Raw genomic sequence first — 72,089 nt, 5'->3', positions numbered from 1 at the left:
TGATGAGCTCGAGCAAGAGCAGCTGCGACAAGATGACGTGCTGCTCCTTGAGGAAGACCGTCTTCAGGCTGCTGTGCGAGCTGCTCGCTACCAGCAAGCTTTGCGCCGCTACCATAGCCGCAAAGTTAATGCCAGAAGTCTCGAGGAAGGCGACCTTGTTCTTCGGCATGTTCAGTCCGTCAAGAATTCCAACAAGTTGACGCCGAAGTGGGAAGGCCCTTACCGGGTGAAACGAGTCACTAGGCCTGGCGCTGTCTGCCTTGAGACCGAAGATGCCATTCCGGTGAGCAACTCCTGGAATATTGAGCATCTTCGTAAGTTTTACCCGTAAGGCGCGGTTGCCGGAACTTGTTCCGGTAACCACCTTTTGTACAAGTCTTGCCGCTGTTGCATGTAATCCTTTGTACAAAGCCGGGCGCAGACCCCGTGCATAAGTAAAGCTCATGTGCTTCGCACATCTTGTCAATTTCATGCTTTCTATTTTTTGCATGTGTTATCTGACACTTTGTGCAGCACCTACTCCCCGGTAAGCAATAACGAGCCGTAAGGCTCCATGTCTTTATTTTCTCTTCTTTCTTTTTTCTCAAGGAAAGGAAGGTTCCCTCGCCCACAAGTTTGCCAGGGGGGAAAGGAGAAGATAATGGTATGGGCCAGGCGTCGTTCAAGAAAGTTTCGCCTTGCCGGGAAGCAAACAACAGAAAAGCTAAGTTGCCAAAGTTTGAGCAATCAGATTTTTAAAATTTTAAGTTATCTCCCTTGAACGACCGCACTTTGTATGGAAAACCTGTGCGCGGAGGAACCAACTCGTAGCTAGTTGCGCCCTTACTTTGTTTCGAGTCCGCTCAACAACTTAGGTGAGCTGCAACTAGTTGCGACAAGGTTTCTTGTCGGTAGCGGCACCGCCAGCAGGCTGCTGACGTCCCGCACTCAGCGCTCGCGGCTCAGGTGCCTGCACCGGCAAGTTCCCTAAAAGCGTAGGGTAAAAAGACATACAAAGGGAAGAATCAAGTAAAGGGAATAACATTGCAATCATTACCCAGAATAAAGTTATATTACAAAGATAGCTTGTCGTAGCTCTAACAGATTGTTTTCATAACATGGTAAACAGCGACAAGGAAAGAAGAAATGGGCAGCCTAATCTACGCAATCGCCCTCGATCCTCTTGATCCCGCTCACCTTGTCGACAATGGGTGCGACAAGGGTCTTGAGCGCCTCCAGATCAGCATCCGGCGGTAGGGTCTTGAGGGCGTTGGTGAGGTTGAGGCCCGGATTGCGGAAGGCCACCTTCACCAACACTTTCTGAAGAGCTCCCGCGCAGATCATGCACGACTCGTCGGCCAGTTGCTTTGGGATCCTCTCCCGGAGTCGCTGGAGGGCCGTCGCCACGCCCTTGAAGAATAAGACGAGCTTGGCGCTGGGTTGGAGGTTCTCGTCGGAGGGGTACCCGAGATCCTCCATCCCTAGCTGCGCCAACTCCCTGTCAATATCTGTGGCAGCATTCACAAGACTCTCCGTCCAGTGCTCCACAGTCTCCCGGAAGGCATTCTGGGTGGCGGCAACGCTTTCCAGCAGCGCCTTGTCGGCCTTGATCTCTTCTTTCAAGGCCGCCTCCTGCTTCTTGGCGCCGTCCAGAGTCTTGGTCAAAGCGGTCAACTTTGACTCAAGATCTGCATTGGAGTCCTTGGCGGCGCTGAGCTCTTTGCCCTTCTCGGCGAGATCGACCTCCAGCTGCGCCACCTTCGTCTCCAACTCCTTCTTGGCTGCCTCGGCGGCGGCGGCAGCGTCCTCTGCTTGCTTGAGGGCTCCGCCGAGTTTTTCCTCGCGCGCGGCAAGCTCCTCCTCATGGGCGTCAAGATTGACCTTCCGCTGCGCCAGCTCGCCCTCTTCCGCGGATAGCTTCACAGCGGCAAGTCGCTGTTGCTCTTCAACTTCGGCCTTCTCGAGGAAGAAGACCTTCTGCGCTTCGGCGAGCTGCTCCCGCTCCTCCGCCAGGGATCGGAGGGCTTCCCGGTGGAAACCCCCATGCTCTTCCACGCGCTTCTCGATATCTGCTCCTGCCTTCACGACAAGCGCCTCGCGGGATTCCAGCTTGGCTTGCCGCGCGCGGTAGAGCGACATCAACTTCCGCAGCAGCCGCTCTTCTTCGGGCTCGTTGCTGCTGCTGCTTGGCGCGTCAACCAGCGTCAGCCCCGCGGAGGCGAACACCTCCCCGTCGAAGATCTCTCCCTCGACCGGCGCCCTGGAGCTTGACGCCCAGGCGAGGTTGATGAAGATGCCTTCGCCGGCCTTCAGGTAGACGCCTGGCAGTGGCTCTTCGGAGCCTGGCGCTGCGGCAGCGGCGGACGGGTCAGCGGTCGGTGTAGCGTCTGGCGCTCCTGCGGCCTCAGGGCCGTCAGTGCGATCGCCGGACCCCTCGCCAGTTGCTGCAGCGGCAGCCTTGGCGGCCTCTGTGTCGGCGGGATCGCCAGCACCGGCTGCTTCCTCGGCGGCAACCTCGGTCTCCATCGGCTCTATAGCAGATGGGTCTGACAGCCGGAAAGGGAAGAAGAGTCAAGCAAAAACCTAAGAAGATCAAAAGAAGAAGAACCCAAGGGAAGCCTTGCAGCGAAAGGATTACCTGTGCCGGGTTCTGCAGTCGTGGTCTCCGCCGTCGGGGGGCCGCTGGTGCTGTCCCTTGCCGGAGACTTCTCCCTTACCGGAAAACTCTCCCTTGCCGGAGAGCTCTCTCTTGTCGGGGGATTCTCCCTTGGCTCCTGGTGAGGCTGCTCTGCTCCTACACAAGTGAGCAGTCAGATATCAGCAAAGACAGAATATCCATGTGCGCCTCATAGCGGAAAGCAAATCAGATACTTAGTGGAGAAAAGTTGCCGGGTCCGGCAAGGTTGTCTCGGGTGCACCCCCCGCTGTCGCCGTGGATTCATCCTCGATGATAATCACCGGGGCCTTGGCCCTCTTCGCTGCTCTCTGGGCCAGAGTCCTGAAAAGGAACAAGTTCAGAGTAAAGCAAGTGAGATACAAGACAAACGGCAAGAATTGAAGAACAACAAGTACAACAAGAGAAGCTTACTCTTCTTCTTCTTCCTCATCAGAGCTGAACACGGAGAAGTCGAAGTACGGTGCGCACCCGGCACGAGGAGGCGGAGGAGAAGCTTCCCTTGGCCGCTTGGCGGGAGCAGTGGCGGCGGTCTGAGACGACCCCGCTCTAGCTATCGTCGTGGCATGAGAAGCGGCAGGAGCAGAAGCGGTGGTCCGGGAGGGCCCCGCTCCAGTTGTCGTCGCAGCGTGAGATGCTCCCGCGGCAACAGTGCTTGCCGCGGTGGAGCGTGTCACGCGGCACAGCGACTGTTGACCCGCTTGCCGCTCCGCTACGTCACCGGCCTTGCGGAGACACCTTCTTGGTGGGGATGGAGGCTCTGCTTGCGGCGAGCTGTCTGAAGATGAAGTAGAAGACGAGTTGATCTCCAGCGAGCCGCTCGTATCCTTGGCGGGCTCGCTCGACTCGACGTTCTGCCTGGCAAGCTCTTTCTCGCCGGCAGGCTCCCTTCGCTCGGCACGGCTTGCCACCTCTGCTGCATCTGCCTCCTCCACGGTGAATCCAAACTCGCCCGCGGCCGCGGCTGCCGCTGCCTCTTCCAGCCTAGTGGCGATGAGTGCCATCTCCGCATCAGTGGTGTCGCGGGTGAGGCCATCCTTCTCGTCGGAGCGGATCGGCACTTCTACCAAGTCATCGAAGAACTGCTGCACGACATCGTCTGTAGGCTCCTGCCAAGTTGGCACAATTCCATGCGAGTCGCACTCCGGCATCATTGCACGGATGCAGTCGAGCGAGGAATTGTTGCACAACGGAACGACACCCCCCGGCAACCTGAACACTTCGGGATGTTGGGGGTCATACTTGAACAGTTCTTGGAGCATCGCATTGAGCTCCAGAACAGTAAAGTTGTAGTTGAGGCCCGGCCGCAGCCTCATGATATCCGCCGCATTCTTGAACTCCCAAGTAGGTCTCCCCCGTTCCTGCAGGGGGGCGATGCGGCGGCGAAGAAAATCTGCGCCAACGGCGCCTACAGTAAGCCCGGCAAGCCTGAGGCGCAGGATCCGGGTGACAGCAATCTTCAGCCGGTCGTCTTTCGGGGCCACGTCACTCCAATCGCTGCCGCGTGCTACTGGGGTTTGGCGCCGGGCGGTGAATGGCTGCGGGTTCTCCTCGTCAATCCAGCACCAGTCTGCCCTCCACTCCTCCCACTTGCCACGGAATTCTCCCTCCAGATAAGTTTCCTTCTTGCCGGTCCTTGAGATCCAGGCGATTCCGTCGGATAGAGGCTCTCCTCTCTCTACTCGGGGTATGAAGAAGTGGCGAAAGAGGGCTACATTGGGATGGACTCCGGCAAAGTTTTCGCAGAGATGTGCAAAAACTGCCATGGTCAGAACGGCATTGGGGGTGAAGTCAAGGAGGTGGAATCCATAGGTATTCATGATGTTGCAGAAGAATTCAGAGACGTACGGCAGTCGCAGCACGGGCAGTCGCAGCACGGGCAGTCGCAGCATCCCGCGGCAAGGCTTGCCGGGTGACCGCCAAGGTCCTCCGTGGTTCCTTTGGAGACGTTCGAGAACAAAGTATCCAAGTCAAGACCCCGGCAAGAGGAGTTTGCCGGGAAGGCCAACTAAGGCACCTCAAGACCCCGGCAAGAGGAGCTTGCCGGGAAGGCCACCCAAGGCATCTCAAGGAACTTGCCGCGACGCGCCACGCGTCCCGGCAAGGCCCGGTGAGCGACAAGCTCCCGGACGCGACAAGACAACGACCGTGGCAAGGCGCTTGCCGCGGCAAGCCACCACTCTGTGTCCGTGCTCCAGCACATCCGCCAACGTGTCGCTCTGGGACCCTTCCCAGCGTACGTGGCGGGAGGCTGTGCAGCCAGTGGTGAGCGGTGGCAAGCGGCGCTGACAAGATTGCCGTCGTGGCGAGCGGTGGCGTTCCTGACGGTCCCTTTTGCACTGTTTAGGCGACACAGACGGGCATTTAAGGCCCTTGTCCCCTGCCGCCAGGGTTAGGTATGATACACTGTAGCAGGTAGCTGTACCAACCACAGCACCTTTCCCTTTTTGCCCTTGTCTACGTTGCCACCTGTCGGTGACCCCTTGAGCATATAAAAGGAGGCCGATGCGCAACATAGAGGGGGGTTCGAACACTCACGCTCGGTCTCGTTAGCTGCTGAGGTGTACTGTAGCACTTCGCGCTCCCGAGCAAGAAATCAATACAAACCACAAAGCAGGAGTAGGGTTTTACGCATCCGTGCGGCCCGAACCTAGGTAAACTGCTCGTGTGCTTCGCCTCGATCCGCTCTTTGCACGACCTCCGCCCCCGCCGAACCGAAAGGGACTCGGCCCGCCGGTCCCATAGGTGCCCGTGGATCAGTACCCCGGCACCTTTATTAAAGCGTGTTCTTCCTATTCCTATGAAAATCAAGATGAAGATCTAAAAGTTATTGATGTGTCCCCTATCAAATCTTTGTTTTGCAATATAAATCTTGATGAACTGAATATGATCTTCCTTTACCTATAAGGCGTTCCAAAAATTCGGAATATTTAGATCTTTATGATGAAATGATGAAAGTGGGATTGAAGGAAATAAAAATCTAGATGTTGCTAAACCCACTATATTGGATTTCAAGGAATTTAATTATGAAATTTTCTCTTTAATTGATTGTATTTCCTTGTTGCAATCCATGCTAAATTCTCCTCATGCTTATAGTCAATAGAAAGCCTTTACCGAACATATTGTTGATGCCTTGATGCAATCTTATGAAGAAAAACTCGAGTTAAAAGTTTCTATCCCTAGAAAACTCCATGATGAGTGGGAACCAACTATTAAAATTAAAATTAAAGATCATGATTTTTATGCTTTGTGTGATTTGGGTGCTAGTGTCTCCACTATTCCCAAAACTTTGTGTGATTTGCTAGATTTCCGTGATTTTGATGATTGCTCTCTAAACTTGCATCTTGCGGATTCCACTATTAAGGAACATATGGGAAGAATTAATGATGTTCTTATTGTTGCAAATAGGAATTATGTGCCCGTAGATTTTATCGTTCTTGATATAGATTGCAATCCTTCTTGCCCTATTATTCTTGGTAGACCTTTCCTTAGAACGGTTGGTGCGATTATTGATATGAAGGAAGGGAATATTAGATTCCAATTTCCATTAAAAAAGGGCATGGAACACTTTCCTAGAAAGAAAATAAATTTTCCATATGAAACTATCATGAGAGCCACTTATGGATTTCCTACCAAAGATGGCAATACATAGATCTATCCTCGCTTTTATGCCTGCCTAGGGGCGTTAAACGATAGCGCTTGTTGGGAGGCAACCCAATTTTATTTTTATTTTTTTGTGTTTTTCCTATGTTTAGGAATAATAACCCATCTACCTTCTGTTTAGATGTGGTTTTGTGTTTTAATTAGTGTTTGTGCCAAGTTAGACCTATTGGATCTTCTTGGATGATAGTTATTTGATCTTGATGTAATTTCCAGAAACTTTGCGCTCAGTGCCCGGATTATTAAAAATCACCAGAACGTGATAAAATACTGATTCCAATTGCTGCTGATCAATAAACAAATTTTCTAGGTCTTCCAATTTTGGTATATGTTTTGGACTTCCAGAAGTTTGCGTTAGTTACAGATTACTACATACTGTTCTGTTTTTGACAAATTCTGTTTTTCGTGTGTTGTTTGCTTATTTTGATGAATCTATGGCTAGTAAAATAGTTTATAATCCATAGAGAAGTTGGAATACAGTAGGTTTAACACCAATATAAATAAAGAATGATTTCATTACAGTACCTTGAAGTGGTCTTTTGTTTTCGTTCTCTAACGGAGCTCACAAGATTTCTATTGAGTTCTGTGTTGTGAAGTTTTCAAGTTTTGGAAGAATTCTTTTGATGGATTATGGAACAAGGAGTGGCAAAAGCCTAAGCTTGGGGACGCCCATGGCACCCCCAAGATAATCTAAGGACACCAAAAAGTCAAAGCTTGGGGATGCCCCGGAAGGCATCCCCTCTTTCTTCTACTTCCATCGGTAATTTACTTGGAGCTATATTTTTATTCACCACATGATATGTGTTTTGCTTGGAGCGTCTTGTATTATTTGTGTCTTTGTTTGTTAGTGTGCCACAATCATCCTTTCTGTACACTTTTGAGAGAGCCATACATGAATTGAATTTGATAGAATACTCTATGTGCTTCACTTATATCTTTTGAGCTATGTAGTTTTGCTCTATGTGCTTCACTTATATCCTTTTTGAGCGTTATAATTTTGCTCTATGTGCTTCACTTAGATCTTTTAGAGCACGGTGGTAGATTTGTTTTAAAGAAACTATTGATCTCTCATGCTTCACTTAGATTATTTTGAGAGTCTTAATAGCATGGTAATTTGCTTAATAATAATATGCTTGGTATTCAAGATTTGTGAAACTTTCTTTTGAGTGAGTTGAATACTAAGAAAAGATTGATGCTTGATAGTTGTTTTGAGATATGAGGATGGTGATATTAGAGTCATGCTAGTTGAGTAGTTGTGAATTTGAGAAATACTTGTGTTAAAGTTTGTGATTCCCGTAGCATGCACGTATGGTGAACCGTTATGTGATGAAGTCGGAGCATGATTTATTTATTGATTGTCTTCCTTATGAGTAGCGGTCGGGGACGAGCGATGGTCTTTTCCTACCAATCTATCCCCCTACAAGCATGCGCGTCATACTTTGCTTTGATAACTTCTAGATTTTTGCAATAATTATATGAGTTCTTTATGACTAATGTTGAGTCCATGGATTATATGCACATTCTCCCAACCTTCCACCATTGCTAGCCTCTCTAATACCGCGCACATTTCTCCGGTATCATACACCCACCATATACCTTACTCAAAACAGCCTACCTATCATGGCATTTCCATAGCCATTCCGAGATATATTGCCATGAAACTTTCCACCGTTCCGTTTATTATGACACGCTCCATCATTGTCATATTGCTAGCATGATCATGTAGTTGACATCATATTTGTGGCAAAGCCACCGTTCATAATTCTCTCATACATGTCACTCTTGATTCATTGCATATCCCGGTACACCGCCGGAGGCATTCATATAGAATCATATTTGTTCTAAGTATCGAGTTGTAATTGTTGAGTTGTAAGAAAAATAAAAGTGTGATGATCATCAATTTTTAGAGCATTGCCCCAAGTGAGGAAAGGATGATGGAGACTATGATTCCCCCATAAGTCGGGATGAGACTCCGGACGAAAAAAAAGGAAAAGAGACCATAAAAAAAGAGAAAAGGCCCAAATAAAAAAATGAGAGAAAAATAGAGAAGGGACAATGTTACTATCCTTTTACCACCCTTGTGCTTCAAAGTAGCACCATGATCTTCATGATAGAGAGTCTCTCATTTTGTCACTTTCATATACTAGTGGGAATTTTTCATTATAGAACTTGGCTTGTACTCCCTCCGTCCGGAAATACTTGTCGGAGGAATAGATGTATCTAGACATAATTTAGTTTTAGATACATCCACTTTTATGCATTTCTCCGACAAGTATTTCCGGACGGAGGGAGTATATTCCAATGATGGGCTTCCTCAAAATTGCCCTAGGTCTTCGTGAGCAAGCGAGTTGGATGCACACCCACTTAGTTTCTTTTGCTGAGCTTTCATATACTTATAGCTCTAGTGCATCTGCTGCATGGCAATCCCTACTCACTCACATTGATATCTATTGATGGGCATCTCCATAGCCCGTTGATACGCCTAGTTGATGTGAGACTATCTTCCCCTCCTTTTGTCTTCTCCACAACCACCATTCTATTCCACATACAAGTGCTATATCCATGGCTCACACTCATGTATTGCGTGAAGATCAAAAAAGTTTTGAAAATGCTAGAGTATGAAACAATTGCTTGGCTTGTCATCGGGGCTGTGCATGATTTAAATACTTTGTGTGGTGAAGATAGAGCATAGCCAGACTATATGATTTTGTAGGGATAACTTTCTTTGGCCATGTTATTTTGAGAAGACATAATTGCTTTGTTAGTATGCTTGAAGTATTATTTTTATGTCAATATGAACTTTTGTCTTGAATCTTTCGAATCTGAATATTCATACCACAATTAAGAAGATTTGCATTGAAATTATGCCAAGTAGCACTCCGCACCAAAAATTCTCTTTTTATCATTTACCTACTCAAGGACGAGCAGGAATTAAGCTTGGGGATGCCTGATACGTCTCCAACGTATCTATAATCTTTATTTGCTCCATGCTATATTATCTACTGTTTTGGACTATGTTGGGCTTTATTTTCCACTTTTATATTATTTTTGGGACTAACCTATTAACCGGAGGCCCAGCCCAGAATTGCTGTTTTTTTTGCCTATTTCAGTGTTTCGAAGAAATGGAATATCAAACGGAGTCCAAACGGAATGAAACCTTCCGGAACGTGATTTTCTCACCGAATATGACCCAGGAGACTTGGACCCTACGCCAAGGAAGCTCCGAGGTGGGCACGAGGTAGGGGGCGCGCCCTACCCCCTAGGCGCGCCCCCACCCTCGTGGGCCCCACGAAGCTCCACCGACGTACTTCTTCCTCCTATATATACCTACGTACCCCCAAACGATCAGATACGGAGCCAAAAACCTAATTCCACCGCCACAACTTTCTGTATCCACGAGATCCCATCTTGGGGCCTGTTCCGGAGCTCCGCCGGAGAGGGCCGTCATCACGGAGGGCTTCTACATCATCATAGCCTCTCCGATGAAGTGTGAGTAGTTTACCTCAGACCTTCGGGTCCATAGTTATTAGCTAGATGGCTTCTTCTCTCTTTTTGGATCTCAATACAATGTTCTCCCCCTCTCTTGTGGAGATCTATTCGATGTAATCTTGTTTTTGCGGTGTGTTTGTTGAGACCGATGAATTGTGGGTTTATGATCAAGTCTATCTATGAATAATATTTGAATCTTCTCTGAATTCTTTTATGTATGATTGGTTATCTTTGCAAGTCTCTTCGAATTATCCGTTTGGTTTGGCCAACTAGATTGGTAGTTCTTGCCATGGGAGAAGTGCTTAGCTTTGGGTTAGATCTTGCGGTGTCCTTTCCCAGTGACAGAAGGGGCAGCAAGGCACGTATTGTATCGTTGCCATCGAGGATAACAAGATGGGGTTTATTTCATATTGCATGAATTTATCTCTCTACATCATGTCATCTTGCTTAAGGCGTTACTCTGTTTTTAACTTAATACTCTAGATGCATGCTGGATAGCGGTCGATGAGTGGAGTAATAGTAGTAGATGCAGGCAGGAGTCGGTCTACTTGTCTCGGACGTGATGCCTATATACATGATCATACCTAGATATTCTCATAACTATGCTCAATTATGTCAATTGCTCAATAGTAATTTGTTCACCCACCGTAGAATACTTATGCTCTTGAGAGAAGCCACTAGTGAAACCTATGGCCCCCGGGTCTATTCTCATCATATCAATCTCCATCACTTTAATCTTGCTTTGATTTTTACTTTGTCTTTTACTTTTCAGTTTGCATCTCTATATCAAAAATACCAAAAAGATTATCTATCATCTCTATCAGATATCACTCTCTTAAGTCACCGTGAAGGGATTGACAATCCCTAATCGCGTTGGTTGCGAGGAGCTATTGCTTTTGTGTAGGTACGAGGGACTTGCGCGTGGCCTCCTACTGGATTGATATCTTGGTTCTAAAAAACTGAGGGAAATACTTACGCTACTCTGCTGCATCATCCTTTCCTCTTCGGGGAAATCCAACGCAAGCTCAAGAGGTAGCAAAGGGCGAGTGCTGAAAGATATCCGCGGAGGTAAACTCCATGATTGGCGCCTAATCAGACTCGATAGGCATGAACACAGGCGGTTCTGGGCCTGTGGTCGGGGACGAATCCAAGGATCCGGCAACACAGGTCTCATAGGAAGTGAAGTCAGCGTTCGGCTCTATCGCCGCTGATTGCGCGGCCTCCGTGGCGGGGTCCATCCACCCGTCCTCAGACGACGCGATTTGCTCCGGATTGAGGGCCGGAGCAGTTGCAGGTGTGATCTCCCGGACACTGTCCAACGGCAGAGCTAAGTCATGCTCATCATGACTGTGCGGCGCACCTGACGTGGGCTCGAATCCGTTGAAGATCAAGTCTCCGCGGACGTCGGCAGTATAATGCAAGTTTCCAAACCTGACCTAATGGCCAGGGGAGTAGCTCTCGATCTGCTCCAGATGGCCAAGCGAGTTGGCCCGCAGTGCGAAGCCGCCGAATACGAAGATCTGTCCGGGGAGTTCACCCTGGATCGCATCGTTGTCGATGATTGACGAAGCCATCAAGCCTTGTGGTGACGGCACAGTGGAACTCTCTATGAAAGCACCAATGTCGGTGTCAAAACCGGCGGATCTCGGGTAGGGGGTCCCGAACTGTGCGTCTAAGGCGGATGGTAACAGGAGGCAGGGAACACGATGTTTACCCAGGTTCGGGCCCTCTCGACGGAGGTAATACCCTACTTCTTGCTTGATTGATCTTGATGATATGAGTATTACAAGAGTTGATCTACCACGAGATCGTAGAGGATAAACCCTAGAAGCTCGCCTATGGTATGATTGTTGTTGTCCTACGGACTAAGCCCTCCGGTTTATATAGACACCGGAGGGGGCTAGGGTTACACAGAGTCAGTTACAAGGGATGAGATCTACATATCCGTATTGCCAAGCTTGCCTTCCATGCCAAGGAGAGTCCCATCGACACGGGACGAAGTCTTCAATCTTGTATCTTCATAGTCCAACAGTCCGGCTAAAGTATATAGTCCGGCCATCCGATGACCCCCTAATCCAGGACTCCCTCACCCTTCACCACCAACTACTCTCTCAGAGAGAGCCTTCAAAACAAACCACAACTTCCACTACTCATTTTTTGAGAAGAAAACTACCTACTCATGTGTTGAGATCAAGATATTCCGATCCAACCATTTTAACCTTGATTTCTAGCCCTTCCCAAGTTGATTTCCATTCATTCCTCTCATCCACCAAAGCCAAATATGTGAGAGAGTGTTTGAGTGCTGGGGAGACTATCATTTGAAGCACATGAGCAAGGAGTTCATCATCAACGCACCATCTATTAACTTTTGGAGAGTGGTGTATCCTAGATTGGTTAGGTGTCACTTGGGAGCCTCCAAGAGATTGTGGAGTTGAACCAAGGAGTTTGTAAGGGAAAGGAGATCGCCTACTTTGTGAAGATCTACTCGAGTGAGGCTAGTCCTTCATGGGCGTAGGCCATGATGGAATAGACAAGGTTGCTTCTTCGTGGACCCTTCGTGGGTGGAGCCCTCCATGGACCCGCGCAACCATTACCCTTCGTGGGTTGAAGTCTCCATCAACGTGGATGTACGATAGCACCACCTATGGGAACCACGACAAAAATCATCATGTCTTCATTGCGTTTCGTATCTCTAAGCCCTCCTTTACATTCATATGCAAAGTCTTTACTTTCTGGTACACAACTCTTAGACTTGCATGTGTAGCTTGTACTTGAATTGGTAGAATTGCTAAAACTTGCCCACAACTAAAATTGGGATAAGGATAAGTTTTTATTTGGTCAAGTAGTCTAATCACCCCCTCTAGACATACTTTCGATCCTGCAACTGGTATCAGATCTTTGGTCTCCATTGCATTGGTTTCACAACCTTGGCGTCTAGGGAGGGAAATTATCACCGTAGAGGTCCATATTTTGATGGAGCAAACTTTGTTAGTTGGAAACATAAGATGAAAATGCATATTCTTGGTCATAACCCCGCCATTTGGGTTGTTGCTCATGTTATCTTGCAAGGTGAATTCTTTGAGGATGGCAAGGAACCAGATCTTGAATCAACCATGGAAGAATTGAATATGTTGCAATACAACGCTCAAGCATTTGACATTCTCTTCAACGGTATGTGCTGAGGAGTTCAACAAGATTAGCTGCCTCAAGAATGCAAAGCAAATATGGGATACTTTGGTTGTTATGCATAAAGGTAATGAGTCCGTCAAGGAATCCAAGTTGGATGTGCTTCAAAGTCAACTTGACAAATTCAAGATGAAGGATGGTGAAGGAGTTGCCGAAATGTACTCTAGGCTTGCTCTCATCACAAATGAGATTGCCGACTTAGGAAGTGAAGAGATGAGTGACAAGTTCATCATCAAGAAGATCCTTAGAGCTTTGGATGGAAAATATGTTACCATGTGCACATTGATCCAAATGAAGCCCAACTACAGAGATCTCAAGCCCAGGAAGTCATTGGAAGAACTTTTGCCCATGAGATGTCACTCAAGGATAAGGAGGAGCTCCACAACAAGTCAAGTGGTGCATATAAAGCTTCCAGTGATGCTCCTACAACATCAAGTGACAAACTAGTATCCAATGAGGAATTAAGCCTAATGGGGAAGGACTTCAACAAATTCTACAAGAATAAAAGGAAAGAGGGAAGCTCCAACTCAAGGCAATATGAGCAATGATTATCAAGTAGTGATGGCAATTGCTACAATTGTGGAGGACTTGTACACTACTCAAATAAGTGCACGACACCTCACAGCAAGAAAGAAGACTCACCTAGAAGAAAGAGTAGAAGAGATGAATCACCTCATAGAGAGAGGAGGAGTAGAGATGATCCTTACGAATGATGTCTAGTACACAACCTTATTCTTGTAGACGTTGTTTGGCCTCCAAGTGCAGAGGTTTGTAGGACAGTAGCAAATTTCCCTCAAGTGGATGACCTAAGATTTATCAATCTGTGGGAGGCGTAGGATGAAGATGGTCTCTCTCAAGCAACCCTGCAACCAAATAACAAAGAGTCTCTTGTGTCCCCAACACACCCAATACAAGGGTAAATTTTATAGGTGCACTAGTTTGGCGAAGAGATGGTGATACAAGTGCAATATAAATGATAGATATAGCTTTTTGTAATCTAAAAATATAAAATAGCAAGGTAGCAAGCAATAAAAGTGACCACAAACGATATTGCAATGCTTCGAAACAAGGCCTAGGGTTCATATTTTCACTAGTGCAAGTTCTCTCAACAATAATAACATAATTGGATCGTATAACTATCCCTCAACATGCAACAAAGAGTCACTCCAAAGTCACTAATAGCGGAGAACAAACGAAGAGAGTATTGTAGGGTACGAAACCACCTCAAAGTTATCATTTCTTATCGATCTATTCAAGATTCCGTAGTAAAATAACACGAAGCTATTCTTTCCGTTCGATCTATCATAGAGTTCGTACTAGAATAACACCTTAAGATACAAATCAACCAAAACCCTAATGTCACCTAGATACTCCAATGTCACCTCAAGTATCCGTGGGTATGATTATACGATATGCATCACAAAATCTCAGGTTCATCTATTCAACCAACACAAAGAACTTCAAAGAGCGCCCCAAAGTTTCTACCGGAGAGTCAAGACGAAAATGTGTGCCAACCCCTATGCATAGGTTCATGGGCGAAACCCGCAAGTTGATCACCAAAACATACATCAAGTGAATCATGTGATATCCCATTGTCACCACAGATAAGCACGCAAGACATACATCAAGTGTTCTCAAATCCTTAAAGACTCAATCCGATAAGATAACTTCAAAGGGAAAACTCAATCCATCACAAGAGAGTAGATGGGGGAGAAACATCATAAGATCCAACTAAAATAGCAGAGCTCGCGATACATCAAGATCGTACCACCTCAAGAACACGAGAGAGAGAGAGAGAGAGAGAGAGAGAGAGAGATCAAACACACAGCTACCGGTACATACCCTCAGCCCCGAGGGTGAACTACTCTCTCCTCGTCATGGAGAGCGCCGGGATGATGAAGATGGCCACCAATGAGGGATCCCTCCTCCGGCAGGGTGCCGGAGGAGGGTCCCGATTGGTTTTTGGTGGCTATAGAGGCTTGCGGCGGCGGAACTCCCGATCTATTCTGTTTCCCGATGGTTTTAGGGTATATGGAGATATATAGGCAAAAGAAATCGATAAGGGGAGCCACGAGGGGCCCACGAGGGTGGAGGGCGCGCCCAGGGGGGTGGGCGCGCCCCCCTGCCTTGTGCCTTCCTCGTTGCTTCCCGTACGTACACTCCAGGTCTTCTGGATTGCTTCCGTTCCAAAAATAACTCTCCCGAAGGTTTCATTCCGTTTGGACTCCTTTTGATATTCCTTTTCTTCGAAACACTGAAACAAGGGGAAAACAGGAACTGGCACTGGGCTCTGGGTTAATAGGTTAGTCCCAGAAATAATATAAAAGTGTTTAATAAAATCCATAAACATCTGAAACATATAATATAATAGCATGAATACTTCATAAATTATAGATACGTTGGAGACGTATCAGCATCCCCAACCTTAATTCCTGCTCATCCTCGAGTAGGTAAATGGTAAAAGAAAGAATTTATGAAGTGTGAATACTAGCAGGTGCACAAGTTTGATCAATGATAATTTCAATCACCTTTTCTAGCATCATTATATGTCATAAGAGTAGCTCATATCATAAAACTTTGCATGATCAAGTAATAAACTATTCACATGTTAAAGTATAGATCATAAACTTTCTTGAAAACTAACAAACCGTGTTATTAGTCATCAAACAATTACAATTCGTCTTATTTTCAGGAAGAGTCTATGTCAGAGCTTTCATTCAGCAAACTTCACATACTCAACTATCATTTAGTCTTCCATGATTGCTACCACTCAAAGCATATTTTTAGAACAAATAGTATTCATCGGACACAGAGAAAGATAGGGGCTTAATGTTTTGCCTCCCAACCTTTTACCTCAAGGGTAATGTCAACAATAATAATTCATGATCAAATATATTTGAATGGCCATATATGCTTAGATCTTCCATCACATGATGCTTGCCAACTAAAGAGTAGGTTGGAATGAGAAGGAATACTACTGACTCTTGCATAAAAGTAAAAGATAGGCCCTTCGCAGAGGGAAGCAGGGATTTGCAGAGCTGCTAGAGCTCGAAGCAAAAATAGAGATGAAAATAATTTTGAGAGGTATGATTTCATTGTCAACATAACGACCAAGAGTTCCCAATATCTTCCATACTAGATACATTATAAGCGGTTCCCAAACAGAAAGGTAAAGATTTTACTCCCCCTCCACCAACAATCACACTCCACGGCTTGTCCGAAACAACAGGTGCCGCCCAACTATCAACAATCTTGGGGGAGTTTTGTTTAAATTATTTGCGAATTTGTTTTTGATCTTTTGATCATAGGACTGGGCATCCCAGTTACCTGCCATTTTCTCGTGAATGATGAGCGGAGTCCACTCATCGTGAGAATAACCCACCTAGCATGGAAGATACTGACAGCCCCTAGTCTCTACATGAGCGATTCGGGCATACAAAACAGATTATTATTTGAAGGTTTAGAGTTTGGCACATGCAAATTTACTTGGAACAGCAGGTAAATACCGCATAGGTAGATATGGTGGACACTCATGGAAGGAACTTGGTTCAAGGATTTGGGATGCACAAGCAATATTCCCACTTAGTACAGATATTTTGGCTAGCAAAGGATTCTAAATAGCAAGCACCACATGTTAGAGGATCCATAACAATATAACTTCTATACAAATATACCCAAGCATAACTCATTATGTTGTCTTCCTTGTCCAACTTCAACTAATTTGCTCAGGTTTGAAAATAATTAATGGGGCTCACAATCATAGAAGATGTCCAAGATAGTATATCTATATGTGAAATCTCTCTTCCTTCAATATTCTTTCATGAATTGTTCAAGTGACCAATACAATGTTTACTAACCTTCAAAAGTTTACCACCTCTACTTCTTATATGTGAAGTCATTACTCCCCATGGGATAAGCATAAGAAACATATATAATTTCAGATTTATGATATTCAAATCATTCAACTATTTACTCATAGGATATAAGTGAAGCACACGTGTAAATGACAAACTACTCCAAAAAGATATAAGTGAAGATCAATGAGTAGTTAAATAATTATGTGGCTATGTGAAGACTCTCTCTCATTTAAGAATTTCAGATCTTGGGATATTAATCAAACAGCAAGTTAAACCAAATAAAACGACACTTCAAGGATTGCACTCATCATGTGAAGAAGCTAAAACTTAGGCTCAACCGATACTAACCGATAATTGTTGAAGAAGAAAGGTGGGATGCCTACCGGGGCATCCCCAAGCTTAGATGCTTGAGACTTCTTGAAATATTATCTTGGAGTGCCTTGGGCATCCCCAATCTTGAGCTTTTGTGTCTCCTTAATTCCTCTCATATCATGGTCTTCCTAAATCTCAAAAACTTCATCCACACAAAACTCAACAAGGACTCGTGAGATAGGTTAGTATAGACCAATGAAAAAACCTTATCATACTATACTGTAGCAAATCACTAAAATTATTATTCAACATTGCATACTAAATGCCTCTGCATATTTAATAGTCCTATCCTGAAATAGAATCATTAAAGAAGCAAACATATGCAAACAATGCAAACATAACAACAATCTGCCTAAACAGGACAGTCTGTATAGAATGCAGCAAGATCCATACTTCCCTAGCTCCAAAAATTATAAAAGAAAATTCCCACTGTAGTAAATTTATCAGAGCTTATTATGCAAAAGGTTTCAACATTTTATCACATTCTGAATTTTCTAGGGAATTTTTGCAACAGCGGTAAACTTTCTGTTTTGAAACAGCAACATGTATACTTGCAAAATAAGCATGGTAAAGGCTATCCTTGACATTTTTATTGAAAATAAAGATGAAAAACGTTATTATAAATAAAATCAAGAAAATCCTAGAAAAATAAAATGACACTCCAAGCAAAACGCATATCATGTGGTGAATAAAAATATAGCTCCAAGTAAAGTTACCGATGAACAAAGACGAAAGAGGGGATGCCATCCGGGGCATCCCCAAGCTTAGGCTTTTGGTTGTCCTTGAATATTGCCTTGGGGTGCCTTGGGAATCCCCAAGCTTAGGCTGTTGCCACTCCTTATTCCATAGTCCATCGAATCTTTACCCAAAACTCAACACAAAACTCAACAGAAAACTCGTAAGCTCCGTTAGTATAAGAAAATAAAACCACTTTTGGTACTGTTATGAACTCATTCTATATTCATATTGGTGTAATATCTATTGTATTCCAACTTCTCTATGGTTCATACCCTCCGATACTACTCATAGATTCATCAAAATAAGCAAACAACACAATGAAAACAGAATCTGTCAAAAACAGAACAGTCTGTAGTAATCTGTATCATACGCAAACTTCTGGAACTCATAAAAATCTGCCAAAATAGGAAGACCTAGATAATTTGATTATTGATCTACCGAAATTGGAATCAGTATTTTATCTCTTTATGGTGATTTTTAACAATTTTTTTCATGAGAAGAAAGTTTCTGTCTTTTTCAGCAAGATCAAATAATTATCATCCAAGAAGATCCTATAGGTCTTACTTGGTACAAACACCAATTAAAACATAAAACCACATCTTACCATAGGCTAGATGATTTATTTATTACTAAAAAGGAACAAAAAGCAAGGAACAAAAAATAAAATTGGGTTGCCTCCCAACAAGCGCTAACGTTTAACGCTCCTAGCTAGGCATGATGATTTCAATGATGCTCACATAAAAGATAAGAGTTGAAACATAGCGGGAGCATCATGAAGAATATGACTAGCACATTTAAGTCGAACCCACTTCCTGTGCATAGGGATTTTGTGAACAAACAACTTATTGGAGCAAGAATCATCTAGCATAGGAAGGAAAAACAAGCATAGCTTCAAGATTTTCAACACATAGAGAGGAAACATGATATTATTGCAATATGTAGAAGTATATGATCCTCTCTCATAGTAATTTTCAGTAGCATCATGAATGAATTCAACAATATAACCATCACATAAAGCATTCTTTTCATGATCTACAAGCATAGAATTTTTATTACTCTCCACATAAGCAAATCTATTCTCATCAATAGTAGTGGGAGCAAACTCAACAAAATGACTATCATGTGAAGCATAATCCAATTGAAAATTAAAATCATGATGACAAGTTTCATGGTTATCTTTATTCTTTATAACATACATGTCATCACAATAATCATCATAAATAGGAGTCATGCTTTCATCATAATAAATTGGCTCATCAAAACTTGGGGGACTAAACATATCATCTTCATCAAACATAGCATCCCCAAGCTTGTGGCTTTGCATATCATTAGCATCATGGGTATTCAAAGAATTCATACTAACAACATTGCAATCATGCTCATCATTCACATATTTTATGCCAAGCATTCTATGTAATTCTTCTTCTAGTACTTGAGCACAATTTTCCTTCCCATCATTTTCATGAAAGACAATAAAAAGATGAAGCATATGAGGCACCCTTAATTCCATGTTTTTTTGTAGTTTTATTTTATAAACTAAACTAGTGATAAAACAAGAAACTAAAAGATTCAACTTCAAGATCTAAAGATATACCTTCAAGCACTCACCTCCCCGGCAACGGTGCCAGAAATTAGCTTGATGTCTACTACACAACCTTCTTCTTGTAGACGTTGTTGGGCCTCCAAGTGCAGAGGTTTGTAGGACAGTAGCAAATTTCCCTCAAGTGGATGACCTAAGGTTTATCAATCCGTGGGAGGCGTAGGATGAAGATGGTCTCTCTCAAGCAACCCTGCAACCAAATAACAAAGAGTCTCTTGTGTCCCCAACACACCCAATACAACGGTAAATTGTATAGGTGCACTAGTTCGGCGAAGAGATGGTGATACAAGTGCAATATAAATGATATATATAGGTTTTTGTAATCTGAAAATATAAAAACAGCAAGGTAGCAAGTGATAAAAGTGAGCACAAACGATATTACAATGCTTCGAAACAAGGCCTAGGGTTCATATTTTCACTAGTGCAAGTTCTCTCAACAATAATAACATAATTGGATCCTATAACTATCCCTCAACATGCAACAAAGAGTCACTCCAAAGTCACTAATAGCGGAGAACAAATGAAGAGATTATTGTAGGGTACGAAACAACCTCAAAGTTATCCTTTCTGATCGATCTATTCAAGAGTCTGTAGTAAAATAACACGAAGCTATTCTTTCCATTCGATCTATCATAGAGTTCGTACTAGAATAACACCTTAAGATACAAATCAACCAAAACCCTAATGTCACGTAGATACTCCAATGTCACCTCAAGTATCCGTGGGTATGATTATACGATATGCATCACACAATCTCAGATTCATCTATTCAACCAACACAAAGAACTTCAAAGTGTGCCCAAAAGTTTCTACCGGAGTGTCAAGATGAAAACATGTGCCAACCCCTATGCATAGGTTCGTGGGCGGAACCCGCAAGTTGATCACCAAAACATACATCAAGTGAATCACGTGATATCCCATTGTCACCACAGAGAAGCACGACAAGACATACATCAAGAGTTCTCAAATCCTTAAAGACTCAATCCGATAAGATAACTTTAAAGGGAAAACTCAATCCATTACAAGAGAGTAGAGGGGGAAGAAACATCATAAGATCCAACTAAAATAGCAAAGCTCGCAATACATCAAGATCGTACCACCTCAAGAACACGAGAGAGAGAGAGAGAGAGATCAAACACATAGCTACTGGTACATACCCTCAACCCCGAGGGTGAACTACTCCCTCCTCATCATGGAGAGCGCTGGGATGATGAAGATGGCCACCGGTGAGGGATCCCCCCTCCGGCAGGGTGCCGGAACAGGGTCCCGATTGGTTTTTGGTGGCTACAGAGGCTTGCGGCGGCGGAACTCCCGATCTATTCTGTTCCCCGATGGTTTTAGGGTATATGGAGATATATAGGCAAAAGAAGTCGGTAAGGGGAGCCACGAGGAGCCCACGAGGGTGGAGGGCGCACCCCCTGCCTCGTGCCTTCCTCGTTGCTTCCCTTACGTACACTCCAAGTCTTCTGGATTGCTTCCGTTCCAAAAATAACTCTCTCGAAGGTTTCATTCCGTTTGGACTCCGTTTGATATTCCTTTTCTTCGAAACACTAAAACAAGGGAAAAAACAGGAACTGGCACTGGGCTATGGGTTAATAGGTTAGTCCCAAAAATAATATAAAAGTGTTTAATAAAGCCCATAAACATCCAAAACAGATAATATAATAGCATGAATACTTCATAAATTATAGATACGTTGGAGACGTATAAATGAACAAAGACCTTCTCAAAGAAACAAGAAATCGGAAGGGAAATACAAGTCAACCAAGAGCTACTCTAGAAGAAGACATCAAGCTCATGTTGGTGAATGGGTTTCCGGCTTTGTTCGGTATATAACTATTGGGTATAAACCGCCCAGGAGAGACCGGGTTATACCACTGGCGACTTATCAATGAAGATGGCGGATCATAGCAAGCCCATTGACGGCCCAAGAGCTAGAGGCGGCTTAAGGCCCAAGGTGGATGAACCGCCATATGTGTATGACTTGTTTTGTAAGCCAAACATATAGTTAGTCACCCAGCCGGACACGCTGTGTATGAGCCGGCCGGGACTCCGTGAGCCGCCGGCCGTCTTCATGTGTATATAAAGGGACGACAGGACGGCGGTTTAGGGACAAGAAAGAAGAGATCGAGAACTAGGTCAAGCGTATTCGCTCCCTGGTAATCGAAACCCAAGCAATACAACCCCAATTGGAGTAGGACTTTACATTGATTGCAAGGGGCCAAACCAGTATAAACTCTCCGTGTCCTTTGTCCCGATTAACCCCTTTAAGCTACCTAGTTGCGATGGCTCCACGTCTAAGTCCTTCTGCTAGGACATCTGCCGTGTCAACTCCACGACAGTTGGCGCCCACCGTGGGGCCAGCGCACGGTGGTTTCGGGTTATGAAGGACAACTTCCCAGGGATCAAGGGATATGCTGTGGGCCGGATGACCAAAAGTCGTCGCGGCAAGCTCTACATCGATGATGCTGGCTGGGGCCCCGAGGCCAGCTCAATCGAGTACGGGTACTGGGTCCCCTTCGATGGAATCCACGTCTTCATCAGCAAGATCGGCGAACCGGGCCCTGAGCTGGACACTTGCATCGACATCATCGAGACAACTCAGCGTGCATGACCTGCCCGGGTTTAGCCCGCCGTAAAGCACGCCTTTGTTGGTTTTATCCATGGGGCGGAATTTGAGGAAGGATCTATATCTGGTGGTGAGACGGCCATCCACTCTGATCCATGGTGAATCGTCCACAGGCGAGACCAATTCAATGTATCAAGTGCAAGACAGCCGACTTGGGGGCTATTCTGATGGCAACAGTATTCTGGACCCCTATGAGCCGCCGAATAGGGTTGCGATCTTCATGGTCGGTATACAGCCAGTGCTCGGCTCATCGACCGCTGCGACTATGACCTCCAGCTCGACGGCTGCAGCGACGGCTGGGGCTAACAGTTCTGCATGCCGGCCAGCTTAAGTTCTAATGGAATTGTTGGAGGCTCTGGCAACTTTGATGGGGGTAGAAGTGACCCCGCAAACTCAGGAACATCATAAGGTGGATGTTGCAAAGTTACGAGATGAGATAGCCCAAGCCAAGGAACAGCTGGCGGCTGAGAATGCCAGGATGGCCACAGAGCGAGCTGCTTTGGATGCCCAGGCGCAACGGATTCAGGCAGATTCTTTCCGGCTCACCTTGGATCAAAACGCTTCCAATGAGGTCATGAGAAGGAGACAACAGAGTCGTTTACCTCTAGAGTACGATGCGAGAAACCTTTTCAACACACCGGGGGCAGGGACCAGTAACCCGCCAGTGGTGAACCGGGCGGTTGAGGCGCCCATGACTGGAGCGCCGGTTCAGCCACGTGCTATGGACCCTCCTCATTTGGATAAGATTCCACCTCACCATGTGCCGACACCGCCGGGTCATTATTCTAATCCTCTGGATAATATGATCGCTGCGGCATCACGATTGGCGGCTCTTCCAGTTGAAGGCGAATCTCCAGCTGCAATAGAGAGGTGGAGGGCCAGAGAACTTCTTCAGACGGCTGTGGCTCAACAGGCGGCTTATTCGTATAGCCATGAATGGGTTCATTCAACCCTTCGTCCAAGCCGGAGCTATAGCAGGCATATTGAGTCGCCCGTAGTTTCAAGCAGTGAACTGCGCCGTAACCAGCCTCGTGGGCATGACCCGGCGCATGGCGGTGTTGACGCTCAGACTTTGGTGGATCAGGGCAGGGCATGTCGGGAGGCGGAGCTAGCGACTCAGCTAGCGGCTCAACAGCAACCCCCGATTTACCCATCAACATCTGTGGAGGCTGGGGTGACCTCCAGAACCTTGGGTGTGCCGTGTTTAGCACTAGCTCTGCTTAATGAGCGTTTGCCTAAGGATTTCAAGGGTCCTCATAAGGTACCTAATTACACAGCAGATCAACCCCCTGAAGCTTGGATTGAGAGTTATGAGATGGCCATGGAGATGTTGGATGTTAGTGATGCTGCATGTGCTAAATACTTTACCATGATGTTGGATGGGCCGGCTCGTACTTGGCTAAAAGGATTGCCCGCTAACTCCATAAGGTCATGGGCGGAGTTGAAAGCCCGTTTCATTCAAAATTTTAAAGACACATGCAAGCAGCCTCTGTCGATCTTGGATTTGGATTCCTGCATCCAAGGTGAAGGCAAGTCAACAACCAATTGGGTACGCCGGATCTCAGCTGTCATACACTCATCAGATAGTATCAACGCCGGTTCAACAGTCCCGATGTTATAGAAGAATTGTCGTTTTCTCCCCCTTAATCAGAAAATGGGGAGGCTCAAGTGCCACTGCAATGATATGGGGGAGCTCATGGCGGCTCTCGTCAAATACGTCGACTCTGACAGTACCAAGGACCCTGACTCTGATGAAGAAAAGGTGGGTAAGGGAAAGAAGAGTGGCAGTGCGAAGGGACAGAAGCATAACACGACGGGTCATGGTGGCAATGGAAAGCATAAGGCGGAGAACAGTTTAGACTTCATCGCCAACACCAATACGCAGAATCATAATCAGCCTCGCAAAGGAAAGCCGGCCTGATTCGGCTGGCCAAAGTTCAACCTTGAAGCCATGACGAACCAGCCTTGCCCAAAGCATGGTACACATGAAAAACCGGACAATCACTACAAGAAATATGTCAACTTATGACCTTCTATCAGTGACCCTCGAAGAATTGGTCATAAATTTATGACCATTTTAGACCAATTGGTCAAAAGCTGTTCAGGGGGCTCCAAACCCTAAACCATTGCAACCATTTTGGTCAGAAAGGTCGTAATTTCCTTACACGAAATGGTCACAAAGCAAACAGTGCTAGTCCGTTGCCTTATTTCTAGTTGTTAATGACCAATATAGATGGTCATAGCCTTGTAGATTGTGGTGGGTTGTGATGACTAGGCGCCATCTCATCAGTTTTGCCTATGTGTCATGTCCATGTGGCAGTTTTTGCCCTAGGTTGTGAAGCAACCTATATTTCTATCATTCCCAAAATTCCCAAAAAAATCTCATAAATTCTTTGGGGCATATCTTCATCAAATATGTAAAAATCCTTCCTTGCCTAGTTAAAAACTAATTCAACAATATTCATTTTCCTATTCTGTTCACAACAACACTTTATGAAGGAAATGCTATTTATATATTCTTGATTGCCCTCAGAATTTTTGGGCACTCTTTCCTATCCAAATTATTGCCGCATGACAAAATTCAGCTCCATTTGCCTAGCAAATATTCCTCGTAAAATTTCCAAAGTTTTTGTCCACCTAGAAGCATTGTGAAGGAAGTACCTTTTTTATATCTCTAAATGACATGAAATTTATACAGTTCCTTCATGTGCCCAAATTATCAACCTCCTCCAAATTGCAGCTCAGTCAAATCATCTATGTGAGCCCAGGTTCAATTTATATTTTATGGCCAAATTGGCACATTGGAAAGCAAGTGTTATATAGACCCCTCCTATTACCCTCAAACTTTTAGGGCACTCTTCCATACCCAAATCATTGCCACATGATAATATTCAGCTCAATTTTCCTTGTAAATCTTTCTCGGGAAATTTTCAAAGTTTCTACCTTGAGAGAAGCTTTGTGAAGTAAGTACTAGCTAGGCTTACCCAAATGATCTGAAAATTTACCAGAGCATGACCATACCTAAGTAACTTACCTACACCAATTTTGAGCTCATTTCATTCATCCAATCTCTCTCACTAGTTTTCCCAAGTTTCTGTCCATAGAAGAGCATTGTGAAGGAAGTACTACTTTCGCATGTCCAAATGGTATCAATTTTCTACAATGCTTTCCTATGCCCAAATAACCATTCTCCACAAAATTTCAGCTCACTCCATTCATTATTTTGAGCCCAGCTTCAACATTCATATTTTTGTCCAGCGTGGTACTTTGCAAAGCAAGTACCACCTAGGATCCTCCTTTTGAGCTAAAAATTTGTGAAGACATTATCCGTAGTAGATGATCATCCTCAGCCAAAACTCACGCCCATTGGCCATGTGCATTTCCCGTACCGCTAATCAAACACTTGGCTGCTAATTCATGTTTGAGCATCGATCGGTCTCCTCGTGAGAATCTTATGTTGTAATTTTCTTCCTAGCACCAACCTGGGGAGTGCCCAACCCACTAGACATGCCTAGGCCGCCCAGAACACATGGCAACATTACAGTCATGCGGTGACCACGCGACGGGCATGCGAGTTTACGCGCTCTAGAGTTGGGGCCCTCGGCCACCTCCCAAACCTCGACGTATCGCCAACAAACCATGTATTTATGATTAAATAGGTCCTTATGTAACTAGAAATGATTTTTGGAAAAAATAAATAGCAAACTATGAGGCAGCTACAGTTCAAATTTGACCCGCTTCCAACTGAATTAGCGGAAATTTGTCTTTTTCATGAGAGGTGGATCAAAACTTTTTACACCCAACCATTTTGTCAATTGTGCATTAAATATGGCCTAGTATTTTATAAAAATGATTTGGTCCAATTTTGCAACAATTATTTGGTAGTTCCTTCACAAAAAAACCTCCTTTCGGGCACTTGAAAAATGGAAAATGGTTTTTTCGTCCAACGAAAATGAAAACTTCCTTGGGAAACATTGTTTGCCATTCCAATATGCACCCTTGTGCACAATATGAGATCATTTGAACAAACTATGCCATGGATGTGGCCATAAGATTGATCATTTGGCTTGAAAGCCATTGATCTCCACACGTGATAGCTCGTTTCTGAGAACACTTTTTTAAAATAATTGCCGTATTACAATTTTATTATTTTTCCTAGGAACTTGTCCACATATAATGACACAATGCGAAGGTTTCCCAATTTTTTGATTTTTTTTTGAATTTTTATGCCCGTTTCAAAATGCGGTCAAAACGGCGGGAATGACCGTTCCTAGCTAGTGGTTGAATCTTGGAATTTTTTTTGTGTTTCTATGATTAAATAGATACTTATGTACCTAGAAATGATTTTTGAAAAAAATAAAGAGCAAACTACAAGGTAGCTACAGTTCAAATTTGACCCGCTTCCAGCTGAATTAGCGGAAATTTGTCTTTTTCATGAGAGGTGGATCAAAACTTTTTACACCCAACCATTTTGTCAATTGTGCATTAAATATGGCCTAGTATTTTATAAAAATTATTTGGTCCAATTTTGCAACAATTATTTGGTAGTTCCTTCACAAAAAACCTCCTTTCGGGAACTCGAAAAATGGAAAATGGTTTTTTCGTCCAACGAAAATGAAAACTTCCTTGGGCAACATTATTTGCCATTCCAATATGCACCCTTGTGCACAATATGAGATCATTTGAACAAACTATGCAATGGATGTGGCCATAAGATTGATCATTTGGCTTGAAAGCCATGAATCTTCACGCATGATAGCTCGTTTCTGAGAACACTTTTTTAAAATAACTGTCGTATTATAACTTTATTATTTTTCCTGGAAACTTGGTCACATATAATGACACAATGCGAAGGTTTTCCAATTTTTGGATTTTTTTTTAATTTTTTATGCCCGTTTCAAAATGCGGTCAAAACGGCGGACTTGACTGTTCCTAGCTAGTTGTTGAATCATGGAAATATTTTGATGTTTTTCTAATTAAATAGATACTTATGTACCTACAAATGATTTTTGGAAAAAATAAAGAGCAAACTATAAGGCAGCTGTAGTTCAAATTTGATCCGCTTCCAGCTGGATCAGCAGAAATTTATCTTTTTTACTAGAGGTGGATAAAATCTTTTGACACCCAACTATTTGGTCATTTGTGCATTAAATATGTCCTAATAGTTTATAAAATTGATTTCATCAAATTTTGCAATAAATATATTGTAGGTCCTTCACAAAAAAACTCATTTTGGGCACTCGAAAAAGAGAAACTATTTTTTTTTTGCAAAAAACTCATTTCCGACGACACCTTTTTAAAGATATTTATCTTATTCCATGTTGTTATTTTTTCTGAAAACTTGTTCACATTTTGGTGACACAATGAGAAGGTTTTCCATTTTTTTAGAATTTCTCAGATCACAAAGTAGCTTAAATGATTTTAACATATTATTTTAAGTCAACTACGACCAATTAGGATGGTCGTAACATCGTACTGCATTCTGATTGGTCCGTGGACATATCACGCGGATCGTGCATCCAACACCGTCGGATGCTCAGGGATCCAACGGCTGTCCTCGACCCATCCACACCAACCCCGAAACCCTAGCTATGTCCTCTGGGTCAATTTCCATCCACCCCCCGCCTCCTTTCTTTCCCTCGCTCCCCGTTCCCCTCCCTTCCTCACCCGCGCAAACCCTAGCTCCTCTCGATCCCGTCCCCTTCCTCCTCGCCAGCTCCACCGATCCTCCCCTCGATCTCGTCGGAGCGGGCGGAGATCGGGCCGCGGCGATTCCCCACCCCACCCAGCCACAACGCAATGCCCAAATCAAGCCTCCCCCTCCTCCGCCGCACCCATCCCCATCCCCACTCCAATTGCGCCGCCTGCCCCCGTCGACCGCTCCTCCGCCCCGCCGAGTCACCGCACACTGGTGAGTGAGCTTGTTTCTCATATCACCCAAAGCCGCGGATGGCCCTAATTAATTCCCCCCAATTTTGTCCCCTCGCAGGCCGCGGCGCCGTCGCCGTGGACGGGATGTGCGGCGGCCGTCCCCCCAGCGACCAACTCCTGCAGATGGAGACGCCCTGCGGCGCCCTCATGCGCGAGCTCCAGGTGCGCCCGTGGTTTGCCAGCGACCAGGACGACGCCGACGGCCTCCACAGTTGCTCCTTCTCCACATTCGCGCGCCATGGATGTCCTCTTCTGGTCCTGGCAACAGTAGTGCTATTACCTTAACTATCCTTGGTGCAATTGCTGAATCCGGTACAAATGGCAACCAGCAACACTGGCTACCAGGTAGCTGCTGATGTTCCCTTGCTCTACTAGTGCTGTGTTTTCCACCCAACACGGAGGTATGTGTTGCACTGTCGCTTATCAGCAGCCTTTTCCTTGTGCAGTGCTCTACCGACGGCAGGAAAGAGGAACCAAGGCCCCCTCAGATACTACCAGGCTTGGGAAATAATGATAATGTGAAGCCTGACGTGTCGTCGATGGTACCATTTAGATTTAGGGCCTTATAATAGACAAACATTCATATCTTTGAGATGCTTTGCTTTGCTTTCTTTTCCACGTAATTGTTGATAGGGTTTTTATATATGGTTTAGTTTCAGCCTAAATCCACCACCGGTGATGGTTCATTTTACTCTAGTCTTTTGAGTGGAACCGACGGTTTGGGCATAAGCGGTTTGCTACCAAACAGCTTGGATGCATTGCCGAAGTTGTCTGCTTCGTAAGGCTTGGAAGTTTCATATGCAAAGACCTGAAGTAGTTATAGATCCTGTAAAGATAGATCATCATGTTGCTTCAGTCGGAATTGATTACTTTGGGCTTACTGGTCGCCACTTGCGATTTTCAAAATTGTCCATAATCTGCTTTGGTTACTCACCATTTTCTCTGCGTCCTGTGTTACTATCCGCCGAATGAGATATGAGAACCCCATCAGCATGCTTGATATATGTCTAGTTGAGATGGTGACTTAACTAGACCACATTTTGGTAGGCCAGGGCGTGTGCTTGTATTCAGGCTCAAAATGCGCCCCATTTACTTCACCTCTAGAATATCTCTTTGCTGTTTTTGTGGAATGGTAACATATGAATTGTCATACCTGCTTAAATCTTAGTCGCTACATGCTAGTAGGATATTATTTACCAATTCTATGTTCTGCGATTAAAACAAATCCATGACAGAGTTGCAGCAAACAGATTTTACCAGTTCTATCTTCTGTATCAAAACAAATCCACAACAGTTTTCCAATGACAGTAGCAGCAAACTAATTTTTATCAATTATATGTTCTGCGATTAAAACCAATCCTATCGAGGTAAACTGCAGATGTAGATGCGATTTTTATTAATTAGATCTTCTGCGATTAAAACCATATTGGGTAACAACTTGCTTCAACTGCAGATGCCTGCGATTAAAAATAAAGTTTCATTCATCTTATGGTATCTTGTTCTCTGTGATAACTCTTGACTTGCAAGATACAATGTTGATTTATTATATATACCCGCACAGCCAGTATATGGTGTTGTCTTATTCGGTCTGAACTTTGCATATGTTTATTCAGTTTACAACTAGGATTAGTTTCATGTGTTTATAAGAATTATTGATGCAAACCACTATGTTTGTGCATAGCAGGGACGACTCAGATCTGATGTTTTTGGTGTCTTGCTGGTTTTCAGGGCGCGGGTGGTGCAGTGGCCGCATGAACATGCTCAGGGGCATCATCGGCGGGGCGCTCAGGAGACAGGCGAGGTGGATGCTGCCCACCCAGACGGTACACAACATGGGGGAGTCCATCTCTGACCATCCCAAGCACGACCATGATAGACCTACAACGGCAGGTAGCATTTCCATCTCCATCTCCCTTCCCCTCTTCCTCGAAGTAGTAGCACATCATCAGGTAGTAGGACGGTGAATACATGTGTGCGGTAGCTTGTTCTGTAACTTGTTCAAATGATAAGAGAGGTTCCCATACAGCATCAGGTAGTAGTATCACATCATCAGCATCAGGTAGTAGCTTGTTCTGTAACTTGTGTCTCAGGTTGTTCAAATGATAAGAGAGGTTCCCATTGTGGTTACAACTACAATGTGTGATCCTAGCTATAAAATATAAGGGGCAGTCTGAACATTCATTTATAACTCTAATCTAGCTTGAACAAGTAATCGAGGGAGAACTTCCAGTTTCTTTTGTATGGCGTACATGTTGAATGTCGTTGGATGATGATCTAACCATTTTTCTCATCACAAAGTATGCATCGGCAATATAATTTGCAGCATTAGTTAGGTACTGTTGTATTCTTTTTTAGACTTGTATGAGTAAAATGCTATGAGCAAGAATAATGCTATGAGTAAATTTAGATTTCCTTGCTTTAGGCATAAGAATAAGCTGATAAGAACAGAATATTGATACTTTGCATGCTATGAGTAAAATGTTGGTACTTTGCTTGCCATGTCTGGCTCTTGTTTTGGTACTAGTTTGCTTTGCTTATCCAGTAGTATCAGTCAACTGGCCAGCCTGGAGCAACTTGGTGTTGTACATGATGGTGTTAACTGTGAAATTGCCAAGTGTGAGAAAATTAGACCACCTGACCATTTCTTGCATGAATGCATTCTTTAAACAAGATGATGTGCTAGAGACATGCTACTATATTGCCTTCCTATAAACAAGTTGCTGTTTACTGTATTGCCTACTTGACAGTCACAAAGTTGCATTATTTGGCCACTGGTAGGGTAGGATATGCCCAAATGTGGTCAGTATAGGAACCATGGTCCCCTAATTTCTAGCAAAACTTGTGTAATGAGCTCTTGTTACCTTCTACTGATTTTTAGTCTTGTTTTTTTAGTACTTCTGTATTGGTATTCAGAAATAAAATTCATATGTTTCTGTATATGTTCTTTTAGATAAGTATGTCAATACATAACTAGTAATGTAAATGGTGTGACACAGTTCTTAATAAAAATGAAAATAACTTGTGAATGTCAATCTCATGTATCAGGGTCCTGTTCTTGTAAACCTTATGTAAAGCTAAAATTCTTGTGTGCAGGGCTACTAGTGATGCGGCACAGCAAGCAGTAGCAGGCACGCGAAGCAGCAGGGGGAGGGGGTCTCTCGAACATCGCTACTGTCACTGATTGATGATGGATGATCTCTCTCCCTCTCTTGCAAGCGTCTACAAATGCTGGTAGAAATAGAAATGGCAGCTCTAGTCCCTTGTTGTTGTAGTCCCATGTAGTTCCTTTTCTCAGACTGCCCTTTGTTGCTTCATTTCTATGTTAATTCAGTCTCTGTCGAATGTATGTACTATCTATTATCGTGGCTGTGTAATGAATCCTTTTGTGTTGAAATAAATAAAATGGTTTGGATACATTTGTACATGTTGAGATGTCAAGCTTCTAAATGTATGTTGTGGATGCCCAAAATAGATTGGATTGTAAAAGGGCCGAGGCCCAAAAAAGAAATGAATTATAGAAGGCAACGTCCTAGAAAATAAAATGGGCTAGGCCCATGTAGCTAGTGAAAATTAACAGAAATAAATATATATTGAAAAGGCCGAATTGTAGGGCTAGGCCCATGTAGAAAATCGAATTGGACCGGGCTGAATCTTGTGCCACGTCAGATTGCCACGCTGGATGCCTACGTGGCCTGGGGAGGTTGCTAGTGACCAAAATAGAACAATAGGCTTATTTTGGTCATAAACGTTTGCGACCATTCCAGAAGAAAGGTCGCTATAGTCAGTTTACGACGGCCAGCTTTTGACCTTATGTTTTTGGTCACAAAAAGGTCACAAATGGAAATTTGTGACCATTCAATGACCAATAGTGGTGGTCAAAAGTTGACATATTTCTTGTACTGAATCATCTATGAAAGGATTGCTTCATCATGAGGGAGTATAGGAATTCCAATTTTTTCCAGAATAATCATGGCCTGAATGGCGGTTCAGGATCCGGCTCTCACGGACCTGGCTTTGGTGGTGGCGATCCAAAATCTGGTTTCTAGGGCCAAGGTAATCAAGGTGGTTTCAATCAACAGTCTGGTCAAGGGAATCAGTAGCAGCAATCTGGCTATCAGAGTAATCCGAAGCAGCTGAATAGTGGAGAATACCATGTGTTCACTACAAGCTTATGTAAACGATATCAGAAGCTTCATAAAAGGGCGGTGAACACAGTTGAGCCGGCGGTTCCCCGTTTCTTGAGATGGTCGGAACATCCTATTCTTTGGAGCCATGAGGATCACCCGCCCCGGGTTGACAATCCGGGTCAGTTAGCTTTGGCGGTTACACCCCAGGTTGGAGGGTACAAGTTTACTAAGGTACTCATGGATGGAGGCAGCAGCATCAATATCCTTTACTACGAAACTTTTCGTCGTATGAGTTTGACTGACAAGGATCTTAAGCCGTCTAATACTATTTTTCATGGTGTGGTGCCTGATACTTCTCCAACGTATCTATAATTTATGAAGTATTCATGCCATGTTGACAATAGTTTTATATGATTTTGGTATGATTTGATTAGACTAACCCGGACTAACGCTGTTTTCAGCAGAACTACCGTCGTGTTGTTTTTGTGCAGAAATAAAAGTTCTTGGAATGCGATGAAAATCAACAGAGATTTTTTCTGGAAAATATAAAAAATACTGGAACGAAGAGTTACCGGAGGGGAGGCCCGTGGGCCCCATGATGGTGGAGGGTGCGCCCCTGTGCCTCGTGGACTCCCCGTGGGGCCCCCTGACTTGTTCTTGATGCCAACCTTTCCTATAAATGCCCAAACCTCTAGAAAATAACCTAGATCGGAAGTTCCACCGCCGCAAGCCTCTGTAGCCACGAGAAGTCAATCTAGGCCCTCTCTGGCACCCTCCCGGAGGGGGCCATCATCACCGGAGGCCATGGGGGAGGATCCCGGAGGGGCCATCATTGCCATGAAGGCCAAGGACCAGAGGGAGAACCTCTCCCCATCCAGGCGGGAGGCCATGGAGGAGGAAGCACAAGGGGGAGAACCTCTCCTCCTCTCTCTCGGTGGCGCCGTACTACCATCGAGAGGGGAATCATCGTCGCGGTGATCGTCTTCATGAACATCACCATCCTCATCTCTTTTACGCGGTCCACTCTCCCGCATCCCGCTGTAATCCCTACTTGAACATGGTGCTTTATGCCACATATTATGATCCAATGATGTGTTGCCATCCTATGATGTTTTGAGTAGATATCATTTGTCTTTGGGTTGATTGATGATCTAGATTGGTATGAGTTGTATTTTTTTGGTGCTGTCCTATTGTGCCCTCCGTGTCACACAAGCATGAGGGATTCCCGATGTAGGGTGTTGCAATACGTTTCATGATTCGCTTATAGTGGGTTGCTTGAGTGACAGAAGCATAAACCCGAGTAAGGGGGTTGTTGCGTATGGGATAAAGGGGACTTGATGCTTTAATGCTATGGTTGGGTTTTACCTTAATGATCTTTAGTAGCTGCGGATGCTTGCTAGAGTTCCAATCATAAGTGGATATGATCCAAGAAGAGAAAGTATGTTAGCTTATGCCTCTCCCTCATACGAAATTGCAATGACGACTACCGGTCTTGTTAACAATTGCCTAGGATAATTCCGCACACCGACCCATCATTATTCCACACTCGCTATTTATAATATTTAGTAATATATTCTAACTTTATGGTAACAGCACCTACTTTTATGTTTTAGCTCTCCGATATCATGCAAAGTTATCCTCTTCATACCCACAACGTAGTTTTATTTCTCGTTTCTAGTTGGAAGCAAATGTTCGGTGTACGTAGAGTCGTATCAGTGGCATATATGACTTGAGAGAATATTGATCTTACCTTTAGCTCCTTGTGGGTTCGACACTCCATACTTATCACTTCCACCATTTGGAATTTCTACGATGATTCCCTGCACTTGGGTATTATCAAGCTCTTTTCTAGCGCCGTTGCCGGGGAGCAATAGCGTGGGGTTGGTATTCTCGTGTGTGCTTGTTTGCTTTCTTCACTAAGTAGATTTTGTTTGTCCTTTTTGTTTCTGTTTAGTTGTGAGTGAAACATATAAAAATTAAAAAGAATGAAAATACAAAAATATTTACTTGCTTCTCATGCCTACAAAAGTTTTTCAATAAGAGAAGTGATTGGAAGGTTATGCATTGGAGAAGTGAGGGTCGACCTTGTACACTTGTATTCATGCTCATGGAAACAATGTAAAAAAATTCATGGAAGCTTCTCTGAAAATAATTATCCCCTTGTATATTTCCATTGTATTATAAAAATAATGTGCCAAGCTTTGGTTTTAGGATGATTAGATTGCTTGTTTACTATGTGCAATACAAAAACAGAAACTTTGGCTGTAGTGCGTGAATTTACATTATTTTACTGGAAAGTCAAATGGCTCTGAAACTTTTTTCACATTACCTCTTTACAAATTTTTTAATTTTCATATTTTTTAGAATTTTTTGGAGTTACAGAAGTTTACTAAACTTCCAGATTACTACAGATTGTCCTGTTTTTGACAGATTCTGTTTTCTATGTGTTGTTCGCTTATTTTGATGAATCTATGGGTAGTATCAGGGGGTATGAACCATGGTGAAGTTGGAATACAGTATATATAGTTCCAATATGAAATTGGAATAAGTTTTCAATAGTACCTAAAGGTAGTGATTTGCTTTATTATGCTAACGGATCTCACAAAGTTTTTGTTAACGTTTTGTGTGGATGAAGTGTTCGAAGATCGAGGAGCTATCAATATGAGAAGAATAAAGAGAGGCAAGAGTTCAATCTTGGGGATGCCCAAGGCACACCAAGTAAATATTCCAAGGATACTCAAGCATCTAAGCTTGGGGATGCCCCGGTTGGCATCCCATCTTTCTTCTTCAACAATTATTGGCATACCTTGGTTTTTGTTTTGTTCACATGATTTGTGCCCTTTGTGTTTTTCTTTTTCTTTAAGAACCATGCTAGTATGAGATGTCCCTTCATCGATTTATAGAATGATTCATGTGCTTCACTTATATCTTTTGAGTATGACCTTATAGAATGCTCTTTGTGCTTCACTTAAATCTTTTGAGTATGGTTTTATAGAATGCTTCGTGTGCTTCACTTATATATTTTGAGCTTGGATATTGGTTAGTCTATATTAGTTGTAGAATGCTCCATGAACTTCACTTATATATTTTGGATTATGAATAATACTATCATCTAAAGCGGGTTTGGAAGAGTGTCAACTTTAGGAATTAGTGATCCCACTATTCCGAATGAGAAGAATTTTGCTTATGTGGAGAGTAGAAAAATTTCTATGCTTGTAGATCATGAAAAGAATGCTTTATGTGATGGTTATATTGTTGAATTCATTCATGATGCTACTGAAAATTATTATGAGGGAGGAATAGATGCTTGTAGGAGTTGCAATAATATCAAGTTTCCTCTCTATGTGCTTAAAGTTTTGAAGTTATACTTGTTTTGCCTTCCTATGCTAGTTGATTCTTGTTCCTATAAATTATGTGCTCACAAAATACCTAGGCATAGGAAGTGGGTTAGATTCAATTGTGCTAGTTATATTCTTCATGATGCTCTCCTTATGTTTCAATTCTTTTCTTTTATGTGAGCATCATTGAAATCATCATGCCTAGTAGCTAAAAGGCATTAAAGAAAAGCGCTTGTTGGGAGACAACCCAATATTTACCCTTACTGTTTTTGTGTGTTTACATGATTAAGCTACTGTAGTAGTCATGTTTTATAGCTTTTGTTTCAATAAAGTGCCAAGTAAGACCTTTGGGAAGACTTGGGTGAAAGTTAATGTGATCTTTCTGTAAAAAACAGAAACTTTGCGCTCACAAGATTAGCTGCCATTTTTTACAGAAGAGAGATTTTGAGTTGATTCTTTTTGCAGAAGATTAATAGATGAATTCCTCACGTACACCTATTTCTTTCATAATTTTTGGAGTAGCATAAGTATGGTTTCTGTTCAGATCATTACAGATTGTTCTTTTTCTCACAGATTCTGTTTTCATTGCATAGTTTGCTTGTTTTCTAGTTTCTATGGCTTATATTTCTCAATACAAATTGTAGAAATGGTATGGTACAGTAGGAATTTTGTGAGGACAATTATTAACCATGTCTTTGACAGTACCAAAGTGAATGGTTTACTCTTTATCATACTAACCTATCTCATGAAGTTCCGTCAAGTTTTGTCACTACAAAAAAAAAGACACATCCGTGACATTTTGGGCCGAACGAATTTTTTTTCTGTCATACATATGACACTTCTATGACGATAATTATGACAAAACCCGGTATCATCATAAATGTGGTGAGCTCCTACTTCTATGACAATAAATCATGACAGAAAATGAGCTTTTCATCCTGGGCGGGCCGGAGACGCAGATGCATGACATTCTTTGGGCCGTCCATGACGGAAAAAACCGTGGTAGAAGCGAGGGGGAGGAAAATTTCGGGGAGTTCCCGGTTACGGTGGGAGGTCGGGGGCCGAGCGATGCGCGTTTCTCTCGTACACGTACGCGCGTGTGTGCGAGGCGTTGGCTCTAACTGAACCCGAGCGAGGCGTTGGGCTCTAAGTGAACCCGAGCGATTGCATTGCAGGCTACGCGTTATTGAACCCGAGCGATCGATCGATGGCTGTTAACTGAACCCGATCGAGCGATTCCTTGGCTACTGCTGCTAACTGAAGCCGGTCGATGGGATGAACAGTGAGCGTTGCGGGGGGGGGGGGGGGGGGGTGGATGAACAGTGAGCGGTGGCGTTGCCTCTGGATGAACAGGACCCCGTGGTGTGGTGGAGGGCTGGATGAACAGTACACGGTGGAGGGGTGCCCGTGGAGGGGTGGATGAACAGGACCCCATGGTGTGGAGGGCAGTATGAACAGTAGACGGTGGAGGGTGCTTGAACAGGACCCCGTGGTGTGGAGGGCTGGATGAAAAGTAGACGGTGGAGGGGTGGTTGAACAGTAGCCGGTGGAGTAGCGCGCGGTGGAGGCTGGATGAACAGGAGCCCGTGGAGGCTGGAGGAGGTCGACGGTGGATGAACAGTAGCCCGTGGAGGCTGGAGGGGGTCGACGATGGAGATGAACAGTATTCCGTGGAGTCCCGTTTTGCGGTACGCCACACCCCTCCCGATGAACAGGACCCCCGTTTCGACTGTAGCGCTCCAACACAAGTTTGTTACCTCTGTTTTGCGGTACGCCACACCCCTCCCGATCAACAGGACCCCCGTTTCGACCGTAGGAGGTCCGTTTCCTCCGTTTTGCGGTATGCCACACCCCTCCCGATCAACAGGACCCCCGTTTCGACCGTAGGAGGTCCGTTTCCTCCGTTCTGCGGTACGCCACACCCCTCCCGATCAACAGGACCCCCGTTTCGACCGTAGGAGGTCTGTTTCCTCCGTTGTGCGGTACGCCAGGCCTCGTTTCCATCGCCTGTTCCGTCCAAGCCCTCCCGATGAACACGACCACGCATTCCGTTCCGACCCAGCCGCGTTGCCTCCCGATGAACACGACGCATTCCGTTGCCTCCCCATGAACACGACGACGACGTTGTTTCTCTGTTCCGACCCAGCCATGTCAACGAGCCCTCGTCGTACGTATGCGCGAGTAGGCGTTCGAGACCCCGCCCGTATGTACACATACGTGGCCGTATTTTCTTTCTTGCACCCTGGCCGCTGTATGTACGTGTACATGCTACGTGCACGCCTCTACTACGACACGTACGCGCCTCTACTACGACACGTGCGCGCCTCTACATCGACCAGTATATATGTACGTACACGTTCGCGACCAGAATGACAACGCTACGTACGCTTCGACCAGGTGGGTCCCGACTGTAAGGCACTTCCTTGCGTGCGAAGATGTAGCTAGTGGGTCCCAGCAGTCAGGGGCAAACATTTTTTTCATGAAATACGGTGGCCCGTCCGATGGGTCTCCGCTGTCAGGTGGAGGAATAATTATTTTGCACGTAATAAGGAGGCACTTCCTTGCTGCGGCCGTGGACCCAGCTGTCAGCCTCTCCACATACAGTCCACGTCTGATGGAAGTTGTTCCTTGACCACATTGACCACGCCGCGCCGAGAGCACCAGGGCGGTGGACGACGGTGATGCCTAGGAAGGGGACGACGGGGAGCCGGGGAAGACGCGGCAGTGGAAGCCCCCGCGCGCGCGGAGAGGAGTACGAGGGTTCACTGGTTCGGCTGCGGTGTGATGCTGCCGTCGCCGCAGGGCCTGGCCAGCGGTGGGAATAGTAGGGGCGGTGAGGCCTCCACGGCAGCACAGCCGGCCACGGGAGGCAGGAGCATGCGGCACGACCGGCGCTGCTTTGGGCGGCTGGAGCAAGAAGACCAGAGGTTGAAAAGCACTACGGCCGTTGGATGGACATCGTACAGTCAGTGGAGCTAGAATCGTTCATATTGACTAAAGTTGACAAAGGCCCCCGTCCCAGTCAACTTAGTAGGCCCACAAGTCAGCCTGCCACCATGGTGGGTCCCGGCTAGCAGGGTAAGTATTCATTTTTTTGTGCGTAATAAGGAGGCACTTCCGGTGGGTCCGAGCTGAAAGCAGGGGGAACGTTTTTTTCGCGAAATACGCTGGCCCGTCCGGTGGGTCCGAGCAGTCAGGGGGGAAACCTTTTTTCGCGAAATAAGGTGGCCCGTCTGGTGGGTCCCTGCTGTAAGGTGGAGGAATAATTATTTTGCGCGTAATAAGGAGGCACTTCCTTGCGGCCGCCTGCACCCAGCTTTCAGCCTCTCCATGTACAGTACTCTTCCGATGGAAGTCGGTCGTTGACCACGTTGACCACGCCACGCCGAGCGCACCAGGGTGGTGGACGACGGCGAGGACGACGCGGAGCCGGGGAAGACGCGGCAGTGGATGCCCACGCGTAGACGAGTACGAGGGTTCACTGGTTCGCTGCGGTGTGAGGCTGCCGTCGCCGCAGAATAACAGGGGGTGTGAGTGAGTAGAGGGATGGCCTGGCCAGCGGTAGGAGTAGTAGGGGCGGTGAGGCCTCTGCCTCATCACAGCCGGCCACGAGAGGCAGGAGCACGAGGCACGACCGGCGCTGGTTTGGGCGGCTGGAGCAAGAAGACCAGAGGTTGAAGAAGCACCACGGTCGTTGGATGGACATCGTACGGTCACTGGAGCTAGAATCGTGCATATTGACTAAGTTGACATAGCCCTCCGTCCCCGTCAACTTAGTAGGCCCACAAGTTAGCCTCCCACCAAGGTGGGTCCTAGCTAGCAGGGGGTATTCATTTTTTTGTGCGTAATAAGGAGGCACTTCCTTGCGTGCGAAGATATAGCTGGTGGGTCCGAGCTGTCAGCGGCGGTAATGTTTTTTTCGTGAAATACAGAGGCCGTTTCGGTGGGTCCCAGATGTCAGGTGGAGGAAATCATTATTTTGCGCGTAATAAGGAGGCATTTCCTTGCGTGCGGCCTTGGACCCAGCTGTCAGCCTCTCCACGTACAATCCATGTCAGATGCATGTCGGTCGTTGACCACGCTGACCACGCCACGCCGAGAGCACTAGGGCGGTGGACGACGGTGAGGCCTAGGAAGGGAACGACACGGAGGCAGGGAAGACTCAGCCGTTGTTTTTGTTTCCCACGCGGAGGGGAGTACGACTGTACGAGGGTTTACTGGTTCGTCTGCCGTCGCCGGAGAATAACAGCAGGTGTGGGTGAGTAGAGGGATGGCTAGGCCAACGATGGGAGTATGGTGGGGTGCTGAGGCCTGCGCGGCAGCACAGCCGGCCGCGGGGAGGAGGGAGCTGGCAGTCCCGCCGGCGCTTGTTTGAGCGGCTGGAGCAGGAACAGCAGAGATAGAAAAAGCACGACGGCCGTTGGATGGACATCCAACAGTATACATGCCATTTGTGGAAAGCCTCAAATCTATGGAAAACAGCATACAGCCCATCTGCCATTATTTCAAATAATTTACAGCCCATTTGCTAATTCTTACGTGTTTTTTTGGAGCCCACATTCTTTATGTTAGCATTACAGCCCATATTGTGGCCACGGTTAAAAAATTATACGAAATTTTGCATATGTCGGTGCGGTCTGAACTGTTTTTAATCCTGAAATTTCGAGTCACATTCAGTCTGATTCTAAAAATAAATGTATATCAATATAAAATCCAATAAATTTTCCACGCATAAAAATCAATGCAATTTAAAATCTCGAAATGAAAAAAAGATATTTGAAAATAATTGCCGGTTTGATGTGTTTTAAAAATGTACAGCCCATTTCTCATTACTGATAGGCCACTCTCCTTGTCTTGAAAGATTTGCAGCCCAACAGGCCTGATAAATCACAAAAAACTGGGCTAGCCATTTTCAGAAAGAAAGAAAAACTACTGGGCTGGTCTGTGGTAAACATAAAAGAAAAGGCTGTCTAAACAGGCCAGAGTGTCCCGCACAGCCCAGTTGACACCTTGCTTCTGTCTCAAAAACAATTTAGATAAATGCCACTCCAATTATGGCGATTCATAAAAATGCCACTGCAATTTCCAAACTTTGAAAAATGCCACTGCAATTTTTGCAAACTTTGAAAAACGCCACTGCAGTTTGCAAACTTTGAAAAATGCCACTCCAGACTTCGAAAAATGCCAATAGAAATGGCATGAAATGGCATTTTTCAAAGTTTGGAAATTGCAGTGGCATTTCTCGGATACACCAGATTTGGAGTGGCATTTATCAAATTAACCCAAAACTGATGGGTCCCTGGTGTCAGCCGCTCGTTGTGCAATTCTCTTGTTTATTGACTACGTTGACAATGGCATGGGACCGAGATGTCAGAAATCCACTAGGAGGAGCCATTTTTTTATTGGCTTGAAATAAGGAGGCACTTGCTTGTGTACTGCCATCCACCATCTGCTGTCCATGCTAAACGCCGACACCGGCGTCCTCCACCTTGCCTCGAACTTGCCAGAGGTGCGATAGGGCGCGTTGCTCACGCGCGTTGGCCCTTTCCATGCCGGCGTGGTCCACCGATGCTTCGGCTTCCAAGCGGGAAACCCACTTGACGAGCTGGTAGTAAAAATCAGCGTCGTGAACGCGTGCGTGCCCGACAGCCTCCAGGGCTATTTGTCGGGCGCCAGCCTCCATGTAGTCGGCCCAGTTGCGGGCGCTCTGCTCGCGACTCAGAGCGTCGGTCCGCTGCTGCTCCATGTCCCGCTGGCGGCGCAAATCAGTGATACGCTGCTCCTCCGCCAGAAGGTCGCGCTCCAACAACTCCTGCTCCTCCGCCATGTGGTCGCGCTCCAACAACTCCTCGATCTCCGCATAGCCATCTAAAGACAGATAGAATGCCTCCTCCCTCCGTCTGCCTTCCGGTGAAAACTCGAACGCTAGTTCCGGAGGTTACCGCCTCCGGCGTCGCCTACCGCGGACGGGCGGGGGCATGGCGGACGTGGCGAGTGACGTCAGGGCGGTGGGGGCTTATGAGGATATGGCGAGTTGGGTCACGGTGGCACCTCAGAAGGCCGGGAAACAATACTTATAGGCGGAAGGTAGCGCGACGGTCATTGGAATTCAATGCATAATGGCTTAGCGCGCCACCTTGCCGTGGAAAACTAGAGAAACTGAAATTATGACTGTGTCGTCTCGTCCGGTCTGGGTCGCAGGCCGGCATGGCGGTCAAACGAGTGCACTCGAATCATCTCCCTCCTTGTCAATAATGATTCCACGGATTTAAAGCGTATCTTTTTCGCATTAGTTAGCTGCCTTAATTACGGCTGGCTGCATGCAGGCACTCAGAATCGCTCGCAGGCAGTACGTGAAGCAGCATGCAGCCACTTAAATCGCTGGAATTAATTAGGCTTAAACTTCTGCATGCTGAGGGCACGCATGTAGCCACTTAAATCGCTGGAATTTATTAGGCTTAAACTTCTGCATGCCGTTAATTATTTCCATGCCTTGGTCTTGCTGCTTTGCTCATGGGACTAATAAATCCCGTACGGAGGGAGTACCTTGGTTGGTGAGAGGTTTGAATTAAGCCCTGCAAACCGGAAAGGAGGTACTAGTACGTGTGTGATCCGCTATTTATTCGTGTAGGATCGAGTAGGTCATTTCTTGAATTGAGCCCTGCAAACCGGAAAGGAGGTAGTACGTGCGTGATCCGCTATTTATCCGTGTAGGATCGATAGTGTAGCTTGTCAGTTTCTTCAGAGGTAGGCATTTTTATCCGTGTAGGATCGATAGTGTAGCTTGTCAGTTTCTTCAGAGGTAGGCATTTTTATTCAAAAAACTGCCACTTCGCATCTTGCGTCGCAAATAAAACTGCCAGGAGCGCATTTGTAGGCTTGCTAGTGATCGATCAGCAACTTGTAAACACTGAGCGAATAGAAATAAGTAACTGTTAATGCATCTCAATGATTCACAGATCATATGCAAATATGTAACTCCAAAAGCAAAGATCAGCCACTTTGGATCTTGCGTCGCAAATAAAACTAACTAGTACGATTCCCATACATAAGATCAACATGTTAATGCATCTCAATGACTCACAGATCATATACAAATATGTAGCTCCAAAAGCAAAGATCTAGAAAAAACATCTGTTCTTCCTACTAACATGGATGCTTCTATTGGCCAACATTCAGTACAGACTGAAAGACAAATTTGTTTGTGAAGTCTACAATTCCTCTTGCAAACATAAGTGGTTTCACCAACAGCTGGAACCATGAGAATGAACCAGACATGATGGAGGAACATGCACTGCAATATGATTTGGTCTTCCCTCGATCACACTGCGAGACTATTTTTGGAATACAAACTTTAACTTAGGCAAAATGATGCCCATTGTATAATCAGACCAAAGCAATGAAGCACCTAGTGTTGGCCAATAAATAGTACAGTACTACTTTTCTGCAGTCCATGAAGTGAATATCCAATCTTTCTGTGTCTATTTTCAAATGGCACTGCATGCAGTGACTATACTATTCTCTTGTGCAGTTCAACCAAAATTGCGGGCACTTTGTTTGTTTGCCAAATAGCAACGGGCAGACATCTTTGTCTGCACAAATATCAAGCAGCTAGTAAACATATACCACACCTTGTATTTTCGGTTTAAACATGTCTCTTCCGCTTAGCATCTATCATGTTCTGCACTGGACAATCTGATATAGTTATGTTTTGCCCTGGACAATTTCATACTGAATTGATTTGCTGGTTCAGAGCAGAAATATAGCGCCTATTCTTCATCAGACCAAGGATATCCATGTTCGTAGTGATGGAAGAGGTCAAATCGATACAACCGAAATTGAGCATCCAATCATTGAATCCTGTCCTGCACCTCCAATGTAGGTCCACCCTGCCAATAAATTAACATGCAAACCACTAGTATTACTATCTAATGACAGTACAAAAAGAGTAGCAAGATAGTAGCAAACCATGTACCTTCGTAATGAACAGCTCATAGTGCCACCAATTGGATATAAAGGTTGGGGAAAAAACATGCTCCTAATGTTGAACCAGTTGGACTTTTTGTGCAGTTCCACTAAAATCGAGCATCCCTGTTTGCATAGATATTGAAAGTGTGATTACTCTAAAAGTGGCGCTAGTTGAAGCACAGACTCACAAATATAAGCATTCCAATTTCTTAATGGGAAAAGGTAGCAAGATTGTTTCTAACCACCTGTTTGAAGGAATAAATAAAGCAACAGCGGCTGATGTGAGGAAGGCATACATAGTTTTTTCTGGAAAAGTGAGCCATTTCCTGACCTTTCCTCTTCTTTTAAGCAAATTTTGTGCAGTTCTACTAAAATAAAATGCCATCACCGCCTTGACAATTCAGTGACACTGTACAAAAGGAAATGACTTAACATTACATCATGATGTCAGGTATGTAGTCGACAGGCATTAGAGACAAACATACAGACCTCCTCAAGAGAACAGCCGGAGGAGGAGGTGCCAACTCTTGACCTTTCCTCTTGTCTTCATAATTGTCTGTGCAGTTTAACCAAAATAAAATGACATCAGCGCCTTGGCATTTTGGTGACACTATACAAAAAATTAACTTATCTCATGAAAGTGAGGTATGTAATCTATAAGCATTAACAGTGCAAAAATCTTAAGGTAGCAACAAGTTTCATCGTTGGTATACTGGCTGTGCAACAACATTAGAATGCCTTAGCTGAAAAATCTTTAATACATCCACAATCAACAGCTAACCCTGAAATAATCCAGTGACATTAAATGGCATTGCTTAAATTTATGGGTGGCATTAGACTGAGAGCGACATTAGTTAATGTGGCATCACTTTAGCAGTAGCATTGCTTGACTTGACTGCTGGTGTTATACTAACAGCAAAAAAAGTGGCAATAAGAGCATGGGAGGCCCATTCGGACAGTGGGCGCACCAGTACGATGTACCTCCACGGACGCAGAGTGGTGAGGGAGGTATGGTTGCCCAGAGCAACAAATATCCAGGCCGCATATGTGGATTATGGTCCCATTTTTGTTCTCTTTAGCCACCTTTTTCCTATGCGAGGACAACAAACCGATCGACCTGGTCATTCTCTATTGCGTTGTCATGCCTTTCTACCCTTCTTCAACCAAGAGACACGAGACACGTTCCTTAGCTACTGATTTTCCCCTTTTCAACCTAGATGCGGGTTCGATGCCTACTCTCTTGGACAGTACAGTCTCCCTTCCTTTCCTTATTCAACCCAGACATGGATTAGTCTACATGAAGTAGGGTTTCCTTTAATAGTGCAAATTATGGTTTTCGTCTGCGTGGCCAGCAGAGTAGAGGATAGCAAATTGGGAAGATGGTGGAGTGGAAAAAGATCCACAAGCAACAACGTAGCAGATGGGGCAATAGAACAAGGTTATGGCTTGAAAAGAGGTAGCATACCTGAGGGTCGGCGGGAAGTGGCTTCGCTCATGGTTGTCGTCCTCCGCACACACTACGGCAGCGAGCTTGGGGACGGAGGCCATCCCGCGCGGGCGCTAGGTCTGAGAGGACGGCCTTGTCGTCAGTGCATGACCTCGCTCGCCGACGATGAGTGCATCAACGTTGCACGTCCTTCTCTTCCCCGGCGGATCTGTGACCACCGGTGAGGAGGGCGAGAGGGGCCGTATTTTTTAGATCTGGAGAGAGGGTGGTAGTGTGAGAAGCAAGTGGGCAGCCCTTAGCAAGAAAGCGCTAAAGCTCCAGCCTATATATCTTTTTTATACTACTAGTACTGGAGGTGGGGTAGTGGTAGAGTAGTTTATATTTTGTCTGCATACAGTACCAGTTAGTCATGCTTCAAAACTGATCAGCACGCCATTAAAAAATAAAGGTCGATAACTAATGCGGCACCTCGGGCCAACATGGCCAGATCGCATTTTGCACGAGAAATTACACACCATGTTTCATTGACATGTGGTCCCGTTCCAACATATCAGTGAGATGACGGCGAGTAGTAGGAGTATTTCCGAACGGACGTGTAGGCCGAGGCGCCTCTTCGTGAACCGTGGCAAACTCGCAACCGTCCACCGACTCTTCGCCTTTCCCTCTCGATTTGGAACTGTTGTCGTACGCTCTTCCTCTCCCTCCTCCATTTTCCTTCAGCCCTTCACCCTTTCTTCTGCCATTGTTCGATCGTCTTCTCCATGGAGGGAACAGGCCGGAAACGACCCCGTTATTCTTGCCCCGATTTGAAAGATGACGTGGTGGAGGAACTCATTGATCGGTGCGACATCATCACCTCGGCTAGCATGGCAGGTTCGTTCAAGCCCATTCTTGACTCAACTAATAACATCATTGCAAGGAACCCAAGGGTCCAGGAGCGGTTTGATCTCCCCTATCTTCTTCGCCATGACCCTGCTCGCTGGCGAGCGGACGACGGAGACCTCACCTTGTGCATGTTGATGCCGCTTAATAATGATACGTGTGATGTCAAGATGCCATCGCTTAAGGGTAAGTCCTGGGCTGGCGCAAATGGAGATTGGGTTGTTTATATTGGGTACAATTGCGAGTGGGAACTTGTGAATGTGTACACTCGTCAGCGGATTCCACTTCCAAAAATCTCTGAGTGCCCTGAGGTTGAGCACACAGATGATCTACCTACGTTCAAATACAATCATGGTGACCGTCGTCTATGGAAGATAGCAATTTGTCGAGTTCCCAATTGCTCTTGGAATTACAAAAACTATGATGTTGTTGCTATCTTCGACAAGCTTGTTGCCGTCCTTGATGGTTTCACTCTATGGATATTGCTCAAAAATTAGTTTCTGCACACAGATGAGTACTGTGATGCAATTCAATACGAGGGCCTTGTGTTTGCTTCCACCACTCATGGCACTGTTTTTGCATGGCATCCTCGTTGTTTCGGTACGTTTGTCTTCCACCATAATTATAATTGTTTCATCCACATGCATGCGGGTTAGCAAGTTTCCCTTTACTAATTAACCTTCTTCTTGTGTTTCCAAGGTCCTGTGAACATCCCACCACCTATACTTGAAGATTTTTATAACCAAGGGGGAGATGACGATGGTGATGATCACGAGAATGAGGACGAGCAGCGCCGATATACTCTGTGGCGCCTGGCAACTAACTCCAATGGATCACCTCTTCTTGTGTGTATACAGCCCACTGATGATGTTACTGCTAAGGAAGCAGGTGTAGTCTCCCATGGTCGCACTCTCCGGACCTATTCCAACACCCGTTGCATGGTATTCGGGATGGATACTAGTGTGCTAGCGCCAACTCCTTCTCCCTGGCACAGAATTGATAGTCTTGGAGAAAACTCGCTCTTCCTTGGACGAAACTATCCGATGATGGTGAAAGGCGATCCAACCGCTGCTGACACATCTATGAGAAGCAACTGTGTCTATACCTCGGACATTTGCGTGGTTCCCTACCCTGGTACTGATATAGTAGGCCGCTTCACCCTGGATGATCAGTCCTGCGTTGGTCTCCAGATCGACAATGCATGGCCCGTCCTAGATAATCACTTGTGGTTCAAAGTAAGTGTTTCCAACGCCGAGGAATGGTTGAGTTGAAGTTCATTTCATTGCTTGTTATTTGTTGTGTGGTGAAAACTTTAGTATTTATAATGTATCCTCGTTGTCGATGTGGGTTGATGACCTGTTGTTCTATGTAATAAAATGATATGCCTGTGATAAACTTACTAAATTTATGAATGGCTTTTGAGTCGCTTCTCTGAGTGAGTGGTGCGACGAGGCAAAAAAATATTTTCCGAATACATAATTGTACGTGCATTGCAACAGGTTATCGCATGAGGCCAATCAACAATAGTAGTACACTATTTGTACTAGCTTCACATGCTTCGCGCTTCGGGCGGGTGTTTTTACTGTAGCCATATGTTAATGTGTTCGTTGTACGTAACCAGCACCTCGAATCCTTGATATACTAGTAGTATAGTATATAGTAGGAGTAAGTAGTAGGAGTAGTAGGGTGGCATGGGTCAGAACAAGCATTCACGTCCAGGAGTACGGCACACGCCACCACCACGACATCCATCTTACACCATATTATTTCTTGGAGTCCGTGCGAGAGCAATCTCTTCAACCTCGTCGTTTCTCTAACTTTAGCCATCGCGCGGCAGGCGAGGTGGGGGTTTGCCGATAGTCGGTTTCCTTAACTGCGGTCCCACTTGTAAGGCCAACTCCAACGCACGACCCCAAATGGACCTCCATTTTGCATGAACTCCAACGATAATTTTGACTAGAAAAGCAGGACCAAAGAAAACAAGAACCACAAGAATACATTTTACTACTCCTGTAGTAAGTTGGATTAGTGCCTTCTTGATGCATTCATTATTGATCTGCGGAGGCTCGATCTAGCCTGCTTCTTTCTTCTTCGAGTGTAAAGAAGTAGACGTTGCTTCCTCGCATCTAGTCTCATGTCTAGCCTCTATTCTATACTAGCTAAAAGTGATAGAACATCTACTAAATTGCGCTCTATCAATATATGGATGTACTCTTCTTCCCAATACAAAAACTTGCATCCATTCTACTCCCTCCATTGCATAATACATGCCTTCTATTTGTCAAAATATATATGTATCTAGACATGTCTTAGTATATAGGTACATCCATTCTACTCCCTCCGTTGCACAATACATGCCTTCTATTTGTCAAAATATATATGTATCTAGAGATGTCTTAGTATATAGGTACATCCATTTTTGGATAAATGGAAGTCAAGTATTTTGGAATGGAGGGAGTACACAATAAAATTTTTAAGTTAGCACAACTAGTCTAATCCGAGAGCAGAACCGAAGATTTGGTCGGGTTCTTCCTCCTTTTGCCGACACGTGGGACATCCAGCATCCAGGTCGTGTCATGAAAGAAAATAGAGTGGTAGTTGAAGCCACGAGATGTGCATCTTGGGTTAAACTGTAAATAGAATCTTACTACTCTTGATTAACTCCAAAAGAGGCCACCGAAGATCTTTATTGGATTTGTTTTTCATCACCAGCACGTCGAGGTGAAAGATGTGCAGGTTCAGTGGGTCCTCTTGCGTTTTCACTGACATGTGGGGCCGCATGTGAGCTAATAGACGATGGGCTCCACGCGTCCGTTGGCTGGCTGAGAAGAGAGATAGAGGAGGGCTGAGCACAGACTGCAGGAAATTTGTTCTACGTACCTCGATATAGGCTCGATATAGTGGGGTGGCATGGGCCATAACTAGCATTCACGTCTAGCAGTACGGCACACGCCACCCACGGCACACGCCACCCACACGAGTCCCATCCGACACCAATTTTCTTGCAGTCCGTGCTACAACCATCTCTTCTCCCTCCTGTCCTCTTTTCCCAGCCATCGCGCGGTGGGCGGGGTGGGGGTTTGCCGATAGTCGGTTTGCTCAACTGCGGTCCCACTTGTAAGTGAAAATGCAACACCGCACGCATTCCCGCTTGAGCGGCGTGCCGGACCAACCGTGTGGGGGTGCGACGTGAACACAGCAGGCTTTTCCTTTTGAACTCGTAACTTGTAAAATTTGGTTATGCTCCATGGCGCGACCGATAGATAGAAAATAACGATTTTGCCTAGAGTAATGAGAAGTTTGGTTCTGGCGCCGTTCATGCATGGAGTACGTATGAAAATTATGAAGTTGATGTGAAAGGTAAGATAATTACTGTAGTATCATATACTACTACATGGATTTGACGGAAAGATAAAAATACATACGGATCCATCAACGTTCAACGACATCCTCACGCCCTAGTGCGCCGGGTCACCAACCGACGTGTGAGGAGCAGCGGCGTTGGCGGCGAGCTCAACGTGCTTCTGAACAGTGCCATCCAAGGTTGCCCTGCGCTCCAAGAAGGCCAGCGTCCTATCGTCCTCCTCTTGCATGTAGTAGTCCTTGTGGATGATTTGCGCATAGACGTGGGTGATTATGTCGATGGTGTCTTGCTGCGCCAGGCGTTGCGCGGCGAGCGCGACCTCGGGGTGGACATTCTCCGGCGCGACGGCTAGCAGTCGCAGGGCCACCAGTGCGTCGAAGAGGTTGTTACCATAGTGGCCGTTGAGGGTGGCGGGCACCACAGAGCCTGGGCGTGTCAGTTGGAGGCTTACGTCAAAGTCGTCCGCAAGCTTCTTGACGACGGTGAACTTGTCGAGGAAACCGACGACGACCTCGTCGAACAAGGAGACGAAGCTGTCATCCAAGTGGGCCCTCGCCCTGGCGGCCTCAAGCAATACTACCTGCCGAGCCGCAGGCCGGCATCATGGACCATCTAGCACAGCCGGCTGATGCTCGTGCTCATCGCCTCCATGGGTCTAGCGTAGCTTCTAGTCAAATGATCTTGCGATTCGAGTGATCACTCAGCCCTTGGTTAGCGTGCGTAGGTGCGTAGGATTTCGTACTACTCCTCGGCCCTCTACTGCACCTGCCTTTGGCTGTATGATAGGTGGGCCAGCCACCCCCTGGGGCCACATGTCATTCACCCAAAGGTAGTTGCCGTAAGTCAATGAAGCTGCATCGCCCTCTGTGCCGGTGCAGTATAGTCATCTCACCGGACCTCTAGTTGGGGCTAAACGAGAGAAGTTTGATGTTTGCTGGTTTATTGGTCCCCTTTGCATTTTGCGCCAAGTTTTGACCTTTGATTTAACTAATAAAATGTTAATGCATGTAAACAAAAATGTTGTGTAAGTCACCTTACGAAAACCAAATAATCCCAAAATACTTAGGCACGGTGCATTAACTCCCTCCTTGTTTCTTATTTCGTGACATATCAACCAATGAGAGATGTGGGCCGTGCATGCTTTCAATGACTTGAGACTAGTACCAAACATGACATGTAGTGTTTAGTTCATTGCATGTAATCCTATTACAGTACTCTAGTTAGCAAAAAAACATTAAGTTCTCTTGCCGATAGGAATAAAACACCATGTATTTATTTACAGAGGGAGTAGTACATTTTTGGTGACATGCATTACTAGATATTGCTAGTCAAATACTAAAATCCAGATGGACGTGGTAGTACTCCTAAATCCAGACGGTGGTGCTACTAGTACTAGTAGTAGTACTACCAATGTAGTAGTAGGAGTACTAGCACTGTACTACCCGTTGTTCAAATTATTACGTGCTGCTACTCACAGTGAAGTGACAAGACCCTGCGCCGGAGATGACACCTGAGTATAGGCGCCGTGTTCGGCATACCATAGTCAGCCTCACCGTCTGCAGTCACTATCATCATGGCACCGTCTGCAGTCACTATCATCATGGATGTAGAGCTAGCCTGCTTACAACTAGCCCTGTTCGACATAATTTCACGTGCGTAGATGCCCGTGCATTGCACGGAACACCAAGATTGGGGGTGGACGGCTCCGGCAGCGGCCATCGCGCCAGATTTTTCCACGGCCTTCTACTCCTAGATGTGGTGGGATGTGGTGGGGAGGAGATGAGGCTGATTGTGAGAGACAAGGAGTTGTTTGTAAATAGGGAACAAGTGCAGGCATCTTTTTGCAAAAATGGAGAAGCTTGGTTTGTATGCGTTAGATCTAGATCCGATGGCTATTGGTGAAAGATGGGAAGCACAACATCATCACCAACTCAGGACCTGTTTGATTCGCAGGATTTTGAAAACGCAGGAATAGGACACGGCAATATTACAAGTTTCAAACTGATATTACAAATGTTAGGAGTAATGTTGCACCTACGAAGAGGGAATTACTAGGAAGTTTACGTAAGAACTTTCGTTACTTTAGGTGGATGCAGCATTATCGTACAAACTAAAATCCACCGCCCTAACAAGTCACTAATGGGCAAATACGTTTTCGAGTCTCTAGCCACTTGATGTTTCAAAAACAAATTCAGCTTCTGCGGAGACTTTGTCATTTAGGCCTAGACGCTTGCGGTGATCAGCACGCCATTCATTGTTGCGCCAGAGAACGCCAAACCTCATTACCTTGAGCACACTTGCCTCCAGAACAAAGAACCTGGCCAATTTAATCTTAGATGTGCTGCCTCGGTAGTCGATCAAATCAATTTCTGTAAGATGGAGATCAAGGCATTCGATGAGATTGTTATAGTGCAGCACATTTTTCACTTTTGGGTCTTTTTTTATCTGCAAAAGATGAGAACATATTAGAGCAGCTGGCTGCATAAGATTGCCGTGTCATCAAGAGGTACCAATATCATTCGCTCATACGATAGGGTTGGCTGGCTAGTGATATTTTTCCACACTCTCTCTCTCTATCTCTCTCTCTCTCTCTGTTTCCTCTCATTTAACTAGGAGCACGTGAAGAGCTTGGGCATTTGTTGCCTTCCACTATGTGGCCGATGCCATATTTCGCAAAAGTATGCCACAATAATACGCATCAATGTCAAATCAAAAGATTTTGGCACCGCTCTCGCGATGTGAGAGAGTTGGCACCGCTGTGCACACAGACCCACATGTATAAACAAACCAATCAAACCAACTACACCAGCCTCTCACTCTCCCAAACAAGTGTTTTTTCATTGCCTCAGTCCTCTCTCTCTCTCCCACGCAGTGTTTTTTCATTGCGTGAGTTAATTTGGCACCGGAGCAAAGTAGGTGATCCAGATTGGGACACCAGGTGAGCAATGGAGGGGCATCGATGCCAAATGCATCACAAGTGAATTTGGCACATGTTTTGGCCTACATAGCCCACTTTTGTAATACTACCTCGTATTTAGTATAAAATTTTGACCATAGATTTACCTAAGAAAATGCCAATGCATGTCACTAAAAATTACACCATTTGAAATTATGTTCAAATACGAATCCAATGATATAGTTCTTAGTGACATGCATTAACATTTTGTCAGTCAAATCTATGGTCAAATTTTGATACTACAAAATTGGAAGAGTAAACCAGGACGGAGGTAGTACTTGCTCTTAGGGTAACCATAAGTTACTTTCCACTATGACTAGCCTAGGCTACTATAGTAGTACAGCATAAAAACGATGCAGGTGATCACGTGAGAAAAAAATACTAGAAACATTTCTTTCGGTGCAGTGCGTAGATGCAGTTTTGAACACTACACTTGTCATCGTAATTTGGGAAAACTATGAAAAAATTGAGCTACGTTGTGATTACCGTTTACTTATAGGAAAGAAGTTTCACCTCGATGAGTAGCTTCTCCGTGCACGGAAAGCATGTAAGGAATCCAACAACTTGATCCAGATTGGCGCTGATAGATTTTAGTGCTAAGATCTTCACTGTGCGCATGGACTGGGTCAAGCTTGTGGGAATCATTTTCTGGAAGAAGGTCGTAAATACATCAAGAAGAAATTTAAAAATGTGAATTTCAAGAAGACGGAGAAGAAGATGAGTGTTGTACCTGAACGATTACGGATCCAATAAAGAGTTCAGAGAATTTGGCAGACGTGTACACCAACGCTGTCAATTTCGGCGCGTCAATGACCCTGATTTTTGTTGGACCTTCTAGATCCGATACAAGCAATCTCTCAAGGAAAGGCGCATTCTCAATGACCATAACGTGGAACAGCTGGAGTGATCTCTTCCCAATTGATGTCTTGTTGCGGAGCCAGCAAGACACATAAATCCATCGGAGATTCGTCGAGGCGATGTGGAGGCTAATGAACCCATCGATCTGTTCAAGATGAAGGTACTCGAGCGTAGTACAGCTGCGGAGCAGGTGCTCCATAGCCTTCTTCGAGATGACAACGTCGAAGAGGTCGAGCTGCTTGAGTTGAGGGAGAAGAAGAGCGGGCGCGGCATTAATCTGGGGAAGATAGCAGGAGCTGAAGCTGGCGCGGCGCAGCGTTGGCGTTAGGCAGAGCGCGGACGGCGGCAGAGAGCGACATCGTCCAGCTTCAAAGCTAAGCTCCTCGAGCTGATCTAGGGCGGGGGATAAGAACCACTCGTCGAACTTGGGTTGGACCTTGCAGTTGGTACTGAACATGCGGATGTCAAGGGGTTTGGCTGGCCCAGGGTGCGATGAAAGGATCTTGGAGACTGCGGCCATGCGTTTGCAATCCCCGTCGCAGAGGCAGCTGTCGACGGTGAGGTTGAGGGTGACGCAGCGCCAGAGGGGGCGCCACCGCCGGGAGAGCAGGGCGGTCTGCACGACAGATTTGGTGGGGAGGAGGCCGATGATGACGAGCAGCGTGTCGTCGGGGAGGCTGCTGATGAAGTCCAGGCTCGCTGGATGCGGTTTTGGCTCGAGCCGCATCCGCTTGTTGGCTACCTCGCCGTCCATCTCAACCGGCGGCGACACCGGTGTACACGTGTGCTGGTGTGTGTTGTGTGCTGGGTGTGCGCGAGTGCGTCCTTCTGTGCATGCCGCCGCGCAGTGGTGAATTGTGCGCGAGTGCGTCCTTCCTGCGCAAGAAGTTTGTCCTCAATGCGCCCTCAATTTACTAGCATGCGAGGTGCTACCCCGAGTGGTTTCAACTTTGTTTACTTCACCGTGTGTCAGATGGGCCTCTAGTTTACTTATTTTCACGCACTGCCACATGGGCCAGCACATGAAGATACAGAACACGACCTGACAAGGCAGCATGTGGATTGGTTGACCGGTCAACTAAACAATATACGGAGCTATACGCTGACACAGTGAGCGTATAATCCGTCGGTATAGAGAGTTCGAGTGAGAGGGGAGGCCCGTGAGAGATAGCAGAGAGAGAGATAAAGAGCTACTCCCTCCGTTCAATAATATAGTTCCAACATTTTTTTAAGTCAAACTTTTGAAACTTTGACCAAGTTTATAAAGAAATTACTTATATCTACAATACCAAAGATAAATGATAGTGTGAAGTAAGTACATGTTGTGATGAATCTAATGATCGTTCTAGATGTAAATGTTTTTCTCCACATATACCTGGTCAAACTTTTCTGAGGTTTGACTTTTCAAAACATCCATATGCTTATGGACGTGACAGAGTCCCTAACAAGAGAGAGAGAGAGAGAAAGAGAGAGAGAGAGAGTGAAAAAAGTGTGTGTGCGTGTGTGAAAGAGACATGGACAACACACGATAAAAGTAGAGAAAAAGCGTACGTGTCTTATGCAAACATATCACACATGCATCTTCGACAACGGAGGCAAGGTGAGGAGATAGTGTGTGGTTGTTTGGAACCGAGAGAGCAAGACCCCTAGCACGTGGCCGAGAGGGGTCTGACAAACAAGGGAGAGAGGTCGAGAGAGACGTACGGAGAAAATGCAGACATGGGGAGGAGAGAGTGTATGTTTTTCATAGAGAGATCCCCTGGAGATCGTGATGGGACTACATGGGTGGGAGATCGAGTGACAAGGTGTGTGCACGATAGAAGATGCCCCGAGAGATATCGAGATAGACGTATGGATGGAAGGAGACAATACGTGTGTTCCTGATGGCTAGTAAGAGATAATCATACTTAGGATCGAGGGGGGATAGTGCTTGCGCCTATGATGGATTGAGGAATTATGGTACTTAGGGGGGTGCGTGTCACATGGAGAGAGAACAAGGGCGGAGAGTGTTGGATGGGTCTATATGTATAGCGCGAGCGAGACATGTGTATGTGTGAACCAGGGAGATATAAGGCCAGTTTGGCTTGCGTCCTGGGTATCTTTTGCCTGGCCTGGGGTTGTGGCTGGATATCATGCACGCTTGTTTGGTTGCTACCCTGTGAAAAAGAAAGCTCGCCTGGCCTGGGTTCCCTTGCACTTTAATTAGCCTGGATAAACTCCAGACACTGCAAGTAGCCTGGCCCAGGCGACCGATTTCGAACGCCTGGTCGTGTGGCCACGTGGCTAATAGCAACATGGATGGATATTAGCATTAAATAATTGATGCATGGATTGATTGATGGGACGTTGATGCTTTGCCTGGCCCAGGCATGAACCAAACGCTTCAGCACCACACAAGCCTGGCCAGGAAGAAATATTTTACATCTCACGTCCACACTAGGCAGTACCGGCCATCAAGGCATGAGGGTCAGGTCACGAACCAAACTGACCAATAAAGTTTGAGAGAGATTGAGGAGCCCCGATAAGGCTGAGTGGTGCGCCAGATAGCTGAGAGGGGGAAAGAGATATTCCATCCGCTCGATAATGCAGTGCATGTAAATTTTTTAGAAGTCAAACTTTGGAAACTTTGATCAGGTTTATGCAAATGTTATTTATATCTACAATACCAAAGATACATCATACAAAACTACATCTCATGGTGAATCTAATGGTATATGTTTGTCGTACTAGATGTAATTCTTTTTCTCCACGTACATGGTCAAACTTTGTGATGTTTGACTTTTCAATAAATCTGTATGCTATGGACCGAGGAGAGTGCCTCAGTCGAGACAGATCAAGTGCGTGTGAAGGAGAATGAGTAAGTGTGCAAAAAGATTATGCGTGTGAAAGAGAAAGTGACAACAAACGATAAATTAGAAAGAGAGAGTGTTTTTTCGTTTCTTATACAAACATATCACGCATGCATCTCCGAGATGGAAAAGCAAGGCGAGGAGATACACGAAGATAGCTAGTGTGTGACTGTTTGCAACAGAGAGAGACACCCCTGTAGCACATGTCCAATAGAGGTGTCGCCAACAAGGAACAAAGGTCGAGAGGGACACATGGATGGCATGGACGCATGGGGAGGGAGAGAGGGTGTGCTTGTGATAGAGAGATCCCATCGAGATCGTGAGGGGACTATATGGGTGGGAGATCGAGGGAGTGCGTGCGCGATAGAAAGATGCCCCGAGAGAAATCGAGATAGACCATGCACATGTTTGTGATGGAGACTAAGATCAGCTAGTCATATACATATAGGGGGGACTGCGTGTGCCTACAATTGAGTGAGAGACCATCATACTTGGCTAGCTGGGCATGAGATTGTGTGTGTGCGTGTGTGAGATGGAGAGAGAAGGAGGGGGAGAGATAGAGTTTTAGATGGGCCTATCGAGTGCGAGTGAGATATGCATGTGTATGTGTGACCCAGGTGGATGGAGAGTTTGGGAGAGGGGGGGAAGAGCTCCGAGACGACATAGTGGTCCGTGAGAGAGTTACAGGCAAAGAGCCAAGGGATCTGTGTGCGTACGATGAGTGCACCCAAGATATCTAGCTTGGACTAGCTAGAGTATCATACATAGTGTGCGAGAGAGACCTATAGATGGTGTATATATGCATGCGAACTAGAAAGACCCCCCCCCCACACACACACACAAAGAGAGAGAGAGATGGAGAGAAAGGGAGAGGGAACAACAAGGTTTTTGTGTCGGATGCGTGCGACGGAATTGAAGATTGTCGGCGAGAGAGAGAGAGAGAGAGAGAGAGAGAGAGAGAGAGAACAGGAGTCCGGGAGAGGGGGAGGTCGCGTTTTATGCATCAAAGACTGATATAAACCATGTTTCGATATAAACTTGCATTCAAATATTTAAATTGGAGAACATGTTGTCTGCAATCCACACATGAACGGATATATGCGTATATCAAACAAGTTCATTAATTTGACTTTCACATTGTTCATGGAGTACTATAATACTATACAACATGCTACTCGATTGAGGTGTTCAATTTTGGATTTAGTTCACTATTTTGACCTACTGAACGAGCTATTTCATTGAATCGAGATATTTCATTTTGGGTTTGATTCGCGTTTTTTGAGTGGTTCAACTATTTGTCATATAGTAAATCGCTAGCAACGAGCATGTAAAAACACATTACTCCCGAGCATCATCTCTCCATCTAAAAAAGAAGTGGCAAGCTAATATTTCAAAATTTGATCCGAATCGACTTGATAAGGTAGACGTGGATGCTCGTTCTCCCAAAATTTGAACGAACCGTTAAACATCCTCTCTGCTCGGTGGAATTCACCCGAGCAAATAAATGGGATACGCGAAATTACCGTCCTATGTGGGACACGCATCAATTGGCCCGTTGTACATCGAGGGTAGGTTCGTAACTTCATCCAAGCGCGCCTTCTCCTCGGCCGAAATGACATGTGCCGAATAATTCATAAACCATGGTCCGCAAAACACGCTCTCCTCGCCCGAAATAGCTCGCGCCCACTATTTCAAAACACGCTCTCCTCGCCCAAAATCGCTCGCGCCCACTGTAGTTCAAAACACGCCCTCCTCGCCCGAAATCGCTCCCGCCCACTATTTGGGGAGAAGCAAAGTTACTCTACTATCCCCGACCCTCAGTACACAGACCCAAGCCGAGAAGCCTATAGGCAAGGGTAGAACTGTAACTCCCCCTCACATTTCAGACAAATGCGTCCGTAAGACATGATTCCACTCCCCTCCCAATCCCCCCCCCCCCCCGCCCGCCCCCATTCATACCTCGTGGGCGCCAAATCACCTTCTCCCAGGGAAGCTCCCTTCTCCCGAGCCACGAAACCTCAGCCCCACCTCCATGGCGCCCCCCACCGCACCAATTTCATAGCCACCCTCCTCCCTAATGCTGGAGATGCTGTCCATTTGCCATCGTGCACTGGGTCATGTGCCTCTTACTTCGTGCTGCTGGTGCTGCCTTGATGACGGTCGCGTGAACCGTACCGGAGCCGATTCACCCCCGCCGTTGTTCATGGCGCCGGAGCGGCTCCAACTTCAGATCCATCCAAAGTCCTGGCACTGCTCCGGTGTAGCCATCGACTGTCGCGACATCGCTCTTTCCCTGCCGCCGGTCGCCACCGCAACCGCGCCGGCCTCACCGACTCGGCAGCTGGACCTGCCTACTTCACCATGCCGCCAGATAGGTTGCACCCTCATCTCAAATCACTTTATTTAGGCATCAGTTGTCTGAATTTTTATTCTGGGCCAATCGATTTGCAATGGGAAGCAGCACCCCTCGAGGTGGCGGAGCTCCTAGGCTGCCGGTTGGCTGGTGTCTAACGTAAGGGTGCGGGGCCGCAAGTTCGCCGCGGAAGCAGCACTTAGATGGCTATCTTTTAGAGTTGCGTGGGTTGAAGGTACTGCCGCCGCCGGATCTGGATGACGGGGAGTCTTTGTGGATTGGCCCGGGGGCGGCGCAACCACGGCAGTGCGGTCGGGAGGGGAGCGGGGTTTTGGCCGGGGACATGGACGGCGGAGGCAGGCTGCTCTGCCGTTGGTCGCTGGCTCTTCGGGGAAGATTCCGAACAGTGTCAGCCGGGAGGCACAAGACGGCCAGCCATCCAGCGTAGATCGGACAGTACCAAAATAAAATAAAATCATGTGACCCCAATTTATTCTTCAGTCAACAGACGTGTGACCACTCTCATACCTTGCTGTTGATCTCTTGGTGTATTTCTTTAGATCAAAGAGATATGTCGTTCTTAACATTATGCGTTATCTGCATCTTCAGACACACTGTCTTCCGACTCACCGCAGCTGCTCCAACAAGGGAAGCATACACCAGAAGGGAGCTACAGTCCCCACTCAACAGTTCCCTGCATCGAATGCGCGTGCCTGACATGCACAGCCACAACAACTGCAGGTCCATCGACAAGTCAGCACATGATGCTCACTCCTATGGATGGCAGCCTGATAGGTTGTACCCTCATCTTACTTGTGTGCAACATTTATGGCTTTGTTATTCACCTAAGCATGGAAAATAGATCATCACATTTCACTGTGTATTCATGCTGATCTCTTACGGGTCTTGTTCAGGAGTTAACAATGTTCCATAGTTCAGCTAAGATACTTGTTCTTTAGCTAACACTGTTCCATAGTTATCATCCATCAGCCAATGCTATCCCACAGGCTGGTGATTATAGTATTATACCACTTCTAGTATTTCCTATGTTGTTCTTTAATACTTTTGTGTGCCATCTAGTTAATCTCGAGTACAAACTATACATATTCTGTAGCTTTCATCTGTGTTCTCCCTTTAGTTTATGAGACCTGTTGCTGCTAGTTAACCCCAGTCCTACTATTTATGTCGTCTCCTATAGGCACTCATTACATAAATCTAACTACTAGTTGTCTTCCATGCATGTCAGATATAATTGCACACAGTGATATATCCACAAGAACCTCACGGAGCAATGTAAAGGCCAATAAACTTGATGTCAATGATACCCAATATGATGGAACATGTAAAGGCAGTTCTTCAGAAGACTTGCAGAAAGATGATGAATCCTCTTCACCCCACAAGGTCCTTGCTCTAACTTGGCCTGTGATATGGGTACAACATGCATATAATGTCCTGGAGTGTATCTACTCCGTTGCAATGCCATGTGCTTAGCATGCTGATCATGCATGTAAATATGTCATGCCTTCCTGTTTTTCAGTACCTATTCCATTCATGATAACATGTTTTCAAATTTAAGTAATTTCATTCTACTCTATCGCAATACCATCTGCTTAATTTGGACATCATGCTTCTGAATATCTTATGCATTGTTATTCATCAGTATGTACTTCATCTGTCTACCATACCATGTTTTTTTACATTGAAGTGCTGTTCTAGTACTCTGTTGCAATGCCATCTTATTTTCCCAATCATACACGTGTATGTTGCCTTAGTTATTTCTGTATGTATTCCGCTAGCATACAGTTTTACATTCAACTAGTGTTTTTTTGCTGTGTTGTCCCGTCGTATCCCTAGCTCTTACACCATACTCCCTCCGTCCGAATTACATGTTGCCGAAATGGATAAAAAAAGATGTATCTAGAACTGAAATACGCCTAGACCCATCCATTTTTTCCGGATGGAGGGAATACATGTCAATATGTCATGTCTTTCTATTCTTCAGTACCTATTCCATCTCTCTGCTACTGCATGTTTTATAATTAAAGCACCATTCTTCTATACAAGGCATGCAAGGGGAAGACGACTATGTTAGAATCTGAAGGGTTACAAACAAGGCCTTTGCAAAAGATCCAAACTCCAGGAGATAATAAACCAACTCCAGTTTTTATAGATAGTGCTCCAGCACAGAGAAACCCAACTCCTACTGATAATAAGCAGATTCCAGTGGCCAAAGAACTAGTCCGCTCCAGTCCAGCAAAAATATGTCAACTCAATTCTAAGAAGCGTGTGCGTATCCTTGCATCATGAAATTTTATAGCATGTTGATCATATTTTTTACATGTTTCTTACCCATCTCTCTTTTAGAAAATAAGCTTAAAAGATAGAAGATTTTCTACAATGGTATCGTTTATGAGGAAAGATTCTTGCAGGAATTCTCTGTGCTCCAATGTAGATGTAAGTACCTGTTGTATATCACTATATTTTTACATCAGCATGTATTTTGTTAATCGGCGTGAATCCAACCTTTATCTGATCTAAATTTAGTTGTAGCAAAATGTATGATTAAAGGCCACAATGTTGATTTTTGCAAGGAAAACTGCCTGGTAGTTTTGCATCCTGAGCTACATGAGTGTACTATCTCATATCAGTGGGTTTGAATACTTTGGTTCTGCAGTGGGTTTTTCAGTGTTTTTTTACTGTGTTGTCCTATTCTATCCCTAGCTCTTACATCATACTCCCTCCGTCCGGATTAAATGTCGCAGAAATGGATAAAACTGGATGTATCTAGAACTGAAATACGCCTAGATCCATCCATTTATTTCCGGATGGAGTGAATACATGTCAATATGCCATGCCTTTCTATTCTTCAGTACCTATTCCATCTCTGCTGTAGCATGTTTTATAACTGAATCACCATTCTTCTATATAAGGAATGCAAGGGGAAGACGGCTATGTTAGAATCTCAAGGGTTACAAAACAGTTCTTTGCAAAAGATCCAAATGCCAGGAGATAATAAACCAACTCCATTTTTCATAGATACTGCTCCAGCATAGAGAAACCCAACTCCCACTGATAATAAGCAGATTCCAGTGGCCAAAGAACTAGTCCGCTCCAGTCCAGCAAAAGAATGTCAACTCCATTCTAAGAAGCGTGTGCGTATCCTCGCATCATGAAATTTTATAGCATTCTGATCATATTTTCTACATGTTTCTTACCCGTCTCTCTTTTAGAAAATAAGGTTAAACGATACAAGACTTCCTCCATTGGGATCGTATTCGAGGAAAATATCTTGCGGGAATTCTCTGTGCTCCAGTGCTGATGTAAGTACCTGTTGTATATCACTATATTTTTACATCAGCATGTATTTTGTTAATCGGCGTGAATCTAACCTTTATCTGATCTAAAATTAGTTGTAGCAAAATGTTAAAGGCGCCAATGTTGATTTTTGTAAGGAAAACTGCCTGGTAGTTTCGCGTACTGAGCTGCATGAATGTGCTATCTCATATCACGCACATTACTGAATTGTAGTGCTTCTCTGGTTGCCCATTCATTCATTGTGTCAATGTTGCTTTCGTATTACCTTACGTGGCTGATGATAGTTGTGCCATATTGTGTTAATTTAGTGTAGGCTAGTTGCCCAAACGTTCGTTGTGTCAATGTTGCTTTCCTATTATCTGACTTGGCCAATGATAGCAATGCTAGTGTGTTAATTTTGTGCAGGCTGCTGAAGATAAGAAGACAAACTCTGAAAACAGCAAGGCAACCCCATTGTTTCTTTCCAGTAAATCTAGGCCAGGTAATATGGCAATAACTCATGACTAATCTATTTGGTTCCCGTCCTAATTTACGTTATGGTGCAGTGGTCAAGACACTCTCCACTATCGATAATACAAGCCTGCCAAAATTGCCATCTGAATCTGTTCAGTATCCTCTGTCTCGAATGCAACGGAATAAATGTATGTTTGTGAACCAATTAATGGCTGAAGCAATGATGGAAATGGTGGATGAATCAGAGGTGTAGAGTCATGCGACACAACAACTAATCACTGTTTTCAGAGACAGTGTGGCGAAGCAGCAAGAACTTGCCCACATGCTTATGGGCGTCATCTGTGCTGAGGTTGCAGATTGTGACGTTGTAGATGGTTAGGTTCTGCTCATTTATTTGCACTGGCATCAATCTTTGATTGCCCAGTGGATGTAATTTCCTGTAATATATTCTGGATGTGCAACGTTATTCCCTGTATGCCGTACCTTTGCTCGTCGTAATGGGCTCAAATTATCTAATTTGGCCTAAAGACATCAACGAACTTTAGTGGGCCCATTGAGTTCATGGGCCATTACTAGGCCGAAAGTTAATGGTCGGCCCTCTTACCTCCCGGGTCGTTAACAGGCCGACATCGAAGCGGGCAACAGGTGGCCCCAATTTATTTCATGGGCCGTTAACAGGCCGTTACTAAGTTTGGGCTACATATGGCCCAACTATACTGTAGGCCTTTAGCAGGCCGAAAGAGACAGCAGGCTTGTATTGGACCATGAAGAGCATGGGCCGCTAAGAGGCCGAAAGTCAGTTCGTATTGTAAATAGCCCAACTGTGTTGTGGGCCTTTAGCAGGCCGAAAGATAAACCGGGCTGGTATTGGACCATGAAGGGCATGGGCCATTAAGAGGCCAAAACTAAGGTCCGACTACAAATGGCCCAACTCATTTATGGTCCGTTAACAGGCCGAAAGGCACAAAGGGCCGGGAATTGGCCCAAAACTTAAATGGGTCGCTAAAAGGCCAAAACTCAGGTCCGACTACAATTGGCCCAACTGATTTATGGGCCGTCAACAGGCTGAAAGTGACACCGGGCCAGAAATTGGCCCAACACTTAAATGGGCCACTAAAAGGCCGAAACTCAGGTCCAACTACAAATGGCCCATCAGATTTATGGGCCGTCAACAGGTTGAAAGACACACCGGGCCGGAAATTAGCCCAACATTTAAATGGGTCGCTAAAAGGCCGAAAGATGTACATCCTGAAAATTGGCCCATCCATTAAATGGACCGTTAACAGGCCGAAATCTCATCGGGCCGATATTGAGCCCAAGTATATAGCGGGCTGTTAACGGGCTCGAACTGACGATGGGCTGCAATGGTGTCAAATCTTTAACGGGCCAAATTGGCACATCTCGTATGGGCCGTGGGCTTAAATGGACCTGACACAAGTAGGCCTTATATGGGCCGGCCTGCTAATTTTTACTGGGCCGACCTTTTTCACCAGAATGGGCCACTGTTGGGCCGTGCCACATGTCGACATATCATAGGCGCCTATCTGACCCACTGACGAGCTGACACGTGTTTCGTCCGGCCAATAAGAATTTTACACGTGGAAATTTCCCATTGGCCGGGGCTGTTAACGGGTTATCGGATCCAAAACCCGACCCGATAGCTTAACGGTGTTCCGTTACGGTGGATGCCATGTGTCGGTCACCCTTGACGAAAGCACTTCTATGACGCGTGATTTATCGTCATGGAAGTGGACACTTCCGTGATGATAATTTTGGTAATGTCATGGAACACTTCTATGACAGCACAGGTATGACTATCTTGATTCTGTCATAAATTTTTCATGGATGTACATGCATGACAAAAAAGCGACCTACTGTGACAAACATGTATCATCACAGAAGTGTATTTTTTTGTAGTGTGTGTGATTGAAGTTTTCAAGCTTTGGGTGAGATATCGATATGAGGAGAATAAGGAGTGGAAAGACCCTAAGCTTGGGGATGCCCAAGGCACCCCAAGGTAATATTCAAGGAAGACTCAAGCGCCTAAGCTTGGGGATGCCCCGGAAGGCATCCCCTCTTTTTTCTTCAAAACTATCGGTATACCTTACTCAGAGCTATATTTTTATTCGTCACATGATATGTGTTTTGGTTGGAGTGTATTTTCATTTTACTTGCTGTTTGAATAAAATCATTGGATCTGAAATCTCGAATGAAAAAGAATCCTCCCATGGCTACTTAATTATTTGACTACTCAGTGCTCTTCACTTATATCTTTTGGAGTAGTTTGTCATTTACTCACGTGCTTCATGTATATCCTATGAGTAAATGGTTGAATGAATTGAATATCATAAATCTGAATTTATATATGTTTCATATGCTTATACCATGGGGACTAATGACTTCACACAGAATAATTATAGGTAGTAAACTTATTGAAAGTTAGCAAACGCAGAATTTTCACTTGAACAATTCATGAAAGAATATTGAAGGAAGAGAGATTTCACATATAAATATACTATCTTGGACATCTTTTGTAATTGTGAGCACTCATTAAAATATGACATGCCAAAAGGTTGATGTTGGACAAGGAAGACAACTTAATGGGTTATGTTTTCCTATATCTGAAACGTTATATTGTCTTGGATCATCCAACATGTTGAGCTTGCCTTTCCCTCTCATGCTAGCCAAATTCTTAGCACCAAGTAGAAATACTACTTGTGCTTCCAAACATCCCTTAAACCAGTTTTGCCATGAGAGTCCACCATACCTACCTATGGATTGAGTAAGATCCTTCAAGTAAGTTGTCATCTGTGCATGCAATAGAAATTGCTCTCTAAATATGTATGATCTATTAGTGGGAAGAAAATAAGCTTTATACGAACTTGTTATAGGGAAGAAAAAAAAGTGACGGAATCCATAATAAATGTCTTTATCACAACCGGCAATATAAAGTGACATTCTTTTGCATTAAGATTTTGTGCATCCAACCATAAAAGCGCATGACAACCTCTGCTTCCCTCTGCGAAGGGCCTATCTTTTACTTTTATCTTTTGCCCCTATACAAGAGTCATGGTGATCATCACTTTTCCTTTTTACACTTTTTCCTTTGGCAAGCACTTTGTGTTGGAGCGATCCGGATATATATATATATCCACTTGGATGTAGGTTTTCATAAATTATTATTGTTGACATTACCCTTGAGGTAAAAGGTTGGGAGGCAAAACTATAAGCCCCTATCTTTCTCTTTGTCCGATTAAAACTTTGAACCCATAAATATCACATGAGTGTTAGCAATTGTGAAAGATTAAATGATAGTTGAGTATGTGGAGTTTGCTAAATCAAAGCTCTTACATAGACCCTTCCTGGAAATAAGATGAATTGCAATTGTTTGATGACTAAGAACACGGTTTGTTAGTTTTCAAGAAAGTTTATGATCTATACTTTAACATGTGAATAGCTTGTTACTTGATCATGAGAAGTTTTATGAGTTGAGCTATGGTTATGATATATAATGATGCTAGAAAAGTGATTGGAACTATCATTGATCAAACTTATGCACTTGCTAGCATTCACTTCATAAATTATTTCTTTTATCATTTACCTACTCGAGGACGAGCAGGAATTAAGCTTGGGGATGCTGATACGTCTCCAACGTATCTATAATTTATGAAGTATTCATGCCATGTTGACAATAGTTTTATATGATTTTGGTAAGATGTGATTAGAACTAACCCGGACTGACGCTGTTTTCAGCAGAACTACCGTTGTGTTGTTTTTGTGCAGAAATAAAAGTTCTCAGAATGCGATGAAAATCAATGGAGAAATTTTTTGGAAAATATAAAAAATACTGGAACAAAGAGTTACCAGAGGGGAGGCCCGTGGGCCCCACGAGGGTGGAGGGCGCGCCCCTGTGCCTCGTTGACTACCCGTGGGGCCCCCTGACTTGTTCTTGACGCCAACCTATCCTATAAATGCCCAAACCTGAAGAAAATAACCTAGATCGGAAGTTCCGCGGCAGCAAGCCTCTATAGCCACGAGAAATCAATCTAGGCCCTCTCTGGCACCCTGCCGGAGGGGGCCATCATCACCGAAGGCCATGGGGGAGGATCCCGGAGGGGCCATCATTCCCATGAAGGCCAAGGACCAGAGGGAGAACCACTCCCCATCCAGGGGGAGGCCATGGAGGAGGAAGCACAAGGGGGGAGAACCTCTTCTCCTCTCTCTTGATGGCGTCGGAGTGCCATCGGGAGGGGAATCATCGCCGCGGTGATCGTCTTCATCAACATCACCATCATCATCACCATCCTCATCTCTTTTACACGGTCCACTCTCCCGCACCCCGCTGTAATCCCTACTTGAACATGGTGCTTTATGCCACATATTATGATCCAATGATGTGTTGCCATCCTATGATGTTTTGAGTAGATATCCTTTGTCTTTGGGTTGATTGATGATATAGATTGGTATGAGTTGTATGTTTTATTTTGGTGTTGTCCTATTGTGCCCTCCGTGTCGCGCAAGCGTGAGGGATTCCCGCTGTAGGGTGTTGCAATACGTTCATGATTCGCTTATAGTGGGTTGCTTGAGTGACAGAAGCATAAACCCGAGTAAGGGGGTTGTTGCGTATGGGATAAAGGGGACTTGATGCTTTAATGCTATGGTTGGCTTTTACCTTAATGGTCTTTACTAGTTGCGGATGCTTGCTAGAGTTCCAATCATAAGTGCATATGATCCAAGAAGAGAAAGTATGTTAGCTTATGCCCCTCCCTCATATGAAATTGCAATGATGACTATCGGTCTTGTTAACAATTGCCTAGGATAATTTTGCACACCGGCCCATCATTACTCCACACTCGCTATTTATAATATTTAGTAATATATTCTAACTTTATGATAACAGCACCTACTTTTATGTTTTAGCACTCCGATATCATGCAAAGTTATCATCTTCATACCCACAACGTATTTTTATTTCTCGTTTCTAGTTGGAAGCAAACGTTCGGTGTACGTAGAGTTGTATCGGTGGCAGATAGGACTTGAGAGAATATTGATCTTACCTTTAGCTCCTTGTGGGTTCGACACTCCATACTTATCACTTCCACCATTGGAAATTTCTATGATGATTCCCTGCACTTGGGGATTATCAGTGCCTGGTAAATCAGCATACCCAGTGGGCAAGATAGCTTTGGAAGTGGCTTTTGGTGATGATCATGATTCCAGAGTTGAGACCTTGACCTTTGAGGTGGTTAAGATTAAGAGCCCTTATCATGCTTTGTTTGGGCAGCCGGCTTATGCCAAGTTTATGGCGAGGCCTTGTTATGTTTATCTGCATCTCAAGATGCCGAGTCACAAGGGCACTATCACTGTGCATGGCAACAGGAAGATAGCCTTGGAATGTGAGGAAGGCGACGTTGCCTATGCTGAGTCTGTTTGTGCAACTGAGGAGTTGAAGTTTTACAAAGACAATGTTGATCCGGCGGATATGACACCTTTGAAGAAGCCCACTACAGAGCATGATCCTCTATTGAAATTTAAGTCGACAGATGACACTAAACTGGTTGATTTCGTTCCTAGCAATTCATCCAAGCAGTTCAACATGAGTGCTAATCTGGATCCAAAATAGGAAAGCGCGCTCATCGAGTTCATCCGTGAGAATCGGGACATCTTTGCATGGAAGCCTTCAGACATGCCAGGTGTATCGAGGGAACTCGCTGAGCACACTCTCAATATTGATCCGAAGTTTAAAACGGTCAAGAAATTCCTTCGTTGCTTTAATGAGGAGAGGCGTAAGGCCATTGGTGAAGAAGTGGCCCAGCTCTTGGCAGCTGGGTTCATTGTCAAAGTTTTTCATCCTGAATGGTTGGCGAACCCGGTGCTGGTACTTAAGAAAAATGGTACTTGGCACATGTGTGTGGATTACGCAGACCTTAATAAGTCCTACCCAGCTGATCCTTTTGCTCTCCCTCATATTGATAAGATTATTGATGTTACGGCGGGTTGTGAGCGCTTGAGTTTTTTGGATGCTTATTCTGGGTATCATCAGATCAAGATGGCAGTTAAGGAGCATGAGAAGACAGCCTTCATCACTCCTTTCAAGCCTTATATTATGTGTCTATGCCTTTTGGGCTCAAGAGTGCCCAGGCGACTTACCAGCAGTGTGTTTGAAATTGCCTTCATGATCAGATTGGACGCAATGTGTTGGGGAACGTTGCAGAAAACAAAAAAATTCCTACTCGTTTCACCAAGATCCATCTAGGAGTTCATCTAGCAACGAGTGATTAGATGCATCTACATACCTTTGTAGATCGCGAGCGGAAGCGTTCAAAGAACGGGGTTGATGTAGTCGAACATGACGTGATCCAAATCACCGATGACCAAGCGCCAAACGGACGGCACCTCCGCGTTCAACACACGTACGGAGCGGATGACGTCTCCTCCTTTCTTGATCCAGCAAGGGGGGAGGAGAGGTTGATGAAGATCCAGCAGCACGACGGCGTGGTGGTGGATGCAGGGCGTCACAGTAGCAGGGCTTCGCCTATACTACGAGAGAGAGACGTAACGGGGAGAGAGGGAGGCGCCAGGGGCTGGTGTGTCAAGTCCCTCCTCTCCCCCACTATATATAGGAGGGCCAAGGGGGGGTGGTGCGCCAGCCTAGGAGATCCAATCTCCTAGGTGCGGCGGCCAAGGGGAGGTTTCCCTCCCCCCCAAGGCACCTAGAGGTGCCTTCCACCATTGGGACTCTTCCCTTAAGTGGAACCCTAGGTGCATGGGCTTTTGGGGCTGGTACCCTTGGCCCATGCAGGCCAAGGCGCACCCCCTACAGCCCATGTGGACCCCCGGGATAGGTGGCCCCACCCGGTGGGCCCCCGGGACCCTTCCGGTGGTCCCGGTACAATACCGATGACCCCGAAACTTGTCCCGATGGCCGAAACTGCACTTCCTATATATAATTCTTTACCTCCAGACCATCTCGGAACTCCTCGTGACGTCCGGGATCTCATCCGGGACTCCGAACAACATTCGGGTTACTGCATATACATATCTTCACAACCCTAGCGTCACCGAACCTTAAGTGTGTAGACCCTACGGGTTCGGGAGACATGCAGACATGACCGGGACGACTCTCCGGTCAATAACCAACAGCGGGATCTGGATACCCATGTTGGCTCCCACATGCTCCACGATGATCTCATCGGATGAACCACGATGTCGAGGATTAAACAACCCTGTATACAATTCCCTTTGTCAATCGGTATGTTACTTGCCCGAGACTCGATCGTCGGTATCCCAATACCTTGTTCAGTCTCGTTACCGGCAAGTCACTTTACTCGTATCGTAATGCATGATCCCGTGATCAACCACTTGGTCACCTTGAGCTCATAATGATGATGCATTACCGAGTGGGCCCAGTGATACCTCTCCGTCATATGGAGTGACAAATCCCAGTCTCGATCCGTGTCAACCCAACAGACACTTTCGGAAATACCTGTAGTGCACCTTTATAGTCACCCAGTTACGTTGTGACGTTTGATACACCCAAAGCACTCTTACGGTATCCGGGAGTTACACGATCTAATGGTCAAAGGAAAAGATACTTGACATTGGAAAAGCTCTAGCAAACGGACTACACGATCTTGTGCTATGCTTAGGATTAGGTCTTGTCCATCACATCATTCTCCTAATGATGTGATCCCGTTATCAATGACATCCAATGTCCATAGCCAGGAAACCATGACTATCTATTGATCAACGAGCTAGTCAACTAGAGGCTTACTAGGGACATATTATGGTCTATGTATTCACACGTGTATTACGATTTTCGGATAATACAGTTATAGCATGAATAAAGACAATTATCATGATCAAAGAAATATAATAATAATACTTTTATTATTGCCTCTAGGGCATATTTCCAACACAATGTTCATGCTTATGTGGACGATATTGTTGTGAAGTCCAGGAAGAAGGAAACCTTGATAGATGATTTGAAAGAAACCTTTGACAATCTCCGGGTTTATAAGATGATGCTTAACCCGGCCAAATGTGTCTTTGGCGTACCAGCAGGCAAGCTCTTGGGTTTTTTGGTATCTAAAAGAGGCATTGAGGCTAACCAAGAAAAGGTCAAGGCTATTACTTCCTTGGCTAAACCGGCTTGTATCAATGATGTACAGGTCTGTCGGGTCGTATAGCGGCTTAAGCCGGTTGGGAGAAAAAGCTATCCCTCTGTACCAGATGATGAAGAAAACAGATCACTTTGTCTGGAGTGATGCTGCTGATCAGGCGTTTGAAGCCTTGAAGAAACAGTTAGCTGAGCCACCAATCCTTGCTGCCCCTATTGATAAGGAGCCCTTGCTATTATATGTGGCTGCCAATAGCCGAGCTGTCAGCATGGCAATTGTTGTGGAAAGGAAAGAATCAGGCAAGGAATATCCGCTTCAGCGGCCGGTTTATTACATCAGTGAGGTGCTCATTGAATCCAAGGAGAGATATCCGCATTGGCAGAAGCTGGTATATGGGGTATTCATGGCTAGTCGAAAGCTCAAGCAATATTTCCTTGGTCATCCCATCATTGTGGTTAGTTCTGCTCCTTTAGGGGATATTATTCAGAACAGAGAGGCCACAGGTCGGGTAGCCAAATGGTCCATTGAGCTCGGACCCCATGGGTTGAAGTATATGCCTCGGACGGCTATTAAGTCTCAAGCACTGGTGGATTTTATCAATGACTGGACTGAGTTGCAGATGCCTAAGGAGAAGCCAAATAGCACATATTGGACTTTCACTTCGATGGATCCAAGCAATTGGAGGGCTCGGGGGCTGGAGTTGTCTTGACTTCCCCACGAGGTGATAAATTTTGTTATCTTTTAAGGTTGATGTTCCCTTGTACTAACAATGCAACTGAGTATGAAGCCTTACTCCATGGTCTTCGGATGGCTAAAGAGATGAATCTAAGCCAGGTGAGGTGTTTTGGCGACTTAGATTTGGTGGCTCAGCAAGTTTCAGGCACTTGGGATTCTAAGGACCCACTCATGGCAGCTTATCATCGCAAGGTTGATGCTATTGCCGGTCATTTCAAAGGTTATCAAGTGGAACATGTTGACCGAAGGAAGAATGAGGCGGCTGATGCTTTGAGACGGTTAGGGTCCCAGTGTAAGCCGGTGCCACCTAACGTTTTCCTTGATATTTTGCATAACCCTTCAGTTAAGCTACCTACAGAGGAAGATCTGGTTATTCCTAATCTGGAGGCACAATTGGTGGCGGCTCTTCATGTTATTCCTGATTGGACAGTTCCATATTTGGCTTATATGACCCGGGGCGAGTTACCTGAAGATGAAACTTTGGCCAGGCAGATAACCCGATGCTCTAAGTCAATGACTATTGTCAATGGAGAGTTGCATCATTGTAGTGTTTCAGGGGCGTTTCAACGTTGTGTTTCTCCTGAAGAAGGCCATGAGATCCTACGAGAGATTCACAAAGGAGACTGTGGTCAACATGCTGGCTCTAAGTCTCTTGTAGCCCAGGCTTTCCATCATGGGCTTTATTGGCTGACGGCTCACGCTGATGCAGAGGAGTTGGTCAGTAAATGTGATGGTTGTCAGAAATTTTCACGGCGAGCTCATGTGCTGGCTCAAGAGTTGAGGATGATTCCAATCACCTGGCCGTTTGCAGTCTCGGGGCTTGATATGGTTGGGCCTTTCAAAAGGTCCAAAGATAAAAAAGACTCGCCTTTTGGTGGCGGTTGACAAGTTCACAAAATGGGTTGAGGCAGAACCGGTCAGTAAGTGTGACGCGGCAACGGCGGTTCAACTCATCAAAAAGGTGATTTTCCGGTTTGGCTTTTCCCACAGCATTATAACTGATAATGGCACTAATATGTCCAAGGGTGCTATGAAAGAATTCTGTCAACAAGAGCATATTCATCTTGATGTATCATCAGTGGCTCACTGTAATACCCTCGATGCGACTATAGCTCCCACGTGTCGAGGCACGACTTAGAGACATAATCGCATTGAAGGCAGATGTCGCAAGTGAGGTAATCTTCACACAACCCATGTAATACATAAGGG

This window comes from Triticum urartu, chromosome 2A (genome assembly GCF_056163025.1).
Source record: "Triticum urartu cultivar PI428250 chromosome 2A, HENAU_Tu73, whole genome shotgun sequence".
Classification (NCBI taxonomy): Eukaryota; Viridiplantae; Streptophyta; class Magnoliopsida; order Poales; family Poaceae; genus Triticum; species Triticum urartu.
This window is presented reverse-complemented; position numbering follows the sequence as displayed.